This window comes from Hemiscyllium ocellatum, chromosome 2 (assembly GCF_020745735.1).
Source record: "Hemiscyllium ocellatum isolate sHemOce1 chromosome 2, sHemOce1.pat.X.cur, whole genome shotgun sequence".
Classification (NCBI taxonomy): domain Eukaryota; kingdom Metazoa; phylum Chordata; class Chondrichthyes; order Orectolobiformes; family Hemiscylliidae; genus Hemiscyllium; species Hemiscyllium ocellatum.
In genome coordinates this window covers 40,482,022-40,554,110 of record NC_083402.1, presented here as the reverse complement: position 1 = coordinate 40,554,110, position 72,089 = coordinate 40,482,022, and the positions used below count along the sequence as shown (strand labels likewise).

The window sequence follows — 72,089 nt, the reverse complement described above, 5'->3', positions numbered from 1 at the left end:
TTGAGCTAGTTATTAGAATTGAGAAAATTCAGGCCCCAGAATTGTTAAAATTTCATTCGAATAGACTCAAGATGGAATCTTAAAATTGCCTACACAGTGCACAGAAGTGAACCTTAAAGAAGTCAGTAACGGGGCATCTTAAAGAGCTGAGATAAGAACATAATTTCTCTGGGTTTGAGACTCTAATTCACAGTGTTGGGAAACAGATTGAAACTTCATTTTGACAGGTGATGTTGATAACTTTCTGTCGGTGGTACATATTTTGATATGTTTCATTTATTTTGGATGTAATAAACTTATATGTATGTTCAATTGTTAAAGAAAATATTCACCCTCGTGTGAATATGTTTAGTTACTAAACACCCCGCATTAATGAGCAAACCGAATTAAACATGTTTTCTTTCAGGCCATGTTTCATTCTGGATTCTGACTTGTCCATTCACACTGATCGTAATACCTGCCATAGAACTGTTGGAGTGTATATTCTGTCGTTATGGAAGGTTAAGAAAATGTAATAAAGTTGTAAATCAGACGGTCGTTCGGATACCAGTATAAATTATGACAGTTAATTTGGAATAGTTTCTGAATTTCGGCCGTATCCCTGAATTTAATCAGTATTTAACTTTGATTTTATTTGATAATGCATGCTCCGAAGTCTCAATAAAACATTAACAACTTGCAAAGGTTAAAAATCACACAACACCAGATTATAGTCCAACAGCTTTATTTGGAAGCACTAGCTTTCGGCGCGCTGCTCTACATCAGGTGATTGTGGAGTATAACATCCGAAAACGAGTGGCTCCAAATAAACCTATTGGACTAAAACTGGTGTTGTGTGATTTTTAATTTATGTACACCCGAGTCCAACACCGACATCTCCAAATCATAACTTTCAAAGGGCTGCTGAAGCGACTATTTTTCCACGACAACACTTTTTGTTGAGTTACGGAATGGACACATTACGGATGCTACTCATTTCTAGCTACTGTTACAGGGATATCAAAAGCTATACGTAGCTTAGGAAAACGAACAGCGTGTTACACTTCGAAACAAAATCGTTTGCAGTAATGAGACCATAGAATGCACGATCCAATCCTTTTCAAAGGTTTATTTTGTTAAGAATTTGGTCTATTTGTTTAAATTGGAGCATTGCGTTAGATCCCATTTAGTGGGTCCAAAAAGAATACAAATCAGAAGTGCAGATTTGACAGGTTTACAGAATAGAGATTGCGTTAGTGCCTAGGTGTAGTGTTTAGAAAACTGCCCATATAAAAATTAGTTGTAATTTTCCCCTTAGCAACATCTCCTAGTCTCCTCGTATTCGAACTTCATTCAGCTTTTCTCGGCTTTCGCGACAAGGTATATCTCAGCACTTCTGGAAAATTAAATAGAAATTAGATATAGTTCATAAAAGATACGCCTAAATTGCTTTGTATCTGTAGCCAATTGCAGAAACTCATTCATCACTGTGTGCTCATTATAGTAAATGGACAACATTGAAATCGTATCTGAATAGTTATAAATCACAAGTAATGCACTGCACAGATTATTAAAACGTCGGACTACACTAACCAGTTACAGATGGGCGACATTTAGTCCCCACAAGGATGAATGAAGAAGCTGCATGGTGAGAATGGAAAAGGAAATGCCTGGATATCTGCGCTTCAGTAACATGATTTATTTTGTTGAATAACAAAACAAACCAAATCATTTTTAATAAAAAGGAGCAATTATTTTGATTGCTGTCCCTTTCTTACAGGAGTTACAACTTTATTATTTTTCATGCAGAGCAATTTCAAGGGAGGATCGCCGTAACAGAATGAGACAATCTAGTTAATGGATCATATTTAATCTTAAAAATGCGTTCATTTTTCTATCTGCCCATATTATTATCTGCTTATATCTCTTTCGAGCTATGTCTATCACTATATTTCTGTTTGATCATAACTGTCTAAATCTACTTAATCTACTATCTACATCTCTATCTATGTACCTCAAAGTTTTGCTTTGTTATCTACATCTACGTATTCCCGTCAACATCTCTCTGTGTATGTATATCTCTAGGAGAAAGTGAGGACTGCAGATGCTGGAGAGCAGAGCTGAAAAATGTGTTGCTGGAAAAGCGCAGCAAGTCAGGCAGCATCCAAGGAGCAGGAGAATCGATGTTTCGGGAATATGCCCGAAACGTCGATTCTCCTGCTCCTTGGATGCTGCCTGACCTGCTGCGCTTTTACAGCAACACATTTTTCAGCTATGTATATCTCTACTTATCTATGTCTTTATCTATATTGATATTTGAGGTTGTTGGACAAGTTAATACAGCAGTTAATGAAGCTTTCTAAATGGGAAAATACAATTTAAAGGTGAAGAAACGATGCCAAACTGATGAAGTTCAATCCCTACTGGCGTGGTGGACAGAATTTTCCAAACTTGTTAGAAGCGGGTTTGTGAGCGGGTCAGGAAAGAAAGACTCGAAACATGATATCAAATTGGGATCCAATATGATCCTGCCCATTCTGGCTTCTCCGGTGTAGCAAAGAGCCTATGGGCCCTTTAAAGAAGTCAGTAATGAAGAGCTTGGCCATGATCGTTTATTTTCCAGCTGCAAAATGTGTTCCTACCTGTTACCTGTTGCCAGCTTGCTAGGGTCACGAACACAGGTATATAGGTTGAAATCAATTAATTGAAAAAGTCCAGCATGACGATTTCACTGTTGCTTTTCAATGCAGGTCTCTTAGGGAGTGCCTTTCATTCCTTGACAGGAGATTTGTAATTTATTGAAAGGCTCTTCGCATGCCTGACACTGTATTGACTTCAACTACACTGTTGCCAGCCTTCGGCTTAGCAAGGGAGCATCTAATACAACTGTCAAAAATCCTGGAGTTGTCATTGACTAGTAACTGAACTGGACTAGCCACATAAATACTGTAACTACAAGAGCAGGTCAGCAAGTATAAATTCTGCAGTGAGTTCCTGCCTGTCTCCCAAGTGCCCGTGCGAAATCCACTAAGCAAAAACCAGGACTGTGATGGATACTTTCACATGCCTTAATGAGTACAGCTCCAACAACAATCAAGAACCTCTTCATCATCCTGGACAAAGCAACCTTAATGACACCACATCCACAACCAAGAACTCTCTCCACCGTCGATGCATAGTGGTAGAATTGTGTGCCAACTACAAGTTACTTGTAGAAATTGCAGAAATTCACTAACGTTCCTTAGACAACACTTTCCAAACCCATAATGACTACCATCCAGAAGGACAAAGGCCGGAAGTAAGGGAAGTTCCTCTTCAACCCACTCACCATCCTGACGTGGAAATATGTTGTTGCTCTTTCACTCACTGGAACAAAATCCTGGCACTCCCTCCCTAGCAGCATTGAATCAATTTACAACAAATGGACTGCAACATTTCAGGGTGTATATTAACGCCACCTCTATAAAACTACCAGGGATGTGCAACAAATGCTGGCCCAGTCAGTGATGCCCATATCAATTCTCTACTCCTGCCCTGCTGAGGAACGAAATCATCTTGTACCTCCCCCTTCGAGTTAAGAGGGTGCATGCGCCTGCTGCTGATTTCCTCAGCCACTATGATCCTTGCCTGCCCAGATGCAGGGCTTTTCTTCTTCTTCCCATCCTTGACAGAAATTATTTCACTGTGAATAATCTGCTTTCCTACCGCTCCCTGCAGCCTGATAAATCCGGGTGCCGGTAGTCACCTATCAGCCACGTCATGGGCGCAGTGATGAGAAATGTGTGCTTCGACAGACTGAACACAACAACTTCTCCAATGCCCTTCACTGGTTAAAGTGCTCGGAGACAAGCTGACAACTGCTTTGCTCGGGGTTTGGAGCGAAGGGGTGGGAGCGTTGCTTTTTAGAATATCAGTTCCGAATGGAAAATTAAATACCAGTATTAGAATTAAGGCAGCATGATTCCATCATTTGTGTCTAATTCTAGACAGTCAACTACCGGAAGGATGTAAAGGAAAGGGCACAGAAACGATTTTGGAGAATATTTAGCTGGATGGGGGATTCAATTCACATCGATAGATTGGACAAACTGAAGTTGTTTGCTTAAGACCAGAAAATGATAGGAAGAATTTTGTTCGAGATGTTTGTTCTGAGTCAGTGGTGCTGAAAGAGCACAGCAGTTCAGGCAGCATCCAAAGTGCAGCGAAATCGACGTTTCAGGCAAAAGCCCTTTCGCTGCTCCTCCGATGCTGCCTGAACTGCTGTGCTCTTCCAGCACCACTAATCCAGAATCTGGTTTCCAGCATCTGCAGTCATTGTTTTTACCATGTTTGTTCTGAGGGAGAGTCTGAAGAAGGGTCTTATTGACTCGAAACGGTGACTGTTTCTCTCTCCACATTTGCTGTCAAACCTGTTGCGTTTCTCCAGCATTCTCTGCTATTGTTTAAAATCAGGGAAGATGTCGACAGAATAACTCAACAGAAGCTATATACAAAAGGTAAAAAGTCGATTATCAAAGGAGATGGTGATTGGTAAAAGAACTAGAAGCCATATATATGCATCATATGCATAGCTATAGTTTTAACTAGTGGTTAGAGTTTGTAACGCACAGCCTGATTGAATGGCGAATTGGATAAGTACTTGAAGAGATAAAAACATTTGCTGGGATATGGGGAAACGAGAAAGTAGATTAAAATAAGGCATCTCTGCACTAGTGACGTCAGTTCATACTGTATGGTTCCATAATTCTAGGATACTGTAATGCCAGAGTCTGCTGACACTGGGAGCCGCTTGGGGCCAATTGATATCTCGTTCTATTGACACCTACGTCATAGTCTGGGATGGTGACTTATGGAAGTTCACAAAGCAACATATTTTGTCCTTTGAGAAATCTAGATTAGAATTGGGGAAATCGATATACTTTGCATCAGAAAAGTAATTATATCGCAATTTATCACTTAACTGAACCATAGAATTGAATCTATTGTCACGTGTACCGAGGCACAGTGAAAAGCTTTGTCTTGCGAGTAATACAGGCAGATCACAGAGTTAAGTAGCATAGATAAATAAACAATAGGTAAACAGCTGCAAAAGCAAAAACACAGGTACAGGGGAATGTCAAGAGTTTATGAGTCCATTCAGTATTCTAACAATAGTAGAGTAGAAACTGTGAAGGAAACCAGCTGGTGGGTGTGTTCAGGCTTCTGTATCTTCTCCCCAATGGTAGAGGTTGTAGAAAAGTATTACCAGGATGGGACGGATCTTTGAGAATACTGGCGACCTTTCCTCGACAGCGGGCCTAGTGATGGACTCTATAGATGGGAGGTTGGCCTTTGTGATTGTCCGAGCGAGTTCACTACTCTCTGTAACCGTATCCAATCTTGGATGGTACAGTTTGCCTTACCAGATGGTGATACATCCAGACAGAATTCAGTTTGTGCATATGAATATTTTCCTTGCGACCATTTCTAGCTATAAGCGTTTGTATTTACCCAAATTGGTTTGGAGAGTGTAGGCTCTCTATAAACTTGCTTTTCAGATTTGTTCAGTTTTGTCTTCAGCTGTGTACTTATCAATTCAGTCCAGTCCAGTCTCCTGCAACTCCTTGTTCTCTATCTTTGAAACCACTAATCAATTTAGAAGAAGCGGTTGAACCCCCTGTTGGAATACAGTATGACAATTCCGGGGGGAGGGGGGGAGACACTTGTACCCGGGTATCATGTTTTGATTTCGATGTTATAACGTTCACCCTCTCTACTACTGTCTCTTTATCTCCCCATTTATTCAGGCAAGTAAAGTGTAGTGGATGGGGAGTAAAAGAGGGGATACAGTGAGCAAGGGAATACAGTTATATCTTCCAAGTAAATCTGTCTAGAACTCCCAACGAGTCAGCCAGCCCTGCAGTCTACACGAGCCAGCTAAAGCCGATCTTTTCACTCCTAAATAATATGGAATTTTAGCTTCTGGAATAAAGTATATTGTGTGGAGTTTATGATTAATATTCATATTTGAGCTAGTTTCATCAACCGCTCCGGACAAAATAACGAGTTGAACAAGGTGTGCAGGATTTCGGTTTCCGAATGTTCCGAAATCTCTCTTGCAGGATTTGACGCAAATATCTGAAGCAGCCCAGATGTTGGCGTTTGGTGTTGAGAGGACTGAGCACAAGTTATAAATCCAGGTGAATTTTCTCGACTCGCAGGAAGATTAATATCAGGGTGCTATTAATCCCAAAACTAGAGAATAAATCAAAGCCTTTTTAGCGTTAGTTGACTACTGTAGCAACAACTACAAATGAGTGAATGGCAATATCTAAAGACTCCTAACCACCCGTGGTGTGTATTCAAGCCCCATTGTATAAAGTCCAAGCTAAAGTAATGCCAGCAATCTATAGGCACGGCAGCAACACCGATTTCTACTAATTAGTTTAATTAGGGAGATAGTTTGAGAGTTGCAAGGGACGGACACCTTCTTATCGAGATGCTTTGTGTTTGGATCAATGCTCTCCGACAGCAAGAGAGCTGAGGAGACATGAGAGGCTATCTTACTCTTTAAAGAATTATCTTCTCCAAAAATTCCTTTGTTCGGTCTTCAGAGGATGGCATACGAATCAAAAGATGCTGCCGGACAAATTCAATATTCATCTGGGCCTTTATTTTGTTCGGATGAAGCGTTGAACTCATAGTCGAGTATTGGTGCAGGAATATATCAATTCCGGCATAAATATAGAATTTGCGCATAAGTCAATATATAATTGCCATTTCTGGATTTAGTGATCACAATGGTTCCCCTTCTACAAGACTTCCATTTGCAAAACATTTCTTTCCTTACCACATACAGGGATATTTCAAATGTTTCCTCAGCATGGGTGTATTATTCAAATATTCAAATAGGTGTATTTTCTTTTACTATTGTCTATCCAATCAAGGCGGTCTAACTATACTCGATGTAGTTTCAGAAAATTACAGTAAAAAATATTATTACCACTTCTTGAACTTTGTGATTTTCGACTAACGTGGAGCACAACTTCTAAGAGGGGGAAATGGTTTGCTATTTAATGGAAAAGTTTCTGCTTGGGGAGCAGCAATTTGATATAATTGTGAGAAGCAAAGACGTGAAAAAGCGCATTCTTGTTTTTTTTAAAATGGAAGACGTCATTCTCTTCATTATATACAGACAGCCACGTGTTTTACCCCTTTTTATTGGGAATGGAAATTCAATGCTACTCAGATGAGAATCCTATTCCAAAAGGTCCTTCGTGTTAATTGAAAAATTCGCACGAAATTGAAAACCTTGTTGCACTGTGTTCGAAAAATTAGAACACATCTGAATAGAGAAGACTTGGAGAGCCTAATAAAATGACCCTATGCGTGTGGTTTACAGGGAGTTTAGCTTTTAATTGGTCAATAAATTATAAAGGGAGTGCGTTAATAGGTGCAGGTGTAAAAACAAAGTGAAGTCTTGTATATGGCTGGACTTACAGAGTAGGTCACCCCACACCCACACTGTCACCATCAGGGTCAACTGACAACAAAACAAACAGCAGTCACACAGGGAGCACAGCAGATGGGAAACGCACCCGTTTAAAGAGACAGTATCCTTGTGCTGGTCTAATTAGATAGTAATTCAACATTCCACAAACCTGGCTTACAAACCTCATCCTTTTAACGTGCCGCCATTGCACTGGGAAGGTTTGTGGAGCGTATTGAGAATACAATCAGGTTGCTCCTGCTAAACTCAATGTCATTATTTGATTCCTTTGATTAAAAAAAAACTATCTAGCAGAGGCTACTATGCCCAAGTTTAAATGTACAAAATACACAAACAAGAAAACCTGGATTCTCCGTTGGACAGCCATCATCCAAGGGGAGATTTGCATACTAAAGTGTAAGGTTTTCGGGGTTACTTAGATTGGTCGCTACCAAAATTTCACAAGATAAAGCTATTTCGTTGTCCAGGTTTCTGGAGTTTCCATATTTTATGCTATCTAAAACCTACATTTAACATGTATGTAATTTAACGTCATTCGTTTACTTCTTTGTTTCACTTTTTGTGAAGAGCGGGGCCTTGGGGTCATTATTGAAATGAAGTATTTGGCACAATGAATGCAACAGGTTCCAGTTTATTGACAGGTTTATGGAGAAAACCACAGCAGATCGCAGGCGGTTCCCAGCTCCGGCTAAAACGCTCGAGTGCGACCCCACCCAATCTGATTCAACCTTTCAACTCAAAGTCACATTTTCCCCAGCCCTCACTTTCGCTGGGCACAAAATTTAACTTCAGCACCGAGCCAGTTCTAAAAATGAGAAGCTAATGGTTACAATCTCTTCACTGGCAGCACTTGTTGCTGGGATTGTATTTCACAGACTGGGAAGACAGTCAATAAAGACATTACATTTTACGTACAAAAAAGGTTACTTAGTGGATCGGAAAGGCGAACTGATTTAGTTCCTAAGATTTGCACACAATGCCTAGGTTGGCCGAAAGCGGACATCTCCAGCAAAACAGGATCTTCAGTATCAAATAGAGTACAGGTACACAGTATAAGTCATTCGAGATCTCGGTCCAACTTCCTAGGATCCCCAAGTTTTGTCACATAATCTTTACAAGCATAAATAAACATGAATTGCGCGTATATGATCAGATATATCATATCCAAAGACTCAGACAAAGGCTGAACTGCTCATTGTCTTATAAATGCTGTCAGTACTCTTGAAGAAGGAGACCGTGGCCTTCAGCGACTTTCTGATAACTGCAATAACACTAGACACAGACAATGTTCGCTTCCTCCGCTTATCAGGAAGTTCAAAGCATTTCAAAGGAATGAATACAGTTAGCCTCCCAGTTTTGGAAATCGCGTTGTCAACTCCCTGTAAAATGGAAGGGCGAATTAAAATAAAGTCTACCAAACCCTTAAAGGCCTTGTTCTCCAACAGGCCAATTGTATTTGAGTTAGCGTGGTGTTTTATGTTCAATTCAATAGGTTAAGACAAGTTTTCCTTATGGGGGTTTCTCAGTCTTCCCTTGAAAACAATTATATAGAATATACAACTTTTTAGATTGCAGATCAGGGACGTCATTTTTAAACTGTAATGCAAAAAAAGAGCCTTGTGGTTTTCGCCGGAAATACGCGATAGCGTGGTGACTAGGCTTTTTTGCCGTTTGAAAATATTGCAAAATTGGATAGTTTTGCTTCTCTTGGCAAACCTGGCCCCGGCTGAATGCGCCTCCTAATCCGTGTGATTTCCGAATGATTACCGCCTGTTTAAAGATTGTTCATGAAGTCATTGTAATTGTCCAGACAATAAACTAACTACTGAGAGCACCGAAGCAATCAATGATTAAATAATGTGCCGCGAAAGTTACTTCTTTCACCATTTACAGCGAACATATTTTTACCAACACAAAACCTCCAAAGCACAGGAGATTTTATCTGAACAACGGGGGGAACAAGTAACAAGGGAAAGTGGTGTGGTTAATTCAGCAAAACAAATAGAGGCTATCAGAACAGGTAAGTGGACCTTGTGTATCTCAAAAGGGAATAGTTCAATTTTCAACCTAAGTGTTAATGGTAACAAAAGTTTGTCAGCAATGCAGGTGCATTTGAAATACTCTCTTGTTCTGCATCTGTATAATCCTTCAACATTACTTGACAAATGTTACAGCTTCGTACATTCTCAGCATCGAAACAAAAGAAGCCCTTCAATCTCATTCAGCTTGTTCTTGTTTTGATGTTTATAATTGTAAGGTCAATCTCAGTTGCCAAAACACACTCTAACCGATACCATTTGCTGTTGCATTCTGTCCAGTTTGATTTATTATTTTGGAGTTTTACTCCTCTATATCACTATTTTGGCTTTGCTTGCCCGCTCTGGGCCATAGTTTGCACTGAGTATAACACATAACGTTTTGTTTTCGCTCAACTGGAAAAGTTCGTAATAACGGTAATTTAGTTTTTAAAAAATCCTTTGACTTCACTCACACACCTAACAGTGATTGATACAACGGTCTACGGTTGTAATGATTTGGAGATGCCGGTGTTGGACTGGGGTGTACAAAGTTAAAAAAAACACACAACACCAGGTTATAGTCCAACAGGTTTAAATTGGAAGCATTAGCTTTCGGAGCTACTATAACCTGGTGTTGTGTGATTTTTAACTACGGTTGTAACATATTCTTCCAAGATCATGAGCTCATTTCGAATCGTATACAATTAATCTGAAGAGACGTGTCTTTATGAGGGCATGAAAGGATAAGCTAGATTTATAGAGATGGAAACTGTATTTTCACAGCCAACTGATCGCCGTTTTGATTTTACATTTTTGCTTACAACTACTTTTGTGGCTTAAAATTTCTGCTGGGTCTTCTGGATAATGTGATCATCCATTGCTATTTTCCAAAAGCTCTGCCAAGCAAGGAAAACAAGAGCTAGCGCGAGCTTTGTCACGCAATGTATGAGAAAGCTGCTGAGTGCCATTGGCCAGCCGGTCTGCTTTAGGTTTAGCGGATGTACAACCACAAATGTTACATTTCGCCGCTGCTTTGTTCCAGGCCAGTTCCGAGAAAGCAAACACCTCATCGTTGCTCTGCTTGGTTTGCAGAATGTCAAACCTTCTCGGGGCTTGGGTGCGGGCTCAATAAATTGCGGAGTTGACTAGAAATATATGTACAACGATTTTAAAGTGATAACGCTTTTTTTTTTACAACGTTCCATTATATCACAATCTGATCGTGCACTTGTTTTAAATGTGTTCTATTCTCTTGTCCTGAGCTCCATTAGGTGTAACTCCGAACCAGGTGGGACTTGAATCCTCATCCGGTCTCTGTTTCGGGGTAAATACAACGGCATTGGTTATGTGTTTAGTGTTTCTCCTTGTGTAAAGCCAGATTTTGCTTTTCCTGTTCCACTTGGCCAAATAAAATTCAATCCCATGCAACATTTGTTTCACAATCCACAAAAAGATCGGTACTTGCTCTCAACTGTCATGTAACAATGAGTTGTAAACCTAATGTAACGGGGAGCGAATGCAAACACTTCTGCGCGGTTTCAACCATCATGGGACCTGCTCGAATCAGACTGTGCTGCTAAAAAGGTCGATGCGAAAAGGGACACATACAAACGAGAAAGAGCAAACGTGCCATCTGCAAAGTCGATCAACACAGTAAATCACGTCACGCATTCTAAAAGTAGAAGAGGCCCTCGTTATTATTGCATTGACCCCCAAATCTGTAACATTCATTAGAGTCTACACACGGGGATGAGCGCAATTATTGAAAACTCAAACTGAATTGAATCAAATTGAATGAGCTAGGGTGAGCATTGTCAGGTGGAGTGGTCTCCTGTGAAAGTATAATTCTAATGAAGTCTCTGGGGTCATCACTGAAAGCACACTCTATCTTAAGTGTCCGTTATTCATTTAATTCGAGTATCTTTATAGTAAATCTGATATTGTCTCCGCACTCCCTGTACCTACATGGAAGATAAACTGGAAGTTGAAAATTACACTGAATCATATTAAGTAAAACAAGTGCAAGCGTATGTTTTGACCCACAGCACACAAATACAATTTGTTCCTCATGTCCTTCGTTAATCATGTCGTGAATCTCCAAATCAGCATGTCTCCAAAAGAAGAAGAAAGCGGAGACACACCCCAACCGAGTTCCAGCTCCAATGTAATATTCCTCTTCAAAACTAGCATTCGGTTTGTAATGATGTTTGGACTAGTCCACAGTCGCTATTTTGCGTTGTTTCTTGCAGTTGAGCAGATTATGACCAACCCTAACCTCGTTAATATAGAAAACATACCGTGCAAGTGTTTAAAATGGCAATTTAAAATATAAAACAAACCTCACTAAGCTGTCAATGAGCTTCCATTCTAGCAGCATCATCGGTGCATTGATTTAAAACCCTTACATGTTTTTATACCTATCGATGTGACAATTTAAAAGAATTTAAAAGTTAACTTTACAAACTAAATGGGAAAAATATTTTCTTCCCACTTGGTGCCTTTAGACGCCCTGTGTTTTCTATACGTCATTTACAACTATACAAGGACATCAAAAAATCCAACCATGTGCTGTATGACTAGTCTCCTTCCTTTGCTTACGACAGTATTTCAAATTAATTAAACTTTTGCTCTGGAATTTGTTACAATGACCCAGCAACATACCACCCGTGACTTAATTCAATTTATGCTAAATACCCCAAGTGAAAAGCTCCTTCTGATTAATTACTGCTTCAGATGTTTAGCACAGATGCTTTAGGCCTACAGGTTAAAATGTTTACGCATGAACATAGATTATATATTCCTTATTATGTGGGATTGTTTAAAATCCATGGATATGAGCAGGAGTAAATTGATACCGAGATGGATGCTGCGATGAAATAATTCCTAAGGGAATACTTAGTAGAACCGTGCTTGTGAATTTCGACTTCACTATACCAAGGCCGAGTGCAATATCAGAAATGATGCCGCCTTTCATAAGAATGCCCTCAATATCAGAGCATGTGATTCCAGATGGAAATTCAAGGGTAATTCACAACCCGTCACAGTGAATGTAAATCTCGATAACCTTTCTAAACATTTCTATTTTAACATGGAGGAAGGGGATGAGGACAAGGAATAAGGAGAATAGAACAGAACGTGGAATGACTGATCCCGAAGCCTTTGCGCGGCGAGAATTAATCCTGACATTCCTGCTTTTACTTACTTTGACTTTCAAAAAAACTCACAAAAGGCCCAGATTTCACCACTTTTAAAAAAGCCCAACCTTATCATTGGCATTAGCCGCATTGATTATATCGTTTGAGCTTAGAGTAGAAATTCACCTCAATTACTGCAATGAGCAATATGTTTTTTCTCCGTAGCATACACGCGGGCTCGATTTTTTTTTAATATCACGAGTAGGTGCAAAAAGTTTCAATATGCAGAGCCTGAAAGATAGCTAGCAATATTCTACGTAATCGCACAATATGTATGTAAGTAGAGAAGGAGACACACACACATACATCCGTGTTTGGTAAACCATCACAACCATTAATTTATCTTCTTGTAGTCTTTTTGTGCCCCCAGTCTATCATGAATGAACTGCTTTGAATTGCCTATAATACCGATTTAAATCGATTATATTCAGCTCCTGGCATTTAGTCTAAATCATTCTCCCCTCAAATGGTGCATGAGAATTAGCACTGTAGATTTTCAGAATTTAAGTATAAATCCTCAGCAACCTAATGTGCAAATTGTGCTCTTGGTTGTTAGGGAGATTGCAAGGTTGTTTATTTTTCGCTTTTATAGCAACTGCCTATTTGTTGAGCCGCGTCCTGCCTCGTGTAAAGCAATTACTACAAGTACCTTCACTGGGCTTCAAAGAGTTGTTTACGTGCAAAAGGAAATCCTTTGGCAATAACTATTGACGTTCTTTGTTGTCACACCTGCCCCTGCAATGTACTGAACAGAGAAATTGCCATAATGCACCTTTTGCAAATTCAACTCTTCATATAACAGTTCATTACTTTGGATTTTAAGTGTAAATTGTGCATATCTTATTAATGCTGGCTTTACTGTTCTTGTTGTCTATAAAATAAGAGTTGTTAACTTTTTTAAAGTGGATTAATTGAAATGAAACCAGGTTTCGAAGTGTTCCTTGAACGACATTAAATTCAGGTATTATTGCTATAAAGTTATTTGAAGGTGAAATCCCCTCATGTTCAATGATACTTGTATTAAGTGCTTTCTCCTTTGTAATGTCCTCGAACTGTTACAGTAAATTTCACTGGGGTTTGTCATTTCCTGTGAAGGAAGCTATTTGTTATTCGACAATTAATATTTGCGTCTGGTGTCAGTAATTTTAGTATGCAGGTGGTGAGAAACTCGATCGAACCTGAGCATATTGGCAAATAGATACTAAAGGTTACTGTCCTCAAAGAATAAGCAAATGGAACGCGCAAGAATTCTTGGAGTTTGTTAGTTTATTACCAATGTAACTAATTATTCAAATCCGATTAATTTCCCGATTTCGTCCAATGAGTTTATTGGCAGTCGATTCAAAATATTCAGAGTTTGGGTGTTCAGTCCTTGCGAAATGCCAAAATTATGACTTTAGCTGTTACAAGTCAAGTGTTTTAAATGCAGATAATTTCTTTGAAAGATGATTCAGTACAACTATACCGTATCCTTCCCTTGTCTAAAATATTCCCATAACAAGTCTGCCGAATGTTTCTTTTTTAATGAAAACATTGGCACGTACGGTTTCACAGTGCGTTTTAGGCCAAACGATTAGCCATTTCTGAATCAACGCAGCAGCGTTTGTCACAATTGAACTAAATGCCAGTGTTTCCTAGCCATCATTGAGGATTCTTGGAAGGGTAGACTAGGGCTAAACTTATTTTTCTCCCATTTTATTTTTTACCTTGATGTTTTTAATATTTTGCTGGTTTTGCTTTCTTTTGTTAACAGTAGCCACTTGGATCAAAGATTCAATTACATCTTTTGATCCATTTGCAACAACAATAAACATTAAAACATTTTTCAAAAGTTCCAATGAATGAAGTGCACACGCAGTGGCTAAAGTCTGGGTTATTAATAAATGTTACCCAGGCAATAGTATCTCGCGAACTCCATCTAACACAAAGTTGGTAAAACTGTACCTGAACATCAGTAGAAAAGGATTTGTTATTTGAATGTTACCACGTCAGTGTCAAAATGGTGCAGAGAACGTCATGCACAATATACGGTTCTTTAGCTCACTTTAGTTTAAATAAAATAGTAGAAACTACATGGTACATTTAGTTCAGATAATAGTAACAGAAGCCGGAGAGTATAACCTGGAACTTAAAATAAGTAATAACCAAAACGTATTCAAACTGAAATCAAATTTGTTTCCTATATAACTGACAAGCTTAACGCATTTTCCTAAAATACTAAAATGTTCTCTTTCACAACGTTTCATAATTTTGCAAAGCTCCCTTTCCCCGCCAAATAAATAACGCATTGTCCATAAAACAGAGTAACTCAAAAACATATTTCTGTTTACAATACTGTTGTTAAATCCTTTGCATTTCAGGGGCCTGTCGATTCCATTTTTAAAAGTGTAGTTTAATAATGTCAAATTATTTTTGTTTGAGTGTTAACAAGCTCTGCTGCAAATTTAGCTGCACAAATAAATGCAATTTAAATATCTAGAAATGTTTTTCTTGGCCGCTGAATTCTAGTCTTATTATCTCAGATAATCCAAAACTTTCTTCTTATTGATTTTAAGCAAACACACCAAGAAACGTTTTAAATAATAGATTTTATTTTTTTAAAGAAAAGTGTGAAAATATTGCATTAAAATAATACAGGAATGTTCGCCAGTATCGATTTCTTAAACAATTTTGAATCTTAGAGAGGTACAGAGTGTATAAAAGGCAATATCCATATACAAAACACAGGTTAAAAATATCCGCTGAAAAGGCTTTTCAGAATATTCTGTTTCACAGCTTTAAAAAAATCTGTTTTTTTTTATTTCCCCATTATATTCTTTAAAGAGAATGTTCTTACACTGTACATAGTGAGCGGTCGATAAACCATTAGATGGCTTCATGTCATTCAAAAACAGATTTACTTGCATTGCCTTCAATGGACAATGTAATTTTTTATGTCAAGTTGAATGTTTACACCTGAGATGTCCTATACACACCATCACTGTAGGTTCAGAAACAGTACCCAGTTCTTTTAACATAAACGCTTTATGATATGTCAGCATTCCGATTCAAGTCTTTGGAAATGTATATAAATATATTTACAGGATTAAGTCTGGTGAACTTTCGACTCTCCGTTATTCTGTCGGCGAATAGGAAATGTACAAAAATAATCCTACCTTCAGATAGGCGTGCATTATATTTTATTAACAGCCGTTAACATTTGGAATCCTACTATGAAAGTTCCCTGCATTTTGAATGACAGTCTCTTGGTGCAGAATTGGCAAAGCAGTTGGACAGGAGGGTGTTGATGATAATAAAGGAACTGTTGGAGACTGGGATGAGCAGCTGGCCGGACCGGCGTTGGCCCCGATGATGTTTTCGATGGAGAAAGGGGACCTTGAGATGGCTGAGCTGTGTTTGACAGATTGCCCTGACGGGAGTGTGGGGCTAAGCCGCGGGTAGAATGAATTCCTGGCTAGTTCGTTCGCCGGCAGCATGGACGGCGGGGGGATGGGGTGGGCCTGCCTTGATGGATGCTGAAAGGCAAAAACGGCAGAATGAGGGTGGTAAGCTTGGATTTGAAGGCCGTATCCACAGCCGTAAGGTCCGTAACCATAAGCAGGAATATAATTACCGTGCTCCCGGAGCAGATCCGCCGATTGCTGTCTTTTGAACCTTTTTCGTCTCCGCAAGAAGCTGCCATTGTCAAACATATCTGCAGATTCGGGATCCAGAGTCCAGTAGTTGCCTTTGCCCGGATTACCAGGCTCCCTGGGAATTTTCACGAAACAGTCGTTTAGGGACAGATTGTGCCGGATGGAGTTTTGCCAGGCTGGGAACTTCTCTCGGTAATATGGGAATCTATTGCTGATAAACTCACAGATCTCGCTCAGGGTCAGTCTTTTTTTTGGACTTTGGAGGATTGCCATTGTGATTAAGGCGATGTATGAGTAAGGAGGCTTTACCAGAGGGTTCTTGCTGACTGGTTTGTAAGGGTCCCGGTTCGAGGAGCTGTCCCCACATGGCGAGCGAGGGCTCAGAATCTCAGAGTGCATCTGGCTCACCACTTTCCCAAAGGAGCTGCCCTCCTGGGTCTCGTCTTCCTCTCCTTCCGCCCCGTCTCCCACCACATCAATGTCGGTCTCTTCCGAGACGATGGACGCATCGGACATTTCAGAACTCAGAGTCATCATGCAAACTGATCCGAGGGCACAACAGCTGATCTGCGAGGCTCCGCGGCGATCCTCAGCGACCCAGCTTCCCACATAAGGAATCCAAGCGAGGGAGGCAGCCGAAGAAACAGGAAATTGTCCCTCCTGCCAACTTTCTCAATCAACCCCCCTTTTTTTTATCTCCTCGGCTCCAAAGATCAATCGGAGCTCGAAAGAACTTCAATAGATCCGCTTTCAGCCTTTCGTCGGGAATGTTTTAAAAAAAACAATATGCACACACAAAAAAAGACCAGTCGTCAACACACAAATTATAAGCAAAGGGGAGAGGGCGGTTCTCTGCTGGAGCCTTATATTCCAGCGGAGATCACATGGTTCCAAACGTCACCACAAAATGAGAAAATCTTATCACATTCCTCCTCCAGAATATCGAGCAGCCAGCACAGTACAATAAATAATTGATAGACAGTGCATTCAGTTCCACCTCTATGAGCCTTCAGTGTTCATTTCATACAGCTTTGGATTGCTGTCCTGAGGATTCTTTTTATCCAGCGCTTGGGTTTGAAATAATGTGTAGAAAGGGGTGCAATATTTCTCCAATTTGGGTGAGGAAATGCAGCTCATTGAATGCAAACTCCAGCAGGATGTAGAGATAAATGCAAGAATTATTTCACCGATTGAACCGAATCCCAGGAATATTTTAGTGAGGAGCCAGCGACAAAATTTCAGCCACAAAACCTAACGTTCAGATTTCCCTACCCGGCAGAAAAAAAACGTCTCCACCCCCCCCCCCCCCCCACCCCGACCCACACACAACTCTTTAAAGCAATAAAGTTTTAAGGTCCCCAGAGAAACAATGGTGAATACAAACACTGCTTTCCTAATTGCTGGCCGCACCTTTTGAAGTCTACATGTAATGAAGTGAATTTTGTAACTGTGTTGGTGATCCATTCAATCCGACTGCCGCCTTTTACATTTCTTTTCTCTCTGTTGAAGTTTATACAACATATAAAGCATTGTCCCGGCGAATGTGTGTGGCTGTGGCTGGATGTGGGATCGGGGTGGTGGGCCGACGTGGAGGGGTGGGAGGTGTTGTGATGAGGTTGATAGGATTTGCCGAGGTAACAGTTTCCTTTCCAAATTTCATTGTTTACTTTAATTCAACTTCGCGAATTTCCACAACAAACCTCATTAAACCATATTTAATAACTAGGTTTAAGGTACGATCCAAAAGGATACAGTCAATCAGAACTATTAAAACGTATCCTACCTGAAGTAAAAGTTAATAATGTGCGGGACGGGTGTCTTAGCATCTGCAATGTAATTTAGCAAGCAAGTTATATAGAAAAATGTCATATAAGCAAATTTGTCTGAGTTTTGTTCATAACGCCACATAAAATCACCTTCAGGAAATCTGTGTCCCATTACTGAGCTGTTGTAGTTTATTTATTGTTTACTACAAATATGTTGGTGTTGTGAATGAACAGGAGAATGGCAGAAAATAAGTTGTAAGGAAACATAAGAGAACCGGCAGACCTTGCATTCGCTCCGCGTGAACATCGCCTGCATAGCTTTCAGTGCAATTACTGGGAAGAACAGAATTTGCTGTCACCGCTTTCATTTTAATTCCTGCTGGAAATTGTTTCGGATTTTAACAATCTGACATTTATTTTTCTCCAAAGCGAATAGAAGTAAGTGGAATTTGTAAAGAAAATTGGTGGGCAAACATTAGGAAACTTCGTTAGGTTTTGTTTTTAACTTTAGGGATTTTGATGTATGCCACAAGAACGGAACGTTCAACTTTAGTTTTGAATTGAAGCAGCTCCTTTGACAGTAAAGACTGCTGAATTGGTTATAATGTTGTTATCCTGGTTTGGAATACTGCCATCTAGTTTGTAAATGTTTTGCTACCCGATCTGGAACACAAAGGGAGAGTCAGGAAGCACAGGTCAATGAAATAATGAGAGGCTGTTTCAAACAGAAAAATTGTTAATTATAGTAGAAAACTATATAAAATATGTCTCTCGGAGAAACATCTAAACTATAATTATGTGTTAAAAGTACTTGGTTAAAAAAAATGCAAGAAGCATTGAATAATAGGCATTTTTATTAGTTTATATACTAAAAAGGTAAAGTTGCGTGTGAGCGAACATGTTAAGAACAACGAAACTTCATAATTTTACCGTGCAACAGTAATTTTTTTTAAAAAAATAACTTTAGGAGAGATCGGATTCATGGCATAGAAATAGTTTGTGAATTAGTCTCGGTACTCAACGTTCAAAATAAAAGGCTTTGTCACCAAATACATGACAGCTTATTTTTCGAAAACAAAGAGAAACACAACTCTCCGTAACCTCATTATTCATTACACGCTAGACCAAAAGATTAATTGAAGCCGGTTCATGCAAAGTTAATATAAATATTGTTCTTTTCATGTTCCATTTCACATTAGGCAAAAGACTCAACACCAGAGGGGGAAAAAAAGCAAAAGTAAGGAAGTGATCTTCAAAGTTGTACTTTAAAATAGCAGAGAATCGTTCGAATTAGTTTGTGATTGCGCCTATTTCTCTCTGCTTGAGTATTTGCCAGATGTAAGATGTGAAGTTTTTTTTGGTGTGTTCTTGTAAAATCAAATCGTTTGCCGAAGCTTCTTCAAGATAAAGTACATGAACCTCATTCATCTCCCCCCCCTCACCCTACCCCGCACCCCCCCCCCCCCCCACCCTACCCCGCACCCCCCACCATTACATTGTGAGTTGCATTGAAAATAACTTATTTCTCGGTCTCTATAGCATGAAAGAAAAATCCATCTTCGTATTCAGCCTTGTGTTGAGATTTCATAATGCTCTGCAAAAAAATGCAAGTCATTGCAAGCATGACAACTCACTGGGTGACCTCTATTGCTAATAATTTGTGACCTTAAATGTGCAACTTTTTATAACAATTTTAATTGCTACTTTTAAGATTTAACGGTATATCATTAGGAGTTCTAAACGGCCCGATTTGGCCCATCCTTTTGACAAAATAACTTAATGAGCGGTTTGGTGACCATTTTATAAAACTTCATGTTTTAATATTTGTATCCTATTGCACTCGGATTGCGACTTACTTTCTGTTATAATTTACCTAAATAAATTGAAATAGCCGATTCGAAATAGCGTGCTATTCCATGAAACACATTTACTGACTGCCTGGAGTTGAATTTCACTGGAAGAGACTGCGACCGCCCAATGACTCAACAATTCCGGCTCCGGAGCGCCATCTGTCGTGGTCATAAGCACCACCGGTTAATTCTTCGTTTGTTTGTACGCAAATAGTACAATACTGAGGCAATTTCTTGACGATTTGAAGATCCTCAAGGTTCTAGACCAGAAGACAATTTTAACAAACTTTTACCAACATCATTGGGCCTGCGCGAACATCAGCTTGATCATAGCAGGAACCGCCGTTGTCAAACATTCTGCCTAAATATTTGTTCATGTTTCCACGGTGTTTAGATGAACGTGAATCGTGCAGACAAAAGTCAGGACTGAATGTTCATTCCCATTACACAGGAGAAAAATATACAAAGTGTCACCTTGAAAAGGCTATTTCGACTTGCGTACTAAATGGTGAGTGTCCTTTATTCGAGTTATTGGAAATTCATAGCCTCGAATTACAATGAGTTTCTATTCTGTTGGCCGTAATTCATTTTAACTTATCCCTTCATGTTTGCATCAGTGGTTCCTTTCCATGTCTGCAGTTTTTTGAAGAAACCCAGTCATTTCGATGTACTTGAGAAAATTATTATTTAAGATATTCTTTACTTTCAATCGGCCATTCAAATGAAAAAAAAGTCTTTGCACCAATTTAAGTGCGTTCCATCTTCTGTATTCTGGCTAGGCTTGTTTTAGTGGCTCTGTTATTCTTTAGTTCACTTCTTACATCCTTTCAAAACGCCAATGATGAAAAACCGAGCAAAGCTGTAGTGTCTGTGCACCAGACTTTTTCCACCGCTCCCACTCCCATTCCCAATCCTATCACCGATTCTAGTCCCTGGCCATCGATTCCAATCCCGGTATCAGGCTGAATGGGGTTGTGTGAAGCATTGTCGTTCATTTGGACTTCGAGTTAAACTTCTCATCACATGGCCTCTCCATCACCTCTCAGTACACTACTAAAAACTGGCAACCTCCACCCTTTTCTCAGTTCATGGGTTACTGAAGCCTCAACCACCAGTCTGTTTGACGAACAATAGATAGGGAATGGAATTTAGCAAAACCTCCAATAGGAAACAACTGCTACAAAGTAGCAACTGATATTTCAGTGAGCCTGATTTATTTTCCGTTCATCTGGAAAATTGAAAGTTTTAGCAATTGTTTTGTGAACTTTAATGAAAACAAGATTGATTTGGATGCAAAATCAGCAGTCGGTTCCCTATATGTCCATTTTGTATTCCTGGCATAGGGCAATCTCAGGCAGCATCCAAGGAGCAGGAGAACCGACGTTTCGGGCATGAGCCCTTCTTCAGGAATGAGGAGAGTGTGCCAAGCAGGCTAAGATTCAGGGGTCACCTTAACCTCCTTCCATCTATCGCACTTCCAACGCCCCTCCCCCAAGTCCCTCCTCCCTACCTTTTATCTTAGCCTGCTTGGCACACTCCTCATTCCTGAAGAAGGGCTAATGCCCGAAACATCGATTCTCCTGCTCCTTGGATGCTGCCTGACCTGCTGCGATTTTCCAGCAACACATTTTCAGCTCTGATCTCCAGCATCTGCAGTCCTCGCTTTCTCATAGGGCAATCTCACTCCCTTTATATTTATATGGCACCTTTAATGCAATTACACGTTTCAAAGGCTTCACAGAATCATTACAAAGCAGAGTTGGCATTGAGCCACATAGTAGAAATTAGGGATAAAGACATAAAACTTCATCAATGAAGTAGATTTTTGAGGAGTACGTTATGTTCAAACAAAACAGCAGCAGAAGTAAACAATTTGACCCTTCAAGTCTGCTCTGCCATTCATTAATATCATGACTGGTCTATGTGTATTTCGAATTTCATTTACCTTATTATCCCCAAATTACAGGAGGAAATGAGGAAAGTTACCTGTAGATTCAATTACTCTAATGAGTTCCAGGACATCCACCCATTTCTACTCCTGTAGATTTCAGTTCATCCAAAACCTATTTGTCTAACCCATTGTTCACACCAAGTTCCATTCACTGAACATTTCTCTGCTAACTGACAGAATTTGGGTCCTACTTCAGCAGGGCTTCAAATTTAAAATTCTCATCCTTGTGTGTGAATTCGTCCATGCCTCAGCTCGCCCACTCACAGTCTTGAAAACTTTAAGAAATTTGTGCATTCCTAAATCCCCAACATTTTCTGTGTATACAATAATTCCTCAGATTGTTGTTAAAATAGTGGGCAAGTATTATCCTGGTGATGATAATTTCCAGGCTCAAAAAGGTATAACAGTTTTTCAAAAAAGTAGGGCCAATAAATGTTATTCTGTAATTATAGTTATCACATTGTATGTGGTCCATTAATATAGTTATTTTCTGTCCAGCTTTGTGAAGCATTTTCTCTCATAATGACTATTTAAATATCAGTAAGTATATTTACTTAGGTACAAAATGTGTACTCCCAAAATACTGGGAAATGTATCTGATATTTTATCAACAATAATACTTTTGGTGAGGATGCAGGAGTGAGCCTTTGACACCTAATAAATTAAATTTTGTGCATGTAATGTATACTCACCTTCACAATTGTCACTAGACAATGGAAGATTCTCTTGAGGAAGTAGCTTTCACACTGACTTGGCACACCAGGTTCAGCAAAACTGCCCAAAATTGAAACTGGTTTGAAAACAGCTGAGGCAGTCTACTGGATTTAGATTTTTAATGGTAAGAAACTATGACCATTCACATCAGCACTTTTCTCAAATAAGAAATGTCAATAGAAGTTAGAGGCCATTGAGCAGAAGAGAACAGTAAAATATTCTCTGCTCATGTTGTTCTAAAATTCTATAGCCCTCAAATCTGCAGAATAACTATAACATTTGTTTTGGTAGAATTGTAACTATATCATATAACATGTGCTTCAGAACATGTTGCAAGCATAGTCCCATTTATCAAGCAGAAATCCACAAGTCTGTTGAATATTTATGGGTGTATTTTGGGATTAGTAGAATTTTCCATGGAGGTCTGACATTCTTATCAATTTGAGTCTGAGTTAGTGTTATGGAAGTGAATGTATTTTCTCTTCAGGTTTAAGATTCAATTTAATCCATTATGTTGAAAGCAAAAGAGGAAGATAATTACTGTGACAAAAGCAGGTATGGAGATAATTCCTTCCGAGCATGTGGTTTGACAAGCATAAACCTTCAATGTAATAAATCTTCAGAAAATGTATGTAAACATAACTAGTTGAACACTCAAGGATGAGTGATGTATTCAAGTGCTCCTTTCTTGAGTAGCCTTTTTAGTTACACTCAAGAATGAGAATGTGTCCAGTGCTAAGAAGTCAATTTGTCATGCTTTCTTTATTTAGTAATTTGAGTGGTCACGTAACTTCCTCAAACCTTTTTCAGAAGATTAGAAAAGCAAGAAGCAATCATTCTTGCTTGGAAACACTTATGAAATATGGAACCATAGAAACAAGGATCAGGAATGGATCATTTGGCCCTTCCAGTCTGCTCCACCAATCAATATGATAATGGCTGATCTCGATTTCAATGCCATATTCCTATTTTCTCACCCTATTCCCCTAAATATACTCAGTGAACTGGCCTTCTGTGGTAGTGAATTCCATAGACTGACCACTCTCTAATGAAGGTAAAAACAAGGACTGCAGATGCTGGAAACCAGAGTCTAGATTAGAGTGGTGCTGGAAAAGCACAGCCGGTCAGGCAGTCTCCGCGGAGCAGGAAAATCGACATTTCGGGCAAAAGCCCTTCATCAGGAATATTCCTGATGAAGGGCTTTTGCCCGAAACGTCGATTTTCCTGCTCCTCGGATACTGCCCTGACCTGCTGTGCTTTTCCAGCACCACTCTAATTTAGACCCTCTAATGAAGACATATTTCTTCATCTCAATCCTAAATGGTCTACTGCATATCCTGAGACTGTAACTCTTGGTACTACACTCCTCAACTACGGGAAACATCATCTCTGCATCTAGACTGTCTGTCTCTGTTAGAATTTTATCTGTTTCAGTCAGATCCCCTTTTACTCTTCTAAACACTAGCGAATACAGGCCCAGTTGAACACATGTATTGTCATACAACAGTCCTGCCACTCCTGGTAGAGCCAAGTGAATCTTAGTTGCACTCCCTTTATGTTATACCATTTGTCTTCCTAATTGCTTCCCACAGCTGCCTGTTTACTTTCAATGACCAATGTACAAGGAAACGCATATGAATTAATCTGGTTATTAATTTTTTGTAGCTATTTTCCAGTAGAAAATGCATTTGTCTTCATTGGAATATATGCTGCTCTGAGGTAAAAGTGTTTAATTTGTTGATTTGAAATAATTTGTTATTTAGCAGCATGTTGAAAACAAAGGAGTAAAATATAAATTAGATATTCCTAGGAATATGTCAGAGATAAAAGAGAAATGTTAAAGCACTTTCAAGTTCAGTCAACATAAACAATTTGAGGTATATGTATTTGTGTATAGGTAGACATGACATTAACTGATGAGACAAGTAATGAATTAAGTGTATTTAAAACAAAATAATAAATAATTGAGTAAACTAAGCAAACTCAAAGAGGATAAAGCTCCTAATCCAGATACGTTGCATCCTACTATTTTAAAATAATCAAGGAATGAGTTAGCCAAGGCATTATTAGTAATATTTAATAATTCCTTAGGGAAAGGTGTAAAGCCAGATGACCAGTGGATATTTAATTCATTTCCTATATTTTTAAAAAAAAGAGAGGGCAGAATATTTCCAAGGAATTGAGAATTAGAATATTGACATTTGTGAAAAAGTCTTTACTGTAGCAGTCTCTGATATTTTTCACATTGATCACTCAGATACTTTATGTCATATTCCTCAAATTTCAAAATCATGTAAGTTGTTTATAGAGTGATAAGGGAAGAATGATTGCACATAAGAGCATAGCTGGAGGTCTTCAATATAAGATAGGCACCAAGAAACCAGAAAAAAAATCGACTAAAGAACTTGGAATATATTGCCACTGCAAGTGAATAATACAGATGCAATAAGGGAAGGCGAGAGAAGTGTTTGAGGTAGAAGGGAATCAATGGTTATACTGATAGGAAATAAAGAAGTAACATGTGCAGTGGATAAAGATGTCTTGGTGAATATTTCCAGAAGGCATTTGTTTGGTGCCATATCAAAGCATTTTGCAGAAAATAAAGAGGGACAATATAGGAGAGAATACATTGCCATGGATAAAAGATTGGCTAGCTAACAGGAAGCAGAGAGGAGGCATAAATTGGTCCATTCTGGTTGTCAAGATGTAATGAGTGGTGTGCTACAGAGATTAATGTTGGGTCCTCAACATTTTACAGTTTATATCACTGGTTGGGATGAATAAAACTGAAGGCATAGTTGCCAGATGTATTGATGAAACAAAGATAAGTAGGATACTAAGTTTTTAAGAGGGCACAAGGAGGAGGCTACAAAAGTACATAGATATATTAAGTATATGTGGCCAATGGAGCATTATGTGGGAAACTGTGAACGTTTTCATTTTGGTAACAAGAACATGAAACAAACATTTGATTTAAACTGTGAGAGACTGCTGAGCTCTGAGATGCAGCAAGATCTGTGTGCCCTAGTGCATGAATCACAAAGGGTCAGTACACAGGCACAGCAAGTAATCAGGAAAGATAATAGAAAGTTATGGTTTATTGTAATGGATCTGAATAGAAATTTAGGGAGGTTATGCTTCTATCGTACATAGAATTGGTGAGACCATATCTGGAGTACCCTGTACAGTATTGCAAGTTTCCCTCCAAGCCATTCACCATCCTGAAATAGAAATATATTGCTGTTCCTTCACTGTTGCTGGGTCACAATCCAGGCATTCCCTCCCTAGTGGCATGTGGGTCAAAACACAGCAAGTGGACTGCAGCAGCTCAAGAAGGCAGCTCACCATCACCTCTCCAAGGACAACTAGGAAACTAGGGATAGGCAATAAATACTGGCCAGCCAGTGACATCCACATCGCAGAAATGAACAAAAGAAAAAGATTCTAAAGTTTAAAAGACTGAGAAGTGACTTGATTAAAACGCATAAGATCCGAAGACGTCTTAACAGTGTGAATGTGAAAAGGATAATTCCCTTGTGAGAAAATCTAGAACTAGGAATGATTGGTTAACAATAAGTGGTCACCCATTCAAAGTAGAGGTGAGGAACAATTTAATCTCTTAGGGAATCATGAGTCTTTAAAACTTTCTGTCTCAAATAACATTAGAAGCAGAGTCTATGAGTATTTTCAAGGCAGAGGTAGATTTCTCGGAATGCAAGAGAGTGAAAGGTTATTATGTGTAGACAGGAATCTGGAGTTGTTGTTATCACAATCAGGTTTATCATGATCTAATTTAATGGCAGAGGAGGCTTGAAGTGGCAAATTATCTTCTCCTGCTCTTAACATCAATGCAGTTGTGTAGATGGGACAATATGAGGGAAGGCTTGAGTGGAGCATAAACAGACTAACATGGAGATTTTGGGCTGAAGTTTTTTATTCAGTCATATGATATGGTTATCTTATATAATCCTTGGTAAGAGAGCACACATGTTCTGTTTTAAAATTTAAACGTGGAGAAAATAATGATCCTTAGTCAGCATAGTTGTGAATTTGACACTACTGAGATCTTTATTGATGAGAGGCAGTTAAACTTCACAGAAAAATAATCGATTGAAGAACAAATTTTATGATGAGTCAACTCAGGAGAATTCTGTGTGACATATCTTAACATAAAATAATCATTCGCAATATTACAATGTTATGACACAGTTTGCCCAATATTTCAGTGAAGGTGTTGACCTAATTAAATTTAACACAGTTAAGAACAAATATACTAATAGATTCAGTAGTAAGTTGTAGTTTTTCACATTGTAGGAAATTAAGGTTTTTTTTGCTCATATTAAGCAATGACTCATTTGTATAATTTTGAAAAATTTCCTCATTAATTTTCAAACACTTCTTTAATACTTTCAAAAGCCAATGCAAGAACCAACAAACCACCTTGTGCTAAAAATAAGTTTTATTCATTACTATGATTGGAACAACAGTGTATCCTGAACATAACATTATGCTCCTAAGTGTAACTAATTGTATGTTTTGCTTTGTGGGTGGCAGAATTTTCAACTTTCAAAGAAATTAATACTGTGTAAACATGGTTGATTGGCAACCATCCATTTTACATTTGCACAGAATTTCACCTGCATATTCTAATCTGATGCTCCAGTGGAGTATTATGTGCTGTGTTGCTAGGTAAAATTTTAAACAAAGGCCCCATCTTACCTGCCCAGATAAGCCTGTCAAAATCTCGAATGGGACGTTTTAAAGAGATTCTCCAACTGTCATGTGCTATTGCCACCCTTAACCACCATTACTAAAATTAGATTAGTCTGCCCATTCTTCTATTGCTTTTGTTGCATCTTGAATGTAAACATGCTTCTCTGCATCGTACATAATAAAATTAAACTAAGTAATTAATGCAAAGCATTTTGAAAAACATTTCTGTGAGACTAAAGGTGTGACGCAAATTCAGGTCTTTCATGCTTAAAAAAAATCAATAATTTGGAAGTAAAAATACATTAAGCAGTTCACAAACCAACAAATAAAGTTAGAAATAAAATGAACAAAAATGCATCTCACAGTATTACTACTGGATTGTTGATTCAGTGACCCATATTTGTATCATCGATAATCACAGGTGAGGTGGCAGAAGACTGGAGGTTGACTAACGTGGTGCCACCTTTTAAGAAGGGTGGTAAGACAAGCCAGGGAACTATAGAGCAGTGAGCCTGACATCGGTGGTGGGCAAGTTGTTGGAGGGAATCCTGAGGAACAGGATGTACATATATTTGGAAACGCAAGGACTGATTACGGATAGTCAACATGGCTTTGTGCATGGGAAATCATGTCTCACAAACTTGATTGAGTTTTTTGAGGAAGTAACAACGAGGATGATGAGGGCAGAGCGGTAAATGTGATCTATATGGACTTCAGTAAGGTGTTCGACAAGGTTCCCCATGGGAGACTGATTAGCAAAGTAAGATCTCATGGAATACAGGGAGAACTAGCCATTTGGATACAGAACTGGCTCAAAGGTAGAAGACAGAGGGTGGTGGTGGAGGGTTGTTTTTCAGACTGGAGGCCAGTGACCAGTGGAGTGCCACAAGGATCAGTGCTGGGCCCTCCACATTTTGTCACTTACATAAATGATTTGGATGCGAGCATAAGAGGTACAGTTAGTAAGTTTGCAGATGACTCCAAAATTGGAGGTGTAGTGGACAGCGAAGAGGGTTACCTCAGTTTTCAGCAGGATCTTGACCAGATGGGCCAATGGGCTGAGAAGTGGCAGATGGAGTTTAATTCAGATAAATATGAGGTGCTGCATTTTGGGAAAGCAAATCTTAGCAGAACTTATACACTTAATGGTAAGGTCCTAGGGAGTGTTGCTGAACAAAGAGCCCTTGGAATCCAGGTGCATAGCTCCTTGAAAGTGGAGTCGCAGATAGATAGGATAGTGATGAAGGCATTTGGTATGCATTCTTTTATTGGTCAGAGTATCGAGTACAGGAGTTGGGAGGTCATGTTGCGGCTGTACAGGACGTTGGTTAGGCCACTGTTGGAAGATTGCGTGCAATTTTGGTCTCCATCCTATTGGAAAAATGTTGTGAAACTTGAAAGGGTTCAGAAAAGATTTACAAGGATGCTGCAAGGGTTGGAGGATTTGAGCTATAGGGAGAGGCTGAACAGGCTGGGGCTGTTTTCCCTGGAGTGTCGGAGACTGAGGGGTGACCTTATAGAGGTTTACAAAATTATGAGGGGCATGGATAGGATAAATAGGCAAAGTCTTTTCCCTGGGGTCGGGGAGTCCAGAACTAGAGGGCATAGGTTTAGGGTGAGAGGGGAAAGATATAAAAAAGACCTAAGGGGCAACTTTTTCATGCAGAGGGTGGTACATGTATGGAATGAGCTGACTGAGGAAGTGATGGATGCTGGTACAATTGCAACATTTAAGAGGCGTTTGGATGGGTATATGAATAGGAAGGGTTTGGAGGGATATGGGCCGGGTGCTGGCAGGTGGGACTAGATTGGGTTGGGATATCTGGTTGGCATGGACAGGTTGGACTGTAGGGTCTGTTTCCATGCTGTACATCTCTATGACTCTATGACTGTATGTTCTGGGGCCCTGGGTTTGAATCCCACCATGGCAGATGGTGGAATTTGAATTCAATAAAAACCTGGAATTAAGAGTCTAATGATGAGCATGAATCCCATTGTCAAATGTCAGAAAAAACCCACTAGCTTCACTAATGCCTTTAGGAGCAGCATGGTGGCTCAGTAGTTATCACTGTTGCCTCACAGCATCAGGGACCCGGGTTTGATTCCACCCTTGGGTGACTGTCTGTGTGGAGTTTGAACATTTTCCGCTTGTCTCCTTGGGTTTCCTCCGGTGCTCTGGTTTCCTCCCACAGTCCAAAGTGGAGGTTAGGTGAATTGACCATGCTAAATTACCCATAGTGTAGGTTGGGTGCATTAGTCAGGGGAAAGTGTGGAGCAATATCGTAGGGGAATGGGTCTGGATGGGATACTCTTCAAAGGATTAATGTGGACTTGATGGGCCAAGTGGCCTGTTTCCATATAGGGATTCTATGAATGCTGGAAATAAAAATTCCTGATGTAAAGCCTTTGTGGAAAATGTTAACAGTTTTTTAATTTCATTTGTTGATCACTTACACCCTACTTTCCAGGTTTCCCATTGTTCGGACTCAAGTCAAGCATACTTAAAAGATCATGGTTGTCAGCCATATTTTGCACCTCCTGTATGAGAAAGCAAATATTATTTTATCTGCCAATCTAGAAGATGGGCCCTACAATCATTAGAAAGTGAAAAACTAGATCTTTGGAACTCTTGGAACAAGGATGAGAAGTCTGATCTACTTACAATCACATATGGGACACATTAATTTTACTATACATTAAGCCTAGATATGTATATGAACCCTTTACCGGATATTATTTCCATCAACAGTGACTGTTAGCCAACTCATGAAATATTAACATTTCTATTCTGGCTCCAATTCCATGACAGAACAGTAGTGGGTGTTGTGTATCAGGTACATTGAGGAAGAAACTACTGAATTCTACTTGCTGAATATAACAAAATGAGTCTTTGATTGGCCACTCTGACATTGTGCACTGGTTAAGAAAACCTTTTTGGTTTCTCTTCAGAAATACCTTCACAGAAATACGTCAACAGTTGAGGACAAGTGACAACTGTGAGGAAAATGAGTAACTGTAGGAAAATATTACCAAATATACACAAATTAAGAGTGTGGCTAGATATGTAGCAAACGCAAAGTAGTTCTAAGTAGATAAATATGAATAGACACATTTACGAATAATTACAAGAGTACGGGAAATTTCCTTCAGTGAGAGAGAGCGAAAGGAAGATCTGGAGGTATAAATGCACAGAGAACAAAACTGGCCTTTATGTCAACTTTCCAGGTGGAAAATGGGCATAAATGACCAACTTCAAGGGGCAACACAGCTATTCTCCAGTCAGGTTACTTGATGGATTCCCCTATCACTTCTACAAATGAATATTTCGCAAAGAGACAAATTGTTTGCCATCAAGATTGATATTGCTATTATGTATTTTACATCTGTCTTCACTGTGAAAAGTTTCAGTAGTATACTAGGACTCCAAGAGAGTCAGGAGGCAAAGGTGAGACTATTGGTCACCACTAAGGAGAAGGTGCTGGGGAAACTGAAAGGTCTGAATAAATCACTTGCACTGGATAATCTATATCGCAGGTTCTGAAAGAGTTAGCTGAGGAGACTTCGAATTTCTTAGAACCCTTCTCTTTTAAAAAACTTAAAATAATCATTTATATGTCATTTTTACATTCATGTTCTTAAACAGTGAAACAATCACTCAATTGACACCAAATGTTCTTTAAAAAGAACAGGTATTATTATCAAGTGAGGTATGGGAATACAAATGTGCCATTCTACCCCCTTTACCTATCTGTTACAATGAAATTACTCATTTTTAAGCCACAGTTTTCCAAACAATGATCTGCACTCTGTGTAAAGAACTTTCAGTTGATTGTTTTAAAATCAGAAATTCTGAAACAAAATTCAATTTTTAGCATGCTTGATAAAACATGGGCCTAATGTAAGCATTTGTGAACTACAGGGCAGTCTTATTTTAATCTATGTTGCATGTTGGCATTGTACCTTTGAGATATAATTACAATGTGTACTTGTAACTCTTAATTCTAAGGGTCCTGAGAAAATGAATCCCGCTACTAGAAATCTCAAAGGATAAGCATTTCAGCGAAAGTTAGCATTGATAGATTGTCTAACGGATTATAATGCATTTTAGCACGAGGAATTGTTTCTTTGCTTTCAGATGCAAAATGAGACTTGTACTGAGAATGTGCACACAGACTTCAGATTTTGGCTGAAAGTGTGCCTCAGACCTCATTACCACACTCCTAATAAAAGCCATTATCGCCGTTTCAGTGTCCAGCAATAGGTCAGAAGTTTAAATCAGACTAATTTAGTCAAGCTGCTTCATTGACAGCGATGGTCAGACAATTCATGTGATGGCAGGATGAATACAGATTGGATATTAATGTAGACTGGATGTTAACATAGTCCATCAGTAGGCCATGATGGCATGTAAAATGGGTGAACCACTCTTGCTCCTTCCAGAAGTTGAGATTGTAAGAACGTTCTTAATTCTTGGCTAGAACTTATGATGATCCCCTCAAAGAGCATTAGGTACTTGAAAACCATACTCATCAGCTGTGGGCTCAGTTGATTAGCACTTTCAGCCCTGAGTCAGAGGACTGTGCGTCTAAAAGCATTGAGCATGACAATATACACAGTTAGAGCTGATCTCTTTCAGACTAAACGTTAAACTGAGATCCTGTCTGCTTGCTCATGTAAATATAAAAAAAAGTCAGATGATATTTTTATGGCAAAGACCAATATCCTTGGTGGTTTGGCCAATAATTACCCTTAAATCTGCATCAGATTTTCTGGTCATCATCTTGTTGATGGGAGCTTGCTGTATGCAAATTTCCTACATTACAATTCCAACACAACAGCAATGTACTTCAAAAAGATGTTGGCTTTCAAGCACCTTGGTGTCTCCTGGTGTTGCTATTTCAATGCAAGTTTTTAAAAATGTATTTGATGCATGCTTTGCTCAGTTTCATTGAATTAGCAGAAGACACATTGAAATAGGAGTTAAGCATGTCATTGAGATATTTAAAGGATCTAAAGACTGTGCTTGAAAACTGCATGATGGCTTTTTGACCCAAGTTCTGAGCCAGGAAAATGGGGTTGCATAATCCAGTGTCATTGCCATTTATTTTAAAGTGTCTATGCATACCATATATACTCATTAGTTAAGCTAATGGTGGAGACACAACAATTGAGTAATGCGGGGGCACCTTATTGTGTTACTTTCATGATGAATGACATGTAACTTAAATAACCCTTTTCTGGATTGAAATAAGTTTAATTATATGAAACTAGAAGTAAGTTGTATGATTTGAATCTATGGTTATAAAATTACTAATAATTTGAAAGTATATAATTAAAGCAACATGTGTAGCAAATTGCCTTCAAGAGAGGCAGGATAGTGTTTTACACAATGAAAGAGGTTTCTACAGAGAAATATGTTGAGACGGTTGCATACGATTGTATAATATGATTTGTTTCCACTACTTAAATTTAGAGGTTTTCCCACATGTACAGACACACGAAGAAGCTGTAGTGATTGTAACAAGGTCAACCAGATGGATCTCATAGAAATAATGTTGTGAATCAGAAACAAAAACAGAAGGAAAAGTTGCTGGAAAAGCTCAGCAGGTCTAGCAGCATTAGTAAAGAGAAATCAATATTAACATTTCAGGTCCAATGACCCTTCCTCAGAACCATTCTGATGAAGGGTCATCGGACCTGAAATGTTAACTCTGATTTCACAGATGCTGCCAGGTCTGCAACTTCTGTTTTTGCTCATATAATATGAGTTTCCTGATTGGGGCTGTTAAACTGATCCAATCAGGGAGCCCTGGCTGACAGATAAAAAGAGGAGTGCCAGAGATTCTGGCACTCTGATAGCTGACTCTAAAGAGGCAGCACTAAAGTCAAGGATTGTTCATGTGTAAGTAAAGGGTGGCTTGGTGACAGGATACCAGCCTCTGTGGAGTTGTTTCATGGCAATGAGAGTAAAGCATGTTCCTGAGGAAACAATCATCATTGAATTAGGGTAAGCATTTCTGATGAAGAGCTTTTGCCCGAAACGTCGATTTTACTGCTCCTTGGATGCTGCCTGAACTGCTGTGCTTTTCCAGCACCACTCTAATCTAGACTCTGGTTTCCAGCATCTGCAGTCATTGTTTTTACCTAAGCATTTCTTACATCTGCCTTTGTTTGGGAAATTTGACTAGTTCAACCCTGTCATCAAGGACTGGGTCCAGTTTGTGGAAAGAATGCATTATTTTTTCCAGGTAAACAATATTGTGACAGTTGAGAAGGAATACGTAATTTCCCTAACAGCTATGGAGCCACAGTTTTTTCTGTTATTAGGAGCCTAACATTTCCTGAGGCACAGATGTTGAAACCTTTCAAGACTGGACAGATATTGTTGAGGAATATTATGACCCAAAGCCTCTTCTAATTCTGAGACACTATTGGTTTTACTTGGCAATTCAAGAACCAGATGAATCTATGTCAGGAGTTTTGACTGGGTTAGGATAATGGGCAGAAGTCTCTGACTTTTATTTAACCCTTAATGAGATGTGTAGAGATAATTTGGTATGAGCGATTAATGATGTGACTGTGCAAAAGCACATAATAGCTGAAGCCGACTGGACTTCAGCCAAACACTGCAATTGACTTCATCATGGGAAAATGCGGCAAGTGGAGCATGAGTTGCAGGGTATTCCAATGGAAGTGGACATCTTCACCAACCTGCCTGAGCTTGAGGAACACCATTTAGCTGCAGGCAATTGCATAGCCTCACTCAGGGTATATCCTGATTAGAGGGACTCTAGGTTGGCCCACAGAAAATCTCCAAATCAAAGCCAAATATTGGCCAGTCTTCTTCAGGATCCTGGCTGGCAAGCCATTGCAGTTGCTGTCGGTATGTGGAATCAAGAACAGCTAGAGAGTCCTACTAAACCTAAATTGAGTAAGATAACTCATAGGCCAGTATCCAGGAGGGTTCATACCCTGGAAAGTCCACATCCATCTGGTTTGGAACAGTTAAATTGCTTAGCACATCAAAATGAGAAACAATCGAAATAAATGTCCAGTTAAAAGGCCAGCCGGTTCTAATGGAGGTCAATACTGACACAGCCATATCAGTATATCAGTGATTGCAGAACCAGTTTTTAACAAACTCCACTCTGGAATCCAACCCTTAGGTTTGTGTAAGACCTCGGCTATTCTGGGAAACCTTTACAGATATGGGGTACAACTTCAGTTCCAGTCTCTTATGAACAGCAGTAAGTTCAGTTACCATTGATTGTAGTAAAAAGGCTTGGGTCCAAGCTTGATAGGACGAAATTGGTTACAGAGACATAGAGTCATACAGCATGGAAACAGACTCTTTGGTCCAAATAGTCCATGCTGACCATGTTCCCAAACCAAACTAGTTTCACTTGGCTGCATTTGGCCCATATCTGTCCAAATCTTTCCTAGGCATGTACTAATCCAAATGTCTTTTGGATATTGTATCTGTGCCTGCATCAACCACTTCCTCTGGCAGTTCATTCCAAATACGAACCACTCTCTGTGTAAAAAAGCTGCCCCAATCTTTCTCCCCTCACCTTAAAAATGTACCCCCTAGTTTTGAACTCCCTACCCTAGGGAAAAGACACTTGCTATTCACCCTAAGTATGTCCCTCATGATTGTTTAAACCTTTGTAAGGTGTGAGAGATTCACCTAGATTGGCTCAACATTTTATAATTAGAAAAAAGCTGCCTGAGTAAACTCCACATTAAATACTCAGAAGGTCTTCCAAGAAGGACTGGGATTATTTGAGGACCGAAGGCCACCTTGCTTGTTGACCAGAAAGAATATCCAGGTTCTGCAAGACCCACCCACTTAAGGGCAAAAGTTAGAAAATAGAATAATCATCAAATCAGTCCCATTTGCGGAATGGGTAGCACTGGTCATATTGATTTTGAATATTGCTTATGAATTTTGATATTGATTATGGGTTGGTTCGCCTTTGTGGGGATTTAAACAAATGGTAAACCACTTTTCACACCTGGATACATACTCAATCCCTCGCGTAAAGGAATTTTTGTACAAAGTTTGGCAGGGTTGCTGTCCTTCATGAAGCTGGGCATGAGCCACGCTTACGTGCAATTGCATTTAGATTAGGATTTTCAGATGTATGCTCCAATTAATACCCATAAAGGCTTGTACCAATATACGAGACTGCCACTTGGGGTATCATCAGCCTGTTCACTTTTTCAGTGGAGAATGGAAAACATTTTGCAAGGCCGACCTCAGGTCGCTGTTTATCAAGATGACATGCTAATATGAGGGAAAACTAATAAGGAGTATTTAGAGAACTTGAATATAGTCCGAAAGTTTTTTCCCGATGCAGGCATATGCCTAAGAAGAGAAAAATGTGTGTACCATGCCCCCAAGTGACCTACTTGAATTACACAGCAAACAAGACTGGCTTAAACCCGTTGGAAGGTAAAGTGAAGGTGTTCAAAGGTGCCTTGGCTCCTATGTCTGTCCAGGAGCTTAGGCCAATTCTTGAGCTGGTAAATTATTGTGAAAAGTTCATACATGGCCTGGCCTCCATCTTGACACCTTTGCATCAACTCCTAAATAAGCATCAGCTTTGGAAATGGTTGCATTACAAGCCCTTGCAGTAAGTTAAGTAAAGAAATAGCAATCATCTGCTAAAAGGCTGGTACGCCATAATCCTAAGAAAGATCATGCAATGTCTTCCCATATGGCAAGAGGATTGCCCAATAGTGTATGCATCCAGGACTTTGGCTAATGCAGAATTAAATATGCCCAGATAGAGAAAGATTGGCCGTCATGCTTGGAATCAGGAATTTCCACAAATACCTTTGTGACTGAAAATTTACGATAACCATAGACTACTTGGTGTACTTAAGGAGGACAAGGCAATGCCATCCATAGCTTTGGGCTTCATTCAGCATGTTAGAACACCATCTGGGAGGCCACATAGCACATGCATTGAGCTATCTCCCATTAGCAGATCCACCACCTGTGGTACCCCCAGTGGAAGAGTCTGTAACTTTTCTGGAACCACTCCCAGTCACAGCTGACAATATCAGACTTCGGACGGAAACTATTCCGTTCAAAACCGAAACAGCTGGTGGTAATGGGGAGCCCAAAGCACCGCCATGGTTAGAATTGAAATCTTTTTGGAATCAGGGACATCAGCTCACAGTAGAGAACGGCATATTGTTATGGGGAGCAAGAATGATTGTCCCGAGCAAAGGTAACTGCCAAGGTACTGTCTGCACTCCATGAGGGTCATCAGGAGTGTTCAAAATGAAGATGTTGGCAAGAAGCAATGTCTGGTGACTAAGCTTTAATGCAGACATAAGCACATTGGTTGGGCAGTGCCTAGAGTGCTAACAAGGATGAAAATGACCACCAGCAGCTCTCCCACATCTGTGGGAATGGCTGGTCAAACCTTCAACTCAGTAACACTATATTCTCAGTCATTGTAGAGGCCCACTCAAAATTGTTGGAGTGCAAAGTGCTCAGTCGTCAAACATGGGGATGATGATAGAAAAACTATAAGCATATCTTTCAATACACGGAGTCCTAGAAGTGTTGATCATTGATAATGGGCCATCATTTACCAACAGGGAATTTGGGTATTTCCTAAAGTCTTTGACATATAAGGATAGCTCCATACTACCCATTATCTAATGGCCTGGCAGAAAGAGAAGTCTAAATTTTGAAGAATAATGGAAATGGCTCAGCATAGCTAAGAGGCACAGCCAACGCGAGATCAGGACGAGTACGGTATAATGTTTGGGCAGATGTGACGGTCCTGAACAAGCAGGTGGACCATATGAAAACCGCAAATTCACAAATGGTGCTGGAGCAAAATGTGCCCCGCCCCTCAGGAAAGGTTGCCGGAACCCATGAATTCACCCTCTCCACCTAGTGTAAATGTGTGCTCTGAATCAAAAATGGACATGATGGATGTTGCTGTCTCAATGCTTTTGCTACCAGAAGGAGAGAGTGAAAGTCTACTGAGGCACACTTAGCACAAGTTTCTGTGCATTACATGCTACACTAATGCTTAAATGCACCAAGAGGCGCTCCTCAGACCCAGAGCGGGACGGATGTAGTGATTTTAATGAAGTCAGCCAGGTGGATCAAATAGAACATGAGTTCCCTGATTGGGACTGTTAGTCGGGTCCTATTAAGGAGTCCTGGCAGACAAAGAGGAGTGTCAGAGATACTGCCACTCAGACAGCTGACTCTGAACAGGCAGCTCTAAAATCAGGGATTGTTTATGTGCACTTAAAGGGTGACTTGGTGACGGGATACCAGGCACTGTGGAGTTATTTCAGGAGGTGCTTATGTTTCTTTGGAACATCTTCAGAGAATTGGTCACTTTTGCCACCTGCCATTAGTGTATTTGGTGGAGTTTCAGCTGGATAATCAATCTGCTTGGCCATTTTATCAACATCCCTGCCAAAACCATCAAATCCCATGTATGAACTTGAACCCAGAGGTTCTGGCTCAGTGGTAGCCACCCACACTGCCACAAGACCTCTCTCACTTCCCCTTCCAGGAAGAGGGGTAGAATTATAGAATCATACAGCACAGAAACAGACTCTTCAGTCCAACCAATCCATGCTGACCATAAGCCCAAACTAAACTAGTCCCACCTGCCTGCGCTTGGCCCATATCTCTCCCTACATTTCTTATTCATGTACTCATCCAAATGGCTTTTAAACGTCGTAACAGAACCTGCATCCACCACTTCCCCTGGAGATTCATTTCACACAACAAACCACTCTCCATGTAAAAAAAAAAGCCCCTCATATCTTTTTAAAATATTTTTTCTCACCTTTTAAAAATAATTTTGACTTTGGGTGAAAGTAAAAGAAAAGGTGATGTCAGATCACCTGCTCCTTATGCATATCTCTTGAATGGGGTCATGGCTGATTTGATATTGTCTCTTTAATACGATTACCCAAAGTCAAAATTATCTTCCTGAGGTGGCACCTACTTTTGTGACAAGCATGAGAACTCACAATTTTCTGACTGAACAAATTCTGACAAATTCATAGGAGGAGTTTTTCTTGCCTTTTAGATGCAGAATGCAATTTCCCTTCTCTATCAACACACACCCACTGGTTATACACGTCCACAGATTTTAGGACTAATTTGCTGCCAATCTTGGTGGCTGCTCTGTCGAGAGCTCCTGAAAAGGTTAAAGAGGGTGAAGACATGACTGCCCAGCTGGTTCAGTGTGCTACGTGCATCATGTGGGAGGTCAACGACTCTGGTGTATCTGGTTTGTATATCTGTGGAAAGTGTGTGCACGTTCAGCTACTGACAGAGCATATTGCAGCACTGAAGAAAGAACTTGAGGACCTTAGGCTCATCTGAGAGAATGAGATCTTTCTGGACAGGACCTTCAACAAGGTTATTACACCGACCATACCAGAAGAGAGCAGACAACGAGGAACGCAGAGAGGAGACAGGTGCAAGAGACCGTGGGGCAAGTACCTGTCAGGAACATGTTGAATCTTTTGGAAACAGTAGAGACAGATGACACTGCCAGTCCGCGAGGCGGTCAGGTCTGTCAATCAAACGTTGGCGTGGAGGCAGAGCCGAGGAATCAGACATCGCACAGAGCCGTGGTGATAGGGGACTCCATAGTGAGAGGAATTGAACGGGGTTTCTGTGGCAACAGGCGGGATTTAAGGATGGTGTGTTGCCTTCCTGGTGCCAGGGTTAAGGACATCGCAGACAGAATGCAGGAAATCCTCAAGGGCGAAGGTGAAGAGCCAGAGGTGGTGGTACATGTCGGCACAAATGATGCCGGGAAGAAGAGGAGGAACATACTACAACGGGACTTTGGAGAACTAGGAAGAAGGCTGAAAAGCAGGACGTCCAGAGTGGTTATCTCCGGTTTGCTTCCAGTTCCTCGGGCTGGAGAGGCCAGGAACAGGGAGATAATGGACTTGAAAATGTGTGGCTGGGGAACTGGTGCAGGAAGCAAGGATTTAAATTCTTGGATCGCTGGGGTATGTTTTGTGTTAAGCATAAATTATACAAAAGAGACGGTTTGCTTCTTAATAGGTTGGGGACCAGCATTCTGGCAGGCAGGTTTGCTACTGCAACACAGCTGCGTTTAAACTAAATAGCGCGGGGGGTGAGGGGGACAAACTGGAAGTCTAAGAAGGAAATAGAAGGGAAAGTGAGAACAAGGGAAGTCAAGAAAGACAATGGTATCAATGAAGCAGAAAACTCAAGAAGGGATCATGCCATAAGGTTGAGTGAAATAGGGGTTGATAGGAAGGGTGAGGGCAGTAACAAATTAAAAATACTATATATGAATGCATGAAGAATTAGAAATAAGATGGATGAGCTTGAGGCTCTTTTGGAAATAGACAGCTACGATATTGTGGGGATAACTGAGACGTGGTTTCAAGTGGACAGGGCCTCGGAAATAAATATTCAAAGTTATATGTGCTATTGTAAGGACAGACAGAGGGGGTGGGGTGGCCCTGTTGGTAAGGGATGATATTCAGTCCCTTGCGTGGGGGGACCTAGAATCAGGGGATGTAGAGTCAGAATGGATAGAGCTGAGAAATTCTAAGGGTAGAAAGACCCTCTTGGGAGTTATCTACAGGCCCCCAAACAGTAGTATGGATGTATGGGTGTAAGTTGAATAAGGAGCTGAAATTGGCCTGTTGCAAAGATGTTACTACAGTTGTTATGGGGGATTTCAACATGTAGGTAGACTGGGAGAATCAGTATGGTATTGAACCTCAAGAAAGAGACTTTGTGGAGTGGCTCTGAGATGGATTCTTAGAACAGCTGGTGCTGGAGCCGACCGGGGGAAGGCAATTCTGGATCTGGTATTGTGCAACGAACCAGAATTGATCAGGGACCTCGAAGTGAAGGAACCATTAGGAGGTAGTGACCATAGTACAATAAGCTTCAATCTGCAATTTGAAAGGGAGAGGGTACAATTGGTAGTGACAATATTTCAGTTGAATAAAGGGAACTATGGAGCTATGAGGGAGGAGCTGGCCAAAGTTCAATGGTGCAATACTTTAGCAGGGATGACAGTGGAGGAACAATGGCAGATATTTCTGGGTATAATGCAGGAGATGCAGGATCAGTTCATTCCAAAAAGGACGAAAGATCCTATGAGGAGACAGGGGTGGCTGTGGCTGACGAGGGATGTTAAGAAACATATAAAGTCAAAAGAGAAAAAGTATAACAAAGCAAAGATGATTGGGAAAACAGAGGACTGGGAAGCTTTAAAGAATAACAGAGGATTACTAAGAAGGAAATAAGCAGAGAAAACATGAGGTACGAAGGTAAACTGGCCAAAATATAAAGGAGGATAGTAAAAGTTTTTTTAGGTAAGTGAAAGGGAAAAAAATGGTTAAGACTAAAATTGGGCCCTTGAAGACAGAAACAGGGGAATATATTACGGGGAACAAAGAAATGGCAGAAGAGTTGAATTGGTACTTCAGATCTGTGTTCACTGGGGAAGACACAAGCAATCTCCCAGAGATAACAGTGGCTGAAGGACCTGAACTGAAGGGAATTTATATTTGCCAGGAAATGGTGTTGGAGAGACGGTTAGGTTTGAAGGCTGATAAGTCCCCGGGGCCTGATGGTCTACATCCCAGGGTACTGAAGGAGGTGGCTCTAGAAATCGTGGCTGTGTTGTTGATTATTTTCCAGAGTACGATAGATTCAGGATCAGCTCCTGTGGATTGGAGGGTGGCTAATGTTGTACCACTTTTTAAGAAAGGTGGGAGAGAAAACAGGAAATTATAGACCAGTTAGTCTGACCTCAGTGGTGGGAAAGATGCTGAAGTCAATTATAAAAGATGGAATTACAACACATCTGGATAGTAGTAACAGGATAGGTCAGAGTCAGCATGGATTTATGAAGGGGAAATCATGCTTGACTAATTTTCTGGAATTTTTTGAGGATGTAACTCTGAAGATGGACAAGGGAGATCCAGTGGATATAGTGTACCTGGACTTTCAGAAAGCCTTTGATACAGTCCCACATAGGAGGTTAGTAAGCAACATTTGGGCACATGGTATTGGGGGCAAAGTACTGACTTGGATTGAAAATTGGTTGGCTGACAGGAAACAAAGAGTAGTGATAAACGGCTCCCTTTCGTGACCAGTGGGGTACCGCAGGGATCAGTGCTGGGACCGCAGCTTTTTACAATATATATTAATGATATATAAAATGGTATTAATAGTAACATTAGCAAATTTGCAGATGATACAAAGCTGGGTAGCAGGGTGAAGTGTGAGGAGGATGTTACCAGTCAATGAAGGCAAGCATGCAGGTACAGCAGGTAGTGAAGAAGGCTAATAGCATGCTGGCCTTCATAACAAGAGGGATTGAATATAGAAGCAAAGAGGTTCTTCTGCAGCTGTACAGGACCCTGGTGAGACCGCACCTGGAATATTGTGTGCAGTTCTGGTCTCCAAATTTGAGGAAAGAAATTCTGGCTATTGATGGAGTGCAGCGTAGGTTCACGAGGTCAATTCCTGGAATGGTGGGACTACCTTATGTTGAAAGATTGGAGCGACTGGGCTTGTATACCCAGTTTAGAAGACTGAGAGGGGATCTTATTGAGATGTATAAGATTATTAAAGGATTAGACACTCTGGAGGCAGGAAATATGTTTCCGCTGATGGGTGAGTCCTGAACCAGAGGACACAGCTTAAAAATACGGGATAGGCCATTTAGGACAGAGATGAGGAGAAACTTCTTTACGCAGAGAGTGGTGGGTGTGTGGAATGCTCTGCCCCAGAAGGCAGTGGAGACCCAGTCTCTGGATTCATTTAAAAAGAGTTGGATAGAGCTCTCAGGGATGGTGGAATCAAGGGTTATAGAGATAAGGCAGGAACAGGATACTGATTGAGGATGATCAGCCATGATCATAATGAATGGTGGTGCAGGCTCGAAGGGCAGAATGGCCTATTTCTGCACCTATTGTCTATTGTCTATATTTTTCCAGTTCCAACTGGACAAACCCACTAGCACTGGTAAGCATCCCTTTTGTTTGTCCATTTCAAATCAGTCTACTCTTACAGACGGCAGGAAAACCTGTAGCCAAGTGAGATAAATCCCAATCTCAATCCCAATCCCAATGCTACTGTCACTCTCAAAGTCAGATCAACTTGTCAGACTTGTTAATAATCAAAATCAAATTCCGGCAGTACAATAGACAATTAATGAGCATGAACTACAATCCTCAGAAACCATGAACTCTTCCTGGGTGACGTAAGGACTAAGAGCAGGAATAGGCACTTTAGCCCCATAAGTCTGCTCTGTCATTTAATACAAATGATGACCACTTGTATTAAAGGCAATTCAGAGAAAGTTGGGAGTGATCAATGACCAGGGGTATAGATTTTAGAATCAGGAGGTTTACGGGTAATGTGAGGACAGATGTTTTTCTAACCCAGAGGGTTGTGGGAATATGAAACTAACTACCCGCAAGGGTGATAGACAGAGAAACCCAAATTACATCTATGAAGTATTTAGATGTGTACTCCAGTGGCATATCGTTCAAGGCAATGGGTCAAGTGCTGGAAAATGGGCATAGAATAATTAGTTACTTGTTTTTGGTCGGCACAAAGAATCTTTTTCTGTACTGTAGACCTCTGTGACTAAAGTTCACGAAGGTGACTCCAGGCAGGAATGGTTTAATCTGAGGGAGATTTGGTTTTGGATTTAACATAAGGGGATTGGACTAGGCTGAGGGAGCTGAAGGTGTTTTCTCTCAAAATGTGAAACTAGGGGAGACAGTTTGACAAGAAGGTGTTATATATTTCAGAGGGAGATGAGGAAGATTTTTGGTTCTTTCAGTTTGGAACTCTCTTCCTCGGAGACCTGCGTCGACGGGGCTGAGTACGATGGATATTTGATAAGACAGAGAAGTCAATGGTAGTGAGGGTGGGAGTCAGTGAGCACGACACAATCCTGTGGAGAGATTGGAGCTTACTGATGGGCCGAGCGGTCACCACCGTTTTCCGGCTGGTTTGAAAGCCCCGCCCCCGGCTGCAGCCGCGGGGTTACGTGAGGTGTCGTCACATCCGCTCTCCCTCTGGCAGCCATCTTGCCACCTGCCTCGTGTCTGGGAATCCGGTAACGGACAGACGGGACCCACCGGACACGCTCAAGGTAAACCGGCTCGGCCGAGGGGAGGTAGTCCCTGTCAGCTCGCGGCTCGGTCTTTCCCGGGGTGGGTCATCGTCCGGGTCCCTTCATCCACCTCCTCCCGCGGCGTGGGCCCGGCGTCTGGGTAAATGCCGAGCCTCCGGTTCAGTGGAGGTCCCTCTCCCTCTCTCTCATCACCGCCGGCGGCCACCTATTCCCCACCCTCCCGCCTCGGTGTCCGGAGCCTGTACCTCGAGATAGTGGAGAGCTCGAGCACTAGGCTGGAGAGAAGGCCGGGTGGGGGATCGGCTGCAGGAGCCTCCCTGTGTCTCGGTGGCCAGCCCCCTCACTCACGGGGCGGTTTCTGCTCGTTGTAAAAATGCTTTAAAAGTGCGCTCTAGTCAGGGATGAATTTCGCTTCGTCTTATACAACTGTGTTCTGTTCTTCCGAAACTGATCTGCTTTGGAGAATTATGGAAGCTTACACTTGTGTATTTTGTTGCCTTCATACAACTTCAGTTAGTAAGTTCTCTTGTTCCTCTGCTCAACCAACACGATGACATTGTCAAATGGGCTGAGACAAATGTATCTTGTATATTAAATGCTAATTTTTAGAAACGAGTTATCGTTTAAATCCTGCCTGAAATAAGATAAATTTATGCCCTTATTTCTCAATTTTTTTCCTGCGATTTTTTTTCCTTTGGAAACTGCGAATATAATCACTTTATTTTGACCTAAAATGTGAAAACGTGATATAATGATTTCCGTGTGCTTCTGTATTTGTTTTTATGTGCTTCAAATTTAAGTGTTGTAGTTGTATATGTACCTTAAATCTAGAGATTGAAGTTGATCTGCATCTTGAATTTCTGGATTCATGTTTGAACATTTGCTTAACTTTTTAACGTTTGAACATTTAAGGTAACTTAGAAGAAATTTGAGATGGCATCTGACCACTTCCTCATCTTAATGTGTACAGCGTATATGGTATCAGAGTTCTCAGCTAACCAAATGGTAGTCTTAACTGATTTGACATTATCCTTTCTGGACAGGAACAGTATAATCTGTATGAGTTCCAGCAGCTGCTTGGCCTGGATTGCATTCTGAATTCAAAAGTTTAGATCTTGAACATTCAAGAGTGAAGTTAATTGAAACTGGTGAAGTGGGATGACAATTTTTTTGAATGTTAAACCTGATTTGTGATCAAGCTATACATTGTCATTTCAGATGAAAGAAATTACCATGAATCCAGAAAAATTAGCAAAGCTGCAAGCACAAGTGCGCATTGGTGGAAAGGTAAGCAACTTTGGCATAGGTTTTTCACTTCACCCATGTGGATATTTTTTAATGATTAAGAAACTTGAGTATGTTATCAAATGACTATTTTTGAGCATGGGAATACTGAAAATAACAATTTGTTTACAATTAATGCTAGTATAATTTGGGAAATGCTTCAATAATTTCAGGTTACAGGTAACACTACGTGGAAGTGAAGTGAATTGTCATGCTATTGGTTGACTTCAAGAAGGTGTGGATAGAATGAATGTGATACAATATGTTAGAAAGAATAAGGGATATAATAAAATATTCTGTGCCTGCTTCCACTTTAGACAAATTACATAGTATGTATACAGATCACTGAAGTTGATGGGTCAGGTTGAGAAAGTAATTAAGTAATATGGGATCCTGGACTTTCTTAATGATAAGACATAGAGTACAAAAGCAGGAAAGTTATGGTTAAAAACATTTACTTCAGCATTTGGAGTATTGTGTCCAATCTAGACACCACACTTCAACAAAACTGAAATCTAAAAATGGTGCACAACATTTACATGAATGCTCAGGGAATGGGGTGACCATTGGTTATATTGCTACATGGGAGTATTTGGTTCTTTTGAGGAGAGAAAGTTGATAATAGGGTTGGAGAGTCTGTACAAAACCATGACTTTGAACAAATAGTTGGAGACTGTCTCCAGTGGAGTGGTTGTGGACCAAAGGACATAGATTTAAGTTGATTGTCTCAGGCTGTTATGGGGTTTTTTTGCCAATGATTTATGTGTCATTTATGTAGAATTTGAAGTGCAATATCTGTGTGTTATGAGGCAAAGTCAGTCATGACATTCAAAGAAGAATTGGACAGGGTAAAGATTGGCACATTTCTAAATAACAGTGACTTAACAGGGATGTTGAATTAGTGTAGGGAAAAGGGCAAAAGGGGTTGCATATTGGCCATGATAGTATTGAATGAGCAGGCCCAATAGGATGAATGGCCTGCTTGCATTTATGCAGTGCCTTTAACACAGAGTATTCAAAGGCAGTTCACAGGAGTATAATCAGATAATAAAATAGTAAGAATCAGAATTAAGTAGGACAATCCTGAGAAATCAAGGATTTTAAGGAATGTATTAAACAAAGACAGAGGCTACAGCTTTGACAGTTGACTGCAGGGCCAGCAGTTGTTAGATAAAAGTTGCAGGTATAGCTAAGATTGGAAAATTTGAGTATTTTCTAGAAATCCCAAGGCTATTGTTGGGAGCACGTAGACGATGGAATATTGGGGAATGCTGTATTCTGTTCTGGTCTCCGTGCTGTAGAAAAGGTAATGATAAACTTGAAACTGTTCAGGAACGATCAATAAGGATGTTGCCAGGGTTAGAGGGTTTAAGCTATTGGGAGAGGCTGAATAGGCTGGGGCTATTTTCCCTGGAGCATTGGAGGCTGAGTGATCTTAGAGGTTTACAAAAGCATGAGCGGGATGGACAGGGTGAATAGCCAGTCTATTTTCCAGGGTAGAGGAGTCCAGAATTAGAAAGCATAGGCTTAAGGTGAAAGAAATAAGATATAAAAGAAACCTAATGGGCAACTTTTTAATGCAGAGGGTGATGTGTGTATGGAATGAGATGCTAGAGGAAGTGCTGGAGGTTGGTACAATAACATTTAAAAGGCAGTCTATGAATAGGAAGGGATTTGAGGATATGGACCAACTACTGGCAAACAGGACTGGATTAATTTAGGATAACTGGTCGGCATGGATGAGTTGATCGGAAGGATCTAGTTCCGTGCTGTACAACTGTATGACTGTGGCTACTGTTTATTGCTGAAGCTCCTTCCTGATAGTATTGTGGGTGTACCCAGCTCTCTCATCCCTGCAACAGCTCAAGAAGGTTGATTGCCAGTCCTGCCTCAAAGCCATTTAGGAATGGGCAATAAATCCTGGTACAGCCAGCGACACCCACATCTGTGAACAAATAGAAGTAAGTGAGCAGGTTTGGTTTGAGGAGGAGAGATTAATTTGTTGAATTTGAGTTCTCCAATTTCAAATAACCTTCTCTTCCTCTAACTCACTTCCCACTCTCCCCCCCCCCCCCTCACTTCCACTCTTCCCAGCCACCTACTGCATTCATTCCTCCCACACCAGGTTGTGTACTCTCTGTCTTCACTTATCCCTACTTCACTACCCCGCCTCCACCACCCCTGTTTATCTGTAGCTCCCCTTAATACCCACCCGAAATGTTGACTTCTCCACCACCTGATGCTATCTGGCTTGGTGTTCTTCCAGCCTCCTGTCTGTTTACCTTGGATTCCAACGTCTGCAATTTTTGTTTGTCTCTAACTAAATTTATATAGCAGGACTGTCAACATCCATTAATAAAACTTGCATTCTTTTAACCTCCAGAAAAGGTTGGTTTGTATCCTCTCTTCTAAGGAGGCAAGAAGCTTTGTAAACAATGCAGTAGTACAATGGATATATTTAGGTAGCCACAGTTCACTTAAGTATAGGTAACTTGTGATGAGATCTGAACAAATGCTTATTTAGGGAAGTAGTGGTCGTTTGAAATAGCGTATAAAGTTACACCATTTGGAAATGACATGCATTTTTTGATTAGTCAATTTAGGTATTCTAAAGTTTCACTTTTTAAATTCTTTTGTAGTGAGGCCCAGCATTTATTGCCCTTTGAATTGAATGGCTTGTTTCTCCATTGAGTGGAAAACTAAGTGCCAACCACATTATTCTGAATGTGGGGTCGCTGTAAACTGGATGTTTTTTTTAAAACAACAATTGATTGTGCCTTTATGGTCAGCTTTACTGATACTGGCTTTCACTTCCACTAGCTGCCATGGTGAGATTTGAACCTACACCCCCATAGCGTTGTCCTGAGTCTCAGGATTCCTAGTCCAGTGACATTACCACTACTCCATTGATCCCTTCAATTCGAAGATGTATCTGTGTGGTATTGCTATGTACCATGCTAGTTTATAAAAAAGGTAAACCAATATCCACTGCTTTATGACTTCATCTATGGTGCATTTTAGTCAGAATCTTAATCTTACATGTCGTAACTTTAAAAAATTGTAATATCCTGGTACCCTAATATAACCTAATAAATTGTAACATGCTGTTTTGTATTGTTGTCACTGCTTCGTTTGAGTCTTACTGAGAATCTAATCTATCTTCAGAAAAATGACAGCAGAAAACCAAAGGAAGGTAGAGAATATAACACAATAGTTTTTTTTAAATTATTGCCACCAAAATCACTTTACAATGAATAAGATTTTTGCCTCCAGTAGCTTGCATTTGAAATCATTTTCATCATATATGTAATTTTAATTTAACAGAACCAGGCCAGAAGAACTGTTGATTGCTATGCGTGGTTTACTATGCCATACAATTTGGCCTGACTGCTAATCGTGCCAAATATATCTTCAGTTTTGATGTTAATGTCTTAAAATTCTTATTTGTACATCTTTTTGGTATATGAGAGTTTAAGGTGTCATGTTTTATAACTTGAACAATTCTTCAGAATAGCATGGAGTTGCATAAAGATTGAATGTTTCTCATTTAATACTACCATTGACTAATTTGGGCATTTGTATCTTTTTTAGCCAGTATCTTTCAGTTTTGAGATATTTGGCAATTATGGTGCCCTAGATTAAAGATAAGTTTTCTGTTCAATCTTCAGAAGTTTGAGGATTGGATCGTTCCGCTTCTTACATTATTAACATCGAATCTTCAGTTCATTGTGAAAATTAAATATATTAACATCTTTAGTCTAAATTCAACAGCTTGTGAACTTGTGCATAATTATTGTTCAGAGATGTCTTATAGTTGTCTGAAAGATATTACACGTGTGGTAATGTCGAATGGCAGCATCCATTAGTAGAAAATGCCTGTCGCAATACAAGTTGGTGTACTTCATGTGTGTGTGTGTATGTACTTGTGATTATATAAGATACTGTATCTAGGAAGTAAAATGTTCCATAACTTTATCCAAACGTCTGAAAACTTTTAAAATGCATGACCATGCAGCATGGAAATTTATGCATTAACATTGTTTGTTTCGCAATTTTTATTATCAGACTTTATTTACTCCAATGGATTGCAGTATCTAAATTTCGAGTTAACCAACATATTGGCCACCAGTGGCTGAGTTTTAATGGATGGTTTCAGATTGCATATTGCTTTGTCTATAGATGGTTTTGTACATCTTTTATGTACAATGTATTACCAGACCTTGATAGATGTAACTATTACAGGATACCCTGCAACTGATCAGGTGTACCCTAGAACTCAGTGGGGAGCTAGTGAAGTGATTGCTGGGCCTCTTGCTGAGATATTTGTATCATTGATAGTCACAGGTGCGGTGCCGGAAGACTGGAAGTTGGCTAACGTGGTACCGCTATTTAAGAAGGGTGGTAAGGACAAGCCAGGGGACTATAGACCAGTGAGCCTGATGTTGGTGATGGGCAAGTTGTTGGAGGAACTTCTGAGGGACAGGATGTGCATGTATTTGGAAAGGCAAGGACTGATAGGGGTGGTCAATGTGACTTTGTGCATGGTAAATCATGTCTCAAACTTGATTGAGTTTTTTGAGGAAGTAACAAAGAGGATTGAGGACAGAGTGGTAGACGTGATTTGGTTGGACAAAGTTCCAGATGGGAGACTGATTAGCAAGGTTAGATTTTATGGAATACAGGGAGAACTAGCCATTTGGACACAGAACTGACTCAAAGGTAGAAGACAACGGGTGGTGGTAGTGGAGGGTTGTTTTTCAGACTTGAGACCTGTGATCATTTGTATGTCACGAGGACCTGTGCTGGGTCCACTGTTTGTCATTATATAAATGATTTGGATGTGAACATAGGAGGTATAGTTAGTTTCCATTGGACACCAAAATTGGAGGTGTAGTGGTCGATGAAAAAGGGTTACCTTGGATTACAATGTGATCTTGATCAGATGAGCCAGTGGGCTGAAGAGTGACAAATGGAGTTTAATTTAGAAAAATGAGAGGTACTGCATTTTGGAAAAGCAAATCCTAGCAGAACATATACACTTAATGGTAAGGTTCTAGGGAATGTGGCTGACCAAAGAGACCTTGCAGTGCAGGTTCATAGCTGCTTGAAAATAGAGTTGTAGGTAGATAGGACAGTGAAGAAGGCGTATGGTATGCTTTCCTTTATTGGTCAGAGTATTGAGTACAGAGTTGGGAGGTCATGTTGAGGCTGTACAGGGCATTAGTTAGGCCACTTTTGGAATATTGCTTGCAATTCTGGTTGTCTTCCTATTGGTAGGATGTTATGAAACTTGAAAGGGTTCAGAAAAGATTTACAAGGGTGTTGCTAGGTTTGGAGGATTTGAGCATAGGGAAAGGCTGAATAGGCTGGGGCTGTTTCTCCTGGAGCATCTGAGGCTGAGTGGTGACCTTTAGAGGGCTATAAAATCATGAGGGGCATGAATAGAATAAATAGACAAAGTCTTTTCCCTGGGGTGGGGGGAGTTCAGAACTAGATGGCATAGGCTTAGGGTGAGGTGAAAGATATAAAAGAGACCGAAGGGCAGAAGGTGGTGCTTGTATGGAATGAGTTGCCAGAGGAAGTGGTGGAAGCTAGTACAATTGCAACATTTAAAAGGCATTTGGATGGGTATATAAATACGAAGAGTTTAGAAGGATATGGGTCAAGTGCTGGCAAATGGACTAGATTAGGTTGGGATATCTGGTTGGCATGGACGAGTTGGACCCAAGAGTCTGTTCCTGTGCTGTACATCTCTGACTCTACATCGAAGTTTCCACCAAATCCTTCATGTACAAGTTGTTTGGCTATCAAAGATGTTCACAGAAAGCAAATATGTTGAATGAAAACAGTTCCTCCTGTGCAATTTGTTTTTGCAATCTGTTGTGATAGTTGGCAGATGTTGATTGTTAAATCATGATGGTTCATTGTTGGGAAAGCAAAATGTGTTGGTAAGATGTGAAATACCGTGCCTAATACAAAACCGCTTCAGCCAAAGCCAGGTGAGACTTTACTCTCGTTTATCCTGAAAAGATTTACTGGACTACTGTTAGAAACTAACCTGGATTGACACACCCTTCACCCTGAGCAAGGAACTTTGCTTGGGCATAATTGAGGGCTGATCAATTTGAGAATTTTGTATGTTTGTTTTTAGTTGGGGGTGAACTTGTGCAAGTGTATTTGGAGCAAGTGGTTTCTTCAATTTGATTAGAGTGAGTGAAACATCAGAAATCTTTACTCATTTCCAAGTCTTGGTTTGATCTTTGACCATTTGTATCATAAAGTATTAATGACTGCTGTGGTTAGTCATTCCAAATCTTATCTTGCTGTATGTGCCTATGTAAAACTTAGGTGCCTAAAGATCTGTTTCCTACAAGTCTCTTTCTGGATTAGTGGGTGTTCTGGCAAATGCAGCACTTCAAATGTTATGTACGGTTTTTAAGTTTCAGTAAATAGGCTTTAATCCATTAGATATTATATAATCACATGTTTGGAATTTGAAGTTACTTTCAGAAAAAAGAACTGTACTTAAAGTACAATGTTTCAGTAGCTAATGTATAACTCTCTAGCAAATTTAAATGTTGAATTGAGCAAATGAGGTTTTCTTTGTTTTTGTACCCAGGGTACTGCCCGCAGAAAGAAGAAGGTTGTCCACAGAACAGCAACAGCAGATGACAAAAAGCTCCAATTTTCTTTAAAAAAGCTTGGTGTGAATAACATTTCTGGCATTGAAGAGGTATTTGCAAAAAAAGTCTTTAACAAGTGATCTTCAGTTAATTGGAATTTTCTTTGTTCCTTAATCCGATTACAGTTCGACTATTTCCAAGAACTGATGGTTTAAAATATGCTGTACGTTTTGAAGATCAAGTGGGTACTTTTTCGATATTAATGATTTCTCTTTTCTTCAGTCCCTTGCTAGCTATGAGCAATGAATACATATAATGACTTGGCAGTGGAGAGGGGAAGGAGGGACTGAGATGAGAAATTGCATGGGTAGCATAGGAAAATAATTTTATAGCTAATCATAAGCCAATACAGTTATGATTTTAGGAGAAATAGGTTTACCTGAGGAGTTGGAATGTGGAATTTTCAGTTACCTGGAGTTTGAGATGAGGGAGAAATGAATAAACCATAAATGATGTAGGCTTAGAGGATGTAAAGTAATAATTGGTCTGAATTGTCTGTTTTTCTTTAAAGAGTATACAATTAACTCAAAAACCGAAATTGTTGGAGGAAGTCAGCAGGACTGCAGCATCTGTGGAGAGAAAACAGTTAACATTTTGAGTCCAGTGATCCTCCTCCTGAATTTTTGTCACTCTTCCATCCACCCACCTGGACCTCTGTCTTCTTCGTCTCACTAGATTGGAGCATCTGGTAGTGGTGGAGTGATAATTAGTATTAAATAGTGGTATAGAGGAATGGTTAGCTTAAATTGAAAATGGTTAAAAGTTATATTTGGGGGAAAAAAACTCATTGAAGATGCACTCAGTTCAGCTTGAGGTCAAAGGTTTGTCTGTCTCTAAGCCAGATAGATGGATACATACTGAAGCCTGGAGGGAATTTCAGATTGCATTCTATAAAACATTAGCAATGCATTTGAAAATCCAAACAACAGTAAAAGCTGCAACTTCACTGATGATGGGGAGGGTTTGGCCATTGTTGCTTTGCATGACTGAATATATTTGATTTTTATTGCACTTGCAATTTAGAATGTTTAAAATCTCTTTCAGGTGAACATGTTCACAAACCAGGGAACAGTTATCCATTTCAATAATCCGAAAGTTCAAGCTTCACTTGCTGCAAATACATTTACGATCACAGGGCATGCGGAGACTAAGCAGCTGACTGAGATGTTGCCCAGTATCCTGAATCAACTTGGAGCTGATAGTTTGACCAGCTTGAGGCGGCTGGCAGAGTCACTGCCTAAACAACGTTAGTGGTTTAATTTCTTATTCCTTATGAATATTCATAAAGTTTGATAACATTTCATGAGTGCATCGTTGTCACTAACTCTATCACTTCTAACACTTTACGTTTGCACACCCTGTATTGTTAGTTTTATTTCAAATTTGAAACGTGCTATTATATGGCCCAGTTGACTCGGTACTTCTGTCTCTTGAGTTCACAATGAACTTGAGTACAGAAGTAGGCAGATCTATCAGATGATGACTAACCAGATGCTGCATTGTTGGGAGTACATTGCTTTTGCCACAGATTCTGAACTGAGGTCTTATCTATCTGCTGAGGTTTGAACGTAAAATAACTCTGACTTTGCACTGAGAATATGTCATCCTAAGAACTCACTTATTCTATTTTGTTGGATTTACCAAGCAAAAGCTGCATTTACTTTCCTGTAAAGGTTTCTGAAGTTGCTGTGGTCTCTTTTGCTGTTGGATTGGTTCTGAGAAAATAAACTACAACGCCAACAGTGCTAGACTTTCAAATATTCTTACATGTGATATCCTTGAGCCAAATTTAATTGAGTGTTTTATGAGGGCTCAATTTTATACAAAAATTTTGATAAAATAAATATAGGAGAAACATTCCAGTAGCAGGGATGCCAGTAAATGTTCAGAGGACACAGGTTTTAACATCTTTGTCAAAGGAACCAGAAGGAGTTTTAGTACATTTTAACAGAAACCTTGCAGTTTAGGTACCATTGCTTGAAATGATGAAAGAAGCAGATTCAGTAGCAACTTTCACAATTTTTTAGGAAACCTATTTGGCATGGCAGAGTTAGGCCAAAGGGTTTATTTCCATGTGGTATGACTATCTATACCAGGTTTGCTTGTGTGTATGTATTGGGAGGGTGGAATCTAGCAGGGTGATGAGGAAACAGCACAGTGGGTCAGTAGATAAATCTTTCAAATGATTAAATTATTCAAAGAGCTGTCATGAGAGTCCAATGGTCTGCTTTTTATATGTTTTGTCTTGCCCCTTAGTACAATTGGTTCTGCAATAATGTGTGTTTCTTCAATGCAAATTGGTTTTAACACGATTTAGGCAGTTTAGAATTTAGACGGTTATTTGTAGAATGTGAACTTTCCTGCCTGAATTAGGTAAGATGTGATTCTAGCCCCATTGATTTAAATGGCGCGGTTATAGTGCGATATTCTTAAAACGCAAAGTTGCATGAGAATAGAAGTATCTCATCAAAACCAACAATGCAGCAAATCGAAGTTGAAATTTAGTGGATTACTTACCAAATGAGAATTAACTGAATTGTGATTGAACTGATGGCTTTTCACTGAAAAAAATCATATTTTGTTTGCAGCTGTGGACAGCAAAGCACCACTTGCTTCTGGTGAAGAGGATGATGATGAAGTTCCAGGTAATTTTAAATTGTTGCCAATGAATAAAACTAAGAGCTGTGTCAAGAACCATTAACTCAAATGTGGTCATTGATGTTGGAAAAAAATCAGAAGTATATTTGCCTGTAATGAAGTTCCTCACTCATCATGTGCTGCTTAATTTTGATTGTCCTAAGTAATAGAATTAAAATAACAAAATATAAACTGAAGAAGTGCTAAAAACAGCAGTTTACATTCCGTGTAAAACCTTTAGGCTTTACAAATCGGAAAACTTAACCATATCCATTGGTTAGTGTTTCAGTAGCATTAATGCTTAAGGATGATTCAGTTAAAAAGTCTATGTAGATAGATTTTAGAAGTTCTGTATATAGTACTAAGTTTTTTTTTTAAACTGCTGATTCTTATTTCTTCTAGATCTAGTTGAAAATTTTGATGAAGCTTCAAAGAACGAAGCAAGTTGAACAGAAGTTGACATCTGAAGATGATGCAAACTTGAACTGGCTTTGGGGAGTTGCCCTTTGTATTAGTACTTTTTCTTTTGTAATCTTGCATTTTATTTTATTGTGGTATTTCATGGTTTTGCAATCATTTGGTGGCAGACTTATTCTGTTTTTTAAACCATGGCAGCTCTTCTAATACTGAGTTGTATGAATGGAATGTTTACTAACTTTGCAGCTTGATTAAAACGAAATGAGTCGAACTGAATCTAGCACTGTGGATTGGAAGTAAAGGAGAGAAGTGTCTCTTTTGGTGTATTTAATTACGGATTGTAGCAATGTTTGAGTAAGACAAAGCTAGAAAAACTTATGGGAATTTAAATATTTAATTTTTGATCTGGTTCACATTTCTAAGCTGACTACAGAAATATGGATGACTAATGATTAGTCATTGTTTGAAATGTGTGATGCCAGTTTGGGAAGTCAACTGACTTTTTATACGAGCATTCCTGATTCCAGATTGTGTGAATCAAGTATTAAAAATCACTGGAAAGTGAGCTGTACTGGATTGATGACCCAAAATTACCACAATTTCACAAATGGTAACAAGTGATGACAAGTGATTTGTTTGAATTGTGCATTGAAAATTAGATATGGTAAACTCATGAAGGTTTAAAAGTTTAAACTATTTTCATGTTTTAAATATAGCTCATATCCGAATTTGATACGGGAACAGTCTTTATGCATGCATGTTAAAATTGCTGTCAGAGACTGAAGGATGGCTCAATGGGTTATAAGAACAAATGAAAGAATGCACTGTAAAATTCAGTCATCTTTTTTTCTTCAGCATTGCATGAATTATAATGCTTTTGAATCTTTTGCTCCATTTTATTTTCTCTCCTCAAATCCCAACTCAATTTCCAAGTATTAATCGTCAATCAATGAGGTTGAAGTTCAATTTTATGAAAGTTTTGAGTAGAAGACCTTTTTTCGGGGAAGAGTAAAATGGGTGAAGTAGAGCATTCCAGCTTTTCACCACAATTTTTCAATATTTTTGGGACAATAGTTGCAAACCAGATAAGTGCTTTCACCATATTCAGGTGTTGCAAAGAATATTGGTTAAGTTGTAATAGAAAGCCTGTGTCATTATTGTTGCCAATCAGCCAGAGTTACTGTGCTTCAAGCACAAACTGCTGCCAAGAAACATCTTAGAAAACAAGTTGAGTATATTCCCTCAGTAATAGAAATTGTTCCTGTAACAAAATAGAATGGTTAAGTGAAATGGCTTTATGGCAAATTGGCATCCAAGTATGATATTTGAAATTATATGTCCATTTGTGACAAAAGGAATTGTTCATAAATGAGTTTCAAAAATTTCAATAGCTAGTATTGCTAATGTTTACAACTTGATAATAAGGGCTTACTAGAAGCTGCCAACTTGTATGTATAATTGTTGCCCTTTTCATGCTTTAGAATATCCGTCTGTTAGCTTTCCAAGTATAATGTTCACATTTTTTTCAAAGCACATGAGAATCTAGTGTTTACTTGATGGTAACAGCAAAGGGGTCCTTTTGTGTAACTTGTCATTTGGTTTGTGCAATGTAAACTTAATATTTTTCATTCTATGACAACAGCTATTTCTCTTAACAGAGTAAATATGGTACAACTTCACAGCAATAAAAACATTAGACATCTGTTTGCATCCCAAAAAATGTAATTGAACGGATGAATGAGAGCTATGAATGTGATAGTTTTTATAGTAAAACTATAAAAAAATTCTGTATTCTCAGCATTTACTCTACTTTTTAAAATTTCAGTTAATATGATGCATGAAGGTATTAACTTGTCCAAAACTCATTCAATATTGTCCAGGTTTCATAAAGACTTGTATAATCTCCCAGAAATTTGTTTCATCTACTTTGGTAGTCACTCAACATTCAGTGATATTACATGCTAAGTGAAGCATATGTCTAAATGATTTTCATTCTCAGGGTGAAATTCCAAATAGGTTTGTGCAAATTAAAATCATTTGAGGTGCATTTTGGAGGCCCTTGTTTGCACTTATGTACCTGATCTCTGACAGATTTAGATGAAATTGCAGGTGGCATACTTGCGGTTTTATGATCTGCACATGTCTGGCCAGTTAACTCAATGCTTGAATGATCTGCCCCAATAAGCCAGAAAAGAGATTTGAACTTGACTGATAAATAATCTAAATTATTTAAATGTGTAGGATGACCAGACTTATCTGGAGTAGATGCTATGTAAGCTTCATGGCTCAGAGGTGGGGACTATACACAAGAGTCAAGCTCCTCGGGTTAGATATTTAATCAACCTGTTCAGAGGAACTGAGACTTTGAACTCAGGCTTCCTGACTCAAGACAGAGGAATACTACCACTGCCACAGTGGTATTGCCACAGGCACAACTATCTTTAGCAGCTTGGGCAGCACAATGGCTCAGTGGTTAGTGCTGCCACCTAATATCGCCAAGGACCTGGGGTTCAATTTCAACCTTGGGTAACTGGAGCTTGCATAGGTTTCCTCCCACAGTCAAAGATGTGCAGGCTAGATGGATCAGCTAAGGTAAATCAGAGGTTACTAGGATAGGATGGCTCTGGGGGAGATGGTCAATGTGCTGAATAGCTTCTACTTGACGTGTAAGGGTTCTTGTGATTCTATGAACAGTGATGTTTTTCCATCGCAAGGTCAAACAGGGAGGTTCACTGTTAATAGTATTGTTCACTTTCTCAGGCACTGCAATAGTCTTAAGTGGTAAGTAATAGTTGCACCACAGAGTTGCCAAATGATTGTCTCTAACAAATCAGATTCGTAACTACCTTGACATTGTTTGGAATTACCATTGCTGAACCGTAAGGATACTGGCTGCAAGAGCAGGTCAGAGGCTTTGTATGAGTCATTTGCTGCTGCTGTCAAGAATGTGATTAAGTGCAAAACAAAGACATTGCTAGAGAAACTCAAGGTCTGGCAGCATATATAGAGAGAAAAATATCATTAACATTGCATTCAGTGACTTCATCAGTATTCAATATTAACTTTTTCTCTACAGGTGCAGCAAGAGCAGCTGGACTTATTAAAATTTTGATTCAGATTTCCAGGATCTGCAGGTTTTTATTTTGAGATTATCAGTTCCTTCACGACTGCAGTGTGTACGATTTACAAAATGCCGTGGCCCATTTCACTGAGGCCCCTTTGATCATACCTTTTCAAACTCCTTATTGCTTAGAAGAGCAACACATTCCATCCAAGTCACAGCAGTCCTGACTTGGGACTAGGTTCACTGGGTCAAAACCCTGGAACCCCTTTCCTAACAGCATATCTACTCCCAATGGACTGCAGTTGTTACACAAGTGCCAACCACAATCTATTCAAGGGCAATTAGCAATGGGCAATAATTGGTGGAGGAGCTGCAAGTGTTCAGGTCTTGAGGCATCTTAGTGAGTTTTGAGAAGATTTGTAGCTCAAGTTGAAATTCTGGATGTAGGTTTGTTCGCTGAGCTGGAAGGTTCATTTTTCAGATGTGACCCCCTCTCATTAGTATCCTTGCATACAGATAAGGAAGGTCACTAGTTCGACTGGGACAAATCATCCATCCTAGGACAAGCCAAACACATGCATGAGAATTCCTAGAAGCATAGTATTCCAACTGGAACTCATCATCAATCGCATTGACTTGGATCCCATTTATCACCCCCTAAGAAAAAGAACAGGAAATGGCATCACAAATCCAAGAAAACCCAAATGGATAAATAGAAAGCAGGAAACACCAGCAGTACTTTGTCCAGAGGGTCACTGAAAGTGTTACCTAGTATGGTGACAAAACATCTGAGAATGAACCTTCCAGCCCAGCGAGCAAACTAGAGGCATCTGTTGAGGGAAATAGGGTTAATACTTCAAGTTGAGTATGAGTTTTTCTCAGGCTTATTTTCAGAATATGTTGCATGTGTCTAAAGAGTGAATGCCAGTATTTGGACATCTGCAGTGTACGTATGGCTGCCAGAGTGACTAAAGTTGATGCATAAAGTTGGTGTAACTGAAGATGACATAGGGAAATAATGTTAACAATTTTGGTCTTTATTTTGGAGGAAATTTCTGTATATCAGAACTGGAGGTTATACAAGGAATCTGAATTTAAGAAGTGGAGAGGTTAAAATATATGGGGGTGATGTTGATAGCTTGTACTTGGGATTTGATGTCTTTTCACACCATTGTGCTGAGCGGAAAAAAGCAAAAACTGAAATATATTTAGGGGCTGGGGGGAAGCAATGGTTAATCCTTTGATTGCCACAGGTAATGGCATCGGAGATGGAATAATAGCTTGAGTTAATTTCTCTGGCTCTGATGGTGTAGATGGGAATTTGAGCCACACGTGGTTCCAACCATCTACTGACATCATACCCTTTGTGACTTAGGATAAGAACCATTTTAGTAAAGTGGCAGGGTAGTAATGCTTCCCACCTATCCACTCCACCCTCCCCTCTGACCTATCACCTCTATCCCCACTCCCATTCACCTATTGTACTCTTTGCTACTTTTCCCCAGCCCCACGCTGCCACACCCCCCCCCCCCCCCCCCCCACATTTATCTCTCCACCATGGAGGCTTCTTGCCTCTATTCCTGATGAAGGGCGTTTGTCCGAAACGTCGATTTTCCTGCTCCTTGCATGCTGCTTGACCCTGCTGTGCTTTTCCAGCAACACTCTGATCTAAACTCTGGTTTCCAGCATCTGCAGTCCTCACTTTTGCCTCATGGGGTCACTGGTCAGACTGTGTAATTGAGTTAAAGTTCAGATATTTTCTAAACAATCTGTTCAGAAATGATATATCTGAAAAAGATGGGACTTGAACCAAGGCCTCTTAGTACAGAGGTAGGTACGATACCACTGCACTACATGAGCCCTCTTTTGTAAAATTTAATACTTGGGATATAGGCATCACTAGCAGAGTCTATATTCCCCATCTAATCCTAATTAAATACATTGATACTGTATTAGTTAGAGATGAACATGCATTCTACACACAAGTACAGAGAATGACCATTGCTGACAAAAGCGAAGTTTATTGATACCCATACTGCACTATCAACGTGGGAGATTAGCTAGGCCAGTTCAGTTTATAATCAATGGTAATGTCTTTTAAGGATGGAAACTACCGTCATTACTGGGTCTGGCCTATATGTGACTCCAGACATTTAGTGCTGTGGTTGATTCTTAATTGCCCTCTGGGCAATAAACGCTGGAAAAAAAATTAATGAATTAACAGTGCACATACAAAGCAAGTATCATTTGGAGGCAGTTACTGAGATGTCATCAGAGTCCATGTTTGGGAATTGAATATTCAAGGGTCCTTAGTGTTTTGGAAGGACGGGAATGAAGGAAATGGACAGTGTAGCTTTGCTAATAAAGGATGAGATGTGAAATGATACATCAGCTCGGGAAATCAAAACTTAGAATAAATTTGGGTAGAAGTAGCAAGGGAAAGGAGATCCTGGTAGGAGTAGGCTAAAGGACACACAGTAGGTCTGGAATGGGACACAGTATATAGCAATAATCTCAATTTAATTTTAATATGTAGTGATTAGATTAATAAAATTGGCAAGGGTAGTAGCCCCGAGGGAGAGTTCATTGGATGTACTAGAGATTGATTCTCCAATGTATTACTCCAAGAAACAATCAGAGTGGGCTATCCTGGATTTGGTAAGGTGTAATTAATGATCTCATGCTAAAGGATCCTCTAGGGGACAGTGATCATAGCTTGCCAAATTTTCAAATTCAGTTGGAGGGTAAGAAACTAGTCACATAGTTATGTTAAACAAAAACGCTGCCTTGAAGTGCTACTGTCCACCTGCTGTGGGTTGACCCACAATGCCATTGAGAAGGGAATTCTGGAATATTGGCATTGCAACAGTGAAGGAACAGCAATATATTTCTAACATGGTGAATGTCTTGGAGGGGAACTTAAAAGTAGTGGTTTACCATCTATCTACTGCCCTTGTACTTCTAGATGGAAATGATTGTAAGTCTTGATGCTGTCAGAGGATCTTTGGTGGATTTCTGGAAATGCTGGAACATTGTAAAATTGAGGAGGAGATAGTCAAATACTGGGTTCAAGGATTCTAACAATGTTACAGCACAGTTCAGTTCCTTCAGCCATTGATGTGCTGACCTGTGGAACCAATCTGAAGACTATCCTACACTATTCCATTTTCAGTTATGGAGATTGGACAAGCATGGTGGCTCAGTGCAACTGTTGCCTGACAGCAACAGGGCCTCTGGTTTGATTCCTGCCTCAGGCAACTCTTTGCACATTCTCCCCATGTCTGCGTGGGTTTCCTCCCACGGTTCAAAGATGTGCATGACACGTGAATTGGCTATGCTAAATTGCCCATAGTGTTAGGTGCATTAGTGGTAAATATAGGATAGGAGAATGTCTGGGTGGATTACTCTTTGGAGGGTCAGTATGGACTTGTTGGGCTGAAGAGCCTCTTTCTATACTGTAGGAAATCTAATCTAATCAAAAAAGTGGATTTGAGGCTGTGATGAGATCAGCAATGATTGTATGAAATGGTGTAACAGGCTGAAAGGGCTGAATTGCACATTCCTGCTTTTGGTCCTTATGTGCTGAGGCAGTCCTCTATCCATGCTAAAAATGCCTCCAACATTGTGGGCTTTTATCTTGAGTCATCTAATGCGTGGTGCATTATCAGACATCATTTGAAAATCCAAATATATTGCATCCACTGCTTCCCCTTTATCTATCCTGCTTGTTTCCTGTTCTGAGAATTCTGGTAAGTTTGGTAGGGATGAGTTTCTCTTCACGAAGCCATGCTAATTCTGCTTGATCATGTTATGTATATTAGAAATGCTTTGCTATAAGATCATCTTTTAGAATAGGACTGATGATCCTATCAATAACCCCATCGACTGATAAATCTTGGTCCTGATCAAATTCATCCTCAGGACTTAAAATATGTGGCTAGTGAGTAAATAGATCAATGCTGTTAATTTTCCAAAAAAAATTTTTACACTCTGGAAAGAGTCCTTCAATTGAGAAAGCAGCAAATATTTTGGTAGGAGGAATTTAAAAAGCAGCATTATTTAAACAGTCAAGAACTGCAATTCTGAGTTGCAGAGGGATTTAGTCTTCTAAAATGAGTCACAAAAAGTCAGTTGGTATAGCAAGTGATTAAGAAACCTAATGGAATGCTATCCTTTATTCTGAGAGAAATTGAACATGAAGGTAAGAATGCTATGCTTCAGTTAATACTGGGCATTTGTGAGACCATATCACACAGACGGAGTGCACATTTGGCCATCTTATTTAGAGAAGGATTTAAATACATTGGCAACAGCTCAGACAAGCTTTTGGAATCTGTGATAAGTGGGTTATCTTACAAAGAAAGATTGAATAGACTGGACTTGTTTTCTCTAGAATTGACTTGATTGATAATCTTGATAATACGGATCTGGAAAGGATGTTACCTCTTCTGGGTGAGTTTAGAACAAGAGAGCACAGTTTTAAAATTAGGTATTGCCCTTTTAGGTCAGTCATAAGAGGAAATTTTTTCTCAGACTTGTATGACTTTGAAACTTTGCCTCAGGAGGCACATCATTGAAAATTTTAAAGGCGGGGTAGATATATTCTTGCACATCAAATAAATCAAGGATTATCAGGGGTAGGTGGGAAAGAGGAATTTGGAATGCAAACAAGTTATCTGTGAGGAGCAGATAAAGGGCAGAATCGCCTTCTTATGCTCATATTTCTAATGTTTGCATTCCTCTTGTAGATGTAGCCCTTTTGACTGATGCAGTTGACTTGAAGGTGGTCCCGTAATTCTTTTAGGATATTGAGGATTTTAACCAAGCAATGGTGAAGCAGTCTAATCTGGAAAATTTGAACGAATATGTGGATAATGTGTAGCTAACACTGTATCCGTGTATCTGCTACCTTTGTCCTCCTAGTGCCAGACTTGACTCTTAGCTGGCCAACTGCTGCTGAGTAGTTTTTGAAACAAAGCAAATCTCAAATCTGCTCATAATGGGTAGATGGGTCGCAATCTAGAATTAAACCAGGAAAACTGCCATCTCATGATATTGAAAATATAAATAATAAATTTCAAACTGCAACTGTTTTGAATCAGCCACCGGGCAGACTTCCAGCTTGAACCAAAAAAAAGTAACAAACTGGGTGTTTTTTCTCCCCAAAAATCTTTATTTACATGTGAAATTTGAGACAGGTTGATACGAGGATTCTGTGCATTAATTTGACAGGGTCAGGAAAGTTTTGAAATGATATAGACCAAGCACAATGTTACTAAGCAGCCAGTTTCTTGTCATTTAATCAGCACGAGTAAAAAAGGGATATTTTCAAATGAACTTTTAAATGTTGATTTCAGAAAGATTTGATGAAGGGCTTATGCTCGAAACGTCGAATTCTCTATTCCTGAGATGCTGCCTGGCCTGCTGTGCTTTGACCAGCAACACATTTGCAGCTTCAGAGAGATTTGGGTGACCTCATAGAAGCAATAAGAAAGGCAATTTTTTTTTTGCAAAGTTACATCATAAGAGTAGGGAAGTCTTGCTACAATTGTATAGGACTTTGCTTAGAGTACATCTGGAGTAATGTGCAGTTTTTATCTCATCTAAGGAAGAGTATACATGCATTGAAAGCAGTACAATGATGGTTCACAAGATTAATTCCTGCAAAGGGTTGTGCTATGATGAGTTATTGAAGAGATAGTCTGGAATTCTGAAAAATGAAGTGATCTCATTCCCAAGTCTCCCATGTTCATCTACTTTGATTACCTTAATGTTCTATTCCATTCTGTCGTGGCTTCTTTCAAAGTCCTTACTGGGATATGGTGTAACAACTACAAAATGTAAAATTTTAATCTGGGTATGCACAAAATTGGTCAGCAGTTAAATAAAACAATTTGCTGCTTGGGTTGTACTCATAATTAGTGTTAGAAATTGTATTATTTTTACAATACAGTTAATATAACATCAAACCTAACATAATAAGATTCTTTTTAAAAAATTGTAGAAATAATTGTAACAGAAAATTCCAAGGTTAAGGTTAGAAATTCATTCAGATGTCACTTTGTACAGTTCTTTTCATCGCTCATGTCAGTGCAGTCCTGAAAGTTGTCTCTGCAGCGACTCTTCGGTATACAGTCACAGTCATTGAAGAAGACAGTAACACATTTCCATCCAGTGCAGGCAGGGCACAGCAATTCTTTAAAACAAGTTAACAAGTTGACTTTTTAAATGTTCAAATTACAGAATATTGTTCTGTGATATTCATTAATATTTGTTGCCTTCTCCATAGTTAGTCAAAAGAAATAGCTGTAATAAAATAGAAATTTTTGCACAAACCCTACAGATCTGGCAGCATCTGTGGAGATGGAAACAGTTAACATTTCAAAACATTCTCAGACACAGACACCAGACCTGCTGAGTTTCTCCAGCATTTTTTATTTAATTTCAGAATTCCAGCATGCATGGAATTTTGTTTTTATCTTTTTGTCCTGGTGGGCTCCTGGCTCGAGTACTATTATTCCCTGGCATTGATGTTCTTGCTGCCTAGCTTAATTTGCTTTTATTGACTCAAGCTTTGCAGCTCCTGCTTTTAACCTTTACAGTTATTTACTGAGCAGATCTTGGGCCTGAAATACATCTCTGTAGTGCCTGGTCTTTCAATGCTATTGGTGCTATTGAGCCACTAGAATGGTGTTCCCAAGATGTGTGCAGATATCTGGCCTATGTCCTATACTGCTTTCATGAAAACTTTAAAGTTTAATGCTGTTTTGTCACCAACACTGCTGTTTTATCATACAATGTTTCAGGCCACATCATCAACATGTGCAGTTGAACACAATTCCGCAAGATGATTCCCTTCATTTTAAGCTAATTGCATAATGATTTCTAGTGATGCTTACTGAGATTATAGGAGTGTTTGGTGGTTTACAGGGTTGGTTAATAAATTTGCAGAGACTGGTATCCTGTCACCAAGGTCCTCTTTATTTACACATGAACAGTCCTTGACTTAAGTACTGCCTCATATAGAGTCAGCAGTGGCAGTATCTCTGACTCGTGCCTTATCTGTCAGCCAGGGCTCCTTGATTGGGGCTGTTAATGTGGTCCAATCAGGGAACTCCTATGAGATCCAGCTGGTTGACTTGTTAATATTGCAGAAATCTACTGGGAATGCTGTGACACATAATTAAAAGCTTCTAATTTTCTAGCCACTTGGGGACGCTGTTACTTGGACACAAGATTTTGTTTAATTGAAGATGTGCAATACTTGGATTAATACCTTTCTCTTAGGAACCATGCACACAAATATTTATAGTTTCTAGCAAGCATAGTGAGCTATATTGAAAGCCTGACTGATCTCTACCATCTGCAATCCTCACTTTCTCCTAATTCGAAATTATCAGAGTCGAGAGTGGGGTACTGAAAAGGTACAGCAGGTCAGGCAACATCCAAGGTAGGATTCTTCTCAGAAGCTGCCGATTCTCCTGCTCCTCGGATGCTACCTGACCTGCTTTTCCAGCACCCCACTCTCTGATAATTTCAAATTGGTTGATAGTGTAACTCTTGCTACATTTGGGATTGAAGTGCTGACCAATTGTAAAATAGTACCTGATGTTGATTACTATTGAAATTTAAAATCTGGTTGAGAATGGTCAGTATCCTAAGCGAAAGTGAGGACTGCAGATGCTGGAGATTAGAGTCGAGAGTGTGGTGCTGGAAAAGCACAGCAGGTCAGGCTGCTCCTTGGATGCTACCTGACCTGCTGTGCTTTTCCAGCACCACACTCTTGACTATGGTCAGTATTCTGCCTATTACAAGCTGCCTAATGGATGTGCTGCTCAATGTGATCCACCAAGTACTGCAACACACAGCCTAAATACCTGGCATCACACTGGTGCTAACATTCATGTAACAGATTGCTCATCCGTGTATTAGGCAGAATGTCTTTTCAGCAAGAAAGCAGCATTCTGTCATTGGCGAACACCATTCATGTTGCTACTATTTAGTAGCATGAAACATCTAGTTTTATCTGTGGCTCTAACTTTTGAGACTCCTTATCCATCCAGGACAATCAGAAGCAGACTGAAAGTGGCAGATTTAGGTCCTTTCCTGAGTTTGATAGGTAATAGGCAATGATCTGATCGCAGTAGTCATTATGTCATGACATAGCTTTGATGTCTGCTATCAAAATGAGATATTTGCTATATTTAAATCTGCAACTGTATATAAGAATTTTCTTACTCTCATAGGATCCATCCTGTGCAAAATTCACCCTTGAAACGGAGCAAACAAACTCTCATTCTAGGTGTGGTATTTGTGAGAAACGTTAAGGGGTTCTCTTGCTATCGACCACAAGTCCACCTTCAGTTGTCAGTGTGTGCACTGGAGTTTGTACAGTTCCATGTGCTTTTAGATTGATTCATCAGCTTGTGGGATGCTGTTCCTTGACACACTCCCCAATGGAATGTGATGATCAATTGGAGTCAACTTGGCTTTCATGAATTCAAACAAAAACTTTGGTCAAGATGTTTCCATAGAGAATGGGCTAACTATGCTCTGATCCAATCAGAATCCAATCCATTTGCCACATAATATAAAATTATTGTTCCCTTTGAATGTTAGCATATAAGACACATGTTTGGCCTCAGCTAAAGCATTGTATATTGTACTTCAGGAAGGAGATAAAGTCATTGAAGAGCATACAGAAGGCATTTAGGAGAATGGTTCCAGGGATGATAAATTTCAGAAATGAAGATACGGTAGAGAAGTGAGAGCTGTTTTCTTCGGAGAAGGGAGGTTGAAAAGACATAGGTGTTCAAAATCCTAAGCAGACTTTATGGTCTTATAGACCAGGTAAATAGGAGGAAACTGATTACACTTATGAAAGGATCAGGAATGAGACAGTTCAGATTTAAAGTAATTAATAAATAAGTGACATGAGGAATATAACTTACACATAAGTGGTTAGGATTTGAAATGCACTGCATGAGAGTGTGGTGAAGGAAGGTTTGACTGAGGTATTAGAAAGGGAATTAGATGGGTATTTAAAAAGTAACCATGCGCAGGGTTACATGAGAATGGCACTAAATGAAATGCCCATTTGACGAGCCAGTACAGAAACAATAGACTGAATAGCCTCCTTCTGCACTGTAACAATGCTGTAATTTGGTGATTTTCAGCAATAATTTACTTGATGTATGTGAGTGGGCTTCAACACGAATTTCCTTACAAATCCTAATGAGCTCCATCCATGCTCAAATTCATCTTTGAAAGGGAGCGGACTAATAAGCTGACTATCTGGAAGAGCTAGTTGAGAGATCTGTTAAGTTGGTACTCATTTGTTAAGATACCAGGCAGAGAAATACCTCCTAGAAAGATTTTATGGAAGTATAGGATGGTAAAATAAATCAATTCAGAGAGTCTTGTTACCATTACATGGATTAGTCCCACATAAATTGTAGTAAAATTATATTCTGCATGAACATTAAAAGTATTTGATTACCTGATTCATCTGAACAGTCTCCGCAATGATTTCTTCCATCACACATTTTGTCCATATAGGTCCAGGATTTTTGGTTGTCACACATAAAAACTAAATGTCTGGGGAGGCTATTAGGTAGGTCTCCTGATCAAATGAGATAGAGGGATTGGTAATGATCAAAAAGTAATCATCAATGCTACCTTTATACATCTTTCATAAAATTGCAGGCAATGGGGTAGAATTGATCTGCTGGTATACTGTCAGCAGAAGATTAGCAAAAATAATAACACAAAATGTTTTTTGGAGTTCCCACAAAACTCGATCCCAAATAATATTTCTGAATTATATGTTCTTAGGATGTGGGAACAACACTTTTTGAGATGGTGCCAATTGGCCATTTAAATCAGCTGCTTTCTCCACTGAAGTTTGATGGCATCCCTGCTGCACAGAAACTGGAGTGTGCACATCAGATGTGTTTTGTGCATTTATTTGGAAAGCCAGGGTATAGGCTTTGGAGAGGTAAGGTACCCCTGTGGAAGTACTGGAGTAGAGGGAGTGGCACTCAGGTAACGTTGAGAAGGTGGTCAGGTATCTTCTGGGTTTGTTAACAATAGCGAGAACTATCTAAATGTTGCACAAAGCCCTGGTTTTATAAGGCTGTCAAAGTGTCAAATTTATACAGATCTATGAAAATGCATCAGAGCTTCAAAATGTATTTTTATGAATGAGGAAAGTTTTTTTTCCCCAAATAAAAACATAGAACTTGAAAGTAATTTAACTTTTTTAAAATCTTGTGTGGATAGCTACTAATAGATATTAAGTGAGTTGGCATAGGAGATGAAGGAGTAAAGAGTGGAACTGTGGGTTGGCATGTTGGCACTAAATTGGTTACAATGAACCATGTAGATGTGTAGCAGGAAACAGTGTGGTATAGAGGGCATAAAGGGTCATAGAGGATGAATGGGGGATTGAATGCACAGGGGTTATCACATGCAGTAGGTGATAGGTAGAGGGCTCAAAGTTTGGGAGAAGATTTGTAGCTCGGGTGCTCGTTGTTGTGGTTCTGTTCGCCGAGCTGGGAGTTTGTGTTGCAAACGTTTCGTCCCCTTTCTAGGTGACATCCTCAGTGCTTGGGAGCCTCCTGTGAAGCGCTTCTGTGGTGTTTCCTCTGGCAATTATGCATAAATTGCCCGGAGGAAACACCACAGAAGCGCTTCACAGGAGGCTCCCAAGCACTGAGGATGTCACCTAGAAAGGGGACGAAAAGTTTGCAACACAAACTCCCAGCTCGGCGAACAGAACCACAACAGGTAGAGGGCATTAGTGGCACAGATTTGGCTTTGATGGAGCATGGAGTGTGTGATGGTAAGGGGGAAGTATGGGAGGTGTGTAAGGTGAGAACTGGAAGAATAATTTCTATTTGATTCTTTTGTTTCTAGACACAGTACTGAAACCCCAGGGTGGGCTTTCTGCCCAGTCTGAATTGGAAACTAGCAGTCTCCTCTGCTCTCTCTAGGTCATCAGTCTTAACTTCCAGTCCAGCCTGCATCCCTGTCAGTTTTGTGGAGCCGGGAATTCTCTGCCTCTGTGCATCTGACATAGGAATGAAAGTTGAGGCCATGAAAGAGTTCAGACGGACATGGAAACTGAAATGAATTCATACCAACTCCAGTGGACTGAAAATTTCAAATAGAAATAGCAAGAAAGTGTATAGGAATATCAGACATATAAAACTGATGAACATTGAAATATAAAGTAAAGCAGTGACATTGCAGGTACAAAGAAAGAGACAGAAGTTCACACATAAATGACAGTAGAAGATCAGATACACAGGGAGAAGGGAAATCAGATATGCAAGCCCACAGTGAAGAAGCAGAAATCTAGAGAACTCTAATATGCCATTATATTGAAGAATGTCACTGTTCATTTCCCCAGAAGCATTAATAGTGTAAATAATCAGATGGTATGTTGACCATTAAGGTTGTTAATTTACAGATGCAGGCAGCAACAGAAAGGAAACAAGAACTCAGTAAACGATAAATCAAACATTGCTATTCAAGCTTAAGCATAACGGAAGTAAATTATGTAATTATATCTTCCTCCATACCAATAAATACTGTACATATATCGGCTTCTCAAAATAAGCTAGAACAAAATTGGGAATGAGTAAGCATTTGAGATAAACTCTCCAGAGGTACCAAGTGCTTGTTCCAATGTAAAAAAAAATGTGTGGAATATATACCACAGTACAAGTTTGATTCATCCTCTCCATTGCTGCAGTCTACTTTGCCATTGCACATCTGTGTGGACATGATGCAGGTTTTGTGGTCATCGCACAGAAAGCCAGTTGTGTTTGAGGTGGTTTTACACAATCGAGTTGCTAAAGAAAACACAAATGGGAAGAATAAAAATGTATCTTGATTAATATTGTCAATAGGAATAATTACACCACCCGCTAAAGCAGTTTTTTTTAATTTAAATCCTATGGTATTGAATAACTCATGTTCTGATTCTGTTGCTAACTTAACACCATAAAGGGATCAGTTTTCTCAGGATACTCTAGTTGCCAAACAGGCTGAAGTAGTCTGGACAGGGTTTTAAGCTGCAATGCTGATTCACCCGTTTTGAGCTCAAGATGCAATCTTGGTAAACGTGTAGGTGTGTGCTCTGGGAATGGTTGATCAAAGGATTATTCAACAATGACTTAAAATGACTCCTAGCACTCATTAAGGAGACTGCTTGCATCTTGGTGGTTAGAATTTAATCCTTCACCTGCTCCCAACTGAAACCAGCTTTTTTTTTTGAAAACCAGGAGCAGAAGTAGGCCATTTGGCTTCTCGAGACATTCAGTGAAATCATGACTGCTCTGATTATGGCATGAACAACTCCACATTCTTAGTGACCTTCAATAATCCTGATTCTTTCAGCAGTCAAGAATTTATCGACATGTGCCTTAAAAATATTCAATAATGCTGTCTCCATCACATTCTGGGCTCAAGACCCTCCGAGAGAGAAAATAGAATCCTCATCTCCCTTTGAAATGGGAGACACCTTGTCTGTGTCCATTACTGCACAGTCAATCATTCTCAGGATCTTACATGTTTCAATAAGATCACCTCACATTCACCTAAGCTCCAATGGACACAAGATCAATCTGTTCAGCCTTTTTTTAGATTAGATTAGATTAGACTTACAGTGTGGAAACAGGCCCTTCGGCCCAACAAGTCCACATCGACCCGCCGAAGCGCAACCCACCCATACATTTACCCCTTACCTAACACTACGGGCAATTTAGCTTGGCCAATTCACCTGACCCACACATCTTTGTGACTGTGGGAGGAAACCGGAGCATCCGGAGGAAACCCACGCAGACACGGGGAGAACATGCAAACTCCACACAGTCAGTCGCCTGAGTCGGGAATTGAACCCGGGTCTACAGGCGCTGTGAGGCAGCAGTGCTAACCACTGTGCCACCGTGCCACCCATGGGATAATATGTAGATCACAAGAGGTAAGAGCAGAAGTGGTCATTTGGTCCATCAAGTTCACGCCACCATTCAATGAGATCATGGCATATTTGATAATCCTCAAATGGACTTTACTGTTTCATTTCCATAGCCCTTCATTCCCTTACTGATTGGAAATCCATCTATCCTTGAATATACTTAACACTCAGCCTTCTGTCATAAAGAATTTCTCTGGAAATAAAATCCTAAAATACATTACTCTCAGAGATTAAAAAATCCTCCTCATCTCAGTCTTAAATGGGTGATGGCTTTCTCTGAGGGTATGTCCTCAGGTCCTAGACTCCCCCATAAGGGGAAACAACTGCTCTGCATCTACACTGTCAAGCCCCCATGAATCTTCTATGCTTCAGTAAGGTTCTCCTAAAGTTTCTCATTCTTCTAAAGTTTAAGAAGTACAGAACCAACCTACTCAATCTCTCAATTAGTTAAGAAGATCAAAACTGTTCTTAGTATTCTAGCTATGGAATGACTTATGCCTTCTATTGTTTTATGAATACTTTTATACTCCATTCTCTTGAAATAAAGATCAAAATTCCAATTGCTTTTCCCATTACCTGCTGGACTTGTATATTAACTTCATGCGATTCATGTACAATGATCTTCAAATCTCTCTGTTCTGTAGCTTTCTGCAGTCTTTTTCCATTTAAATCATGTTTAGCTCCTCTGTCTTTCCTGCCAAGAGTGTGACCTCATGTTTTCCTAGATCATATTCTATCTGTAAAGCTTTTGTCCATTTACTGAACTTGTCCATATCCTTCTGTAGATTCCTTGTGTCACCCTCGCTACTTGACTTCACATGTTTTTTTTGCAATCTGCAAATCAGGCAAGAGTATTATCACTTCTATCATCTAAGTCATTAGTAGCTGTTGTAAATAATGATGGCCCTAGCACTAATCTGTGACACTCGATTAGTTACAGGTTTCTGGCCTGAAAATGCCTCCTTTATCCAAACTTTGTTTTCTAATACTTAGCCAATCATCTTTCCATCCTAATATATTACCTCCAATGATGTGGGCTCTTACTGTGTGCTCTTATGTGACTTTATTGACTTTCCTTGGGAAATCAAATATATTACAACTGCAGGTTCCCTTTTATTTACCCAGCTTAACCTGCAGATAGGATAACGTCTTGAATTTTGGCAGTTGTTGACACAGTGGTAATGCCACTGGACCAATAATCCAGGTTCAAATCACATTGAGGTTGCTGGTGGAAATTCAATTCGTAAATCTGGAATTACTGATAAAGAAAGTATCGGTCATGGTGACTGTGACCTGTAACAACTGTTATTGATGGTTATAAAAATCTGTCTCATTTACCAGTGCCCTTTAAGGAAAGAAATCTGACATCCTTACCCTGACTACCTACATGTGATCCCAGACTACAGCAATGTGATTGACTCTCAACCACCCTCTGAAATAACTGACCACTCGGTTTCAGGGACAATTAAGGAGGGCCACAAATGCTGATGAGGCTCAATCGATGGATGTCTCGACAGAGAGCCTATTGCACATTTGAAAGCAAGGGGAGCAATGTACAC

The 72,089-nt window shown here is 39.7% G+C and overlaps 3 protein-coding genes across 3 annotated transcripts in view; 1 reads left to right on the top strand and 2 right to left on the bottom strand.

The window, feature by feature from the left end:
• Nucleotides 1-16,028: 16,028 nt before the first annotated feature.
• Nucleotides 16,029-17,128, bottom strand: foxd1 (forkhead box D1). The gene is made up of 2 exons (XM_060843786.1): nt 16,294-17,128; nt 16,029-16,195 (listed from the first exon to the last, which is right to left on the bottom strand). Exons 1-2 carry the CDS (start codon nt 16,850-16,852, stop codon nt 16,107-16,109), a joined length of 648 nt encoding a protein of 215 aa, XP_060699769.1. The 5' UTR covers nt 16,853-17,128; the 3' UTR covers nt 16,029-16,106.
• A 26,254-nt stretch (nt 17,129-43,382) lies between these two features.
• On the top strand, nt 43,383-56,186 carry btf3 (basic transcription factor 3). Its single transcript, XM_060836166.1, has 6 exons — nt 43,383-43,481; nt 44,682-44,750; nt 51,367-51,480; nt 52,475-52,676; nt 54,019-54,075; nt 54,470-56,186. Exons 2-6 carry the CDS (start codon nt 44,682-44,684, stop codon nt 54,514-54,516), a joined length of 489 nt encoding a protein of 162 aa, XP_060692149.1. The 5' UTR covers nt 43,383-43,481; the 3' UTR covers nt 54,517-56,186.
• A 7,418-nt stretch (nt 56,187-63,604) lies between these two features.
• The window catches only part of LOC132821419 (low-density lipoprotein receptor class A domain-containing protein 1-like), a 22,234-nt gene continuing 13,749 nt past the window's right edge, over nt 63,605-72,089 (bottom strand). Inside the window, exons 4-6 of the mRNA XM_060834006.1 lie at nt 69,269-69,406; nt 67,048-67,170; nt 63,605-63,744 (exon numbers count right to left, since the gene is read on the bottom strand). Of these exons, the coding sequence (XP_060689989.1) occupies nt 63,605-63,744; nt 67,048-67,170; nt 69,269-69,406 (401 nt within the window). The remainder of the gene's footprint in view (nt 63,745-67,047; nt 67,171-69,268; nt 69,407-72,089) is intronic.

Bases quoted from the DNA above. Each gene is read 5' to 3' on its own strand.
- foxd1 (XM_060843786.1), bottom strand. From the start codon at position 16,852: ATGATGACTCTGAGTTCTGAAATGTCCGATGCGTCCATCGTCTCGGAA. The intron at 16,196-16,293 runs GTAATTATATTC...TTTGCCTTTCAG, and splicing joins GGATCTGCTCCGGGAGCACG to CATCCATCAAGGCAGGCCCA.
- btf3 (XM_060836166.1), top strand. From the start codon at position 44,682: ATGAAAGAAATTACCATGAATCCAGAAAAATTAGCAAAGCTGCAAGCA. The intron at 44,751-51,366 runs GTAAGCAACTTT...TTTTGTACCCAG, and splicing joins AAGTGCGCATTGGTGGAAAG to GGTACTGCCCGCAGAAAGAA. The intron at 52,677-54,018 runs GTTAGTGGTTTA...TTTTGTTTGCAG, and splicing joins AGAGTCACTGCCTAAACAAC to CTGTGGACAGCAAAGCACCA.